Genomic DNA, 72,089 nt, shown 5'->3' with positions numbered 1-72,089 from the left:
AGATGGAGACCGTTGGATCTTCGCATTTCGGATCTGGCGGCGTCGAGTCATGGGAGGCAGAGTTCGTAAGTATCCTGCCACTTTATTTGATTGTTTACTTAATTCATTGATTCTATGAATTGTTTTAATCTTACAAATTGTGTTGATTATGATACAGCGACGGGTTACGGGGAGGAAGCCCACAACCCACGATACTGCGTATGCTCGCCGGCATAGCAGACGTGACACGTGGGCCATCTTCAGAGCCGAGGGACGTATTACGGACGCGCAGTTTGAGTTGGCCATGAGACCATACGGTCGACAGGTACTTGAAAATTCGTAACGAATGGTTTTGGTTTATTGAATTGCATATATATATACTTATATACTATATATTACTTGAACAGGCACAAGCTGCTGATGATCCACCGGCCGCCGCTGCAGAGGGTGGACGTGAGCACTACTCCTCGGACATTCCGACCGATGCGAGCTCATCTGAGCATGGGGGGAGCACCGAGTCATCATCTGGGTCTGAGTAGTACTCAGACTTGTAGTATCACATTCCATATTTAGGATGTGATTGTATATATTTTTTTGTAAACTCAAGCCATGGGCTACTTCGAGATATGGACTCCCTTGTATACATGTATGAAATTTTGATAGTAATATTGAATTGATTGATCGATAGTATTACATTCATGGCTGTCTTGAATCGTGTAATGACAATGTATGCATTCATGTCGTTCTTGTCTTAATCTCCCTCGTGCATATGTTCTTCGTGGATGGTCTAATGGGATGGTCTAATGCACCAAAAACCCTAAACCAGAGAGTGCTATTGGTTTCTGGAATGCTGGAACAGTATTCAGGCACCAAATAGCACTCTCTGGATTTTTGTTTTTTGCTCTCTGTTCGCGTGTATAAACGCGTCAACACTGCTAAAACTCGCGTGTATCTACGCGGATACCCTGGCAATAACGCGTGTATTAACGCGTATAAACTGGCAGTCACGCGTGTATAAGCGCATCTAAATTAAAGAAACGCGTGTATAGACGCAAGTAAAGCCGCGTCTGGAACATGGGAACTGAGCAGGATGCGGCTATACACCCGTGTATAAGCGCGTCTAATGTAATAAGAAGCGTGTATAGGGGCGTGTATTAACGCGTCTGTTGAAAACAACGCGGCTATATACCCGTGTATACGCGCGTCTAAAAGGTACTGTACACGCTTATACACGCATGTCTCTGGCCGCGATTATACACGCGCTGATACACGGGCCCGCTACTTTTTTTCACAAGTCATTTTTAGCGGCTAAGAGCGCGGGTATGAGCCCAATCCCTTGTAGTGAATGATGAGGAGCCTCTTGAGTTGTCTCTGAAGAGAATGCCACTCCAGCAGACATAAAGGCATTCAAAGATTAGAACTAGGGTGCAAGGAAATTCATATATGGCTTTCAATTAGTGTTAGAGACATGATGATAGAACACCTACAAGATGCCAACACTCCAGCAGTTGTGTGGAAGAATCTGGTGGATGTTCTAGACCAACACAAAGGCAAGAAAATTGCAGCTAAAACAAGAGTTGCATACTATGGAAAAGAAAAGCATGTTTATCAATGAGTATGCTTTAAAGATCAAGGGCATTGTTGAATCCGTTGGATCTTTCAATGTATTGGTGGTGGAAGATGATGACTTGGTAAGTGTTTGTTTGAATGGGCTTGGCAAAGAGTACAAGCTTTTGTCGGGAAAATTGACGGCTTAATCCTCGAGCAACTTGCTGAGAGTATCTGGTTATGCGCACAACATACACCAAGTAGAAACGAACCCAACATAATACAAGTCTACACGCTACGAAAAACTGCTTGACTGATCGCATAATGAATGGTACAAAGACATCGATGACTTAACAAATAACCCTACTAAGCATAATACCTGAATGAAAATGAATATACGGAGACATAAAATAGAAAGACATATATACATAAAGAGAACAGAAGAACAGTCTTGCTTTATTCCAAAGAGAAAATATGATAAAATCAGTAGTAGCCAGCCTTGGAAAGTTCAAGATTCATCCTTTGATACTGCTTGCTTGTAGTATCCATTGGTATTGTGATTCCCTCGATGGTAAGGTGCGTATGGTAAGGTGCGTGGACTGGGTGTTAAGGAAGCACCGTTCTTGTAATAAAGTACTCTAGCTAACATTCAGCTGGACCTGACAATTGGTGGTGTTGACATGCGGCTCTGTGGAGGAAAGGCGATTGTGGCCCGTAGCACAGGCCAACCTACGACCAACACTTGGCATGCCTGGTGGGTTAAATTCCCAATCCAACGACTTGAACCCAAAAATTTTACAGTGTTCCGGAGTGTTAGACGCTCCTTAACATTGTGTCGATGGCAATTACCCAGAGATAGGCACCATGTTAGATGCTCCTTAGCATCTAACACGCTTGGGGGAGTTTTGATCACAGCCTCCTGGAGAGGCTTCACTGATGACTGCACAGCAACAACCTTACTGCCTAGACTTCTGAACCCAGTGGGGCAGGCACATCTTGCCCTTGATGTGGTAGGACAGATCTGGAAGGCGGAAGATGAAGCATGCCTTCTATGAGATAAATTCTGAGGATTGGTTTCTAAAGCAAACTCACAAAAGGAAAATTCTGGGGTATGATTGGCTTCTTCTAAGTGAGCTTGCCTTGAGTTCCTTGATGTGAGCAAGGATCTCATCCTTGTCTTTCTTTTCGCTCTGTTTGCTGCTCTTTGTAGGACATCATCATGGTGATTAAACGATCATGCAGCTGGTCATGGTTCTTCTGAAGAGCTGTGGCATAATCCTTTAGCAGAGCTAATAGTTGCAGATTTCTCATGTCAATAGTTGCCTCCGGGTTTTGTTTGGCCAGGTCCTAGATAGGCCTCTTGGGAATAGACTTTGATGTTGTAGGCATTGCCGTTTCCCATGTTTCGGCTGCTTTCGTAACTTCACTTACTTCAGCGGCGGGGGGCAAAGGGATGCTCTCTTTGGGCTGAGGTGAGGATGCCTCTGCCTCTTCTAGTGATATACCTAGTATATTTGGTAGCAACACTGACATGGGAGAGGCAAAGGAGCTGCCCAGATACGTGAACATGAGCCCTAGTGTCTGGTTCCACTACCTTGCGGCTAGTAGCTTCATAACAGTGCTGCCCTCTTGCAGCTGGTCTTTTGTTGCCATGGTTGCCAACCCTCCATCTTCCAGAATGTTGGCTTCTTTGCTCTCTCCCTTCAAAGTAACCTCACTTGCCACCAGAGCCATGATTGCCTTGCTTGCAGATCGTCATAGCTAGAAGCCGGCCTTTGGAACCCACCGTTCGACCTCCAGTCTTGCGAAGAAGGCGGTGTTCTTCCTGGCCCACCTCTCGTCCTCTCCGTTTGTTATAAAGGTCTCTACCGCCACCACCAGATGACTGGCCTTCATTGTAGAAACCCCCAGTAAGGGCTTTGGAAGCCACCGTAGGTGCCGTCTTCTTCTGCAGGGTAATGGTAACCTCAGCCACCATACCTAGAACTAGGAGGAACTCAGCTCTGTTGGACTTTTGGAGTGTGTTGTACATCATAGGGTGCGGGCGTACAGACGACAGTACTTCAGTTTCGAGGAGGACAGCTGGGGTGAGGTTTTCTTGGGTTAGCAGAGCTAGCCCTTCTTCATATGTGTGTAGCTATTCTCCAAGAAGTTGGTGTTTTTGTTGCCCATCCACTACTACGGTGCACCGTCAGTGTGGTGATGGTGCTAGAGAAAGGTGCGAAGGTCACCATGGCTAGGTGGTTTGCGAGAGAGGATGTAGAAGGTATTTGGCAACGCGAAAGGTTGAGGATTTGAGTGAGAAGAGGTGCTGCATGCAAACAGATAGAGACACAAGAATTAATTGGGATTTGTGGTGATTTAAAAAGAGTTACCATGCATGATTGGTGTGTAACGGTTGAAAATTCTTGATGGGGCTGCATCACATTGCTTGGCACTTGAGATGAATCTTTCATGATTTTTTGGAGAGGGGCAATGTCATCAAGGTGATGGATACCCAGGTAGTGGGTTAGTGGAGCTGCTCGCATCATCGATGAAGGGATTAGGTGGCATCACTCGTGCAGGTGGTAGCTAGCTTCTGAAATCACTCTCCGTTGAGTATGTCGAGTAGGAAGGTGTTGTCATAGAATTTTTCCACTACCCAGAATGGTCCTATCCACCGGAGCTTCAGCTTTCCCGAATGCGGACCCATGCGAGATTGGAATAACAAGACCGGATCTTCTTTCTTAAACATGCGAAACTTGGACTGGCGATGGTTGACCCACTTTTACCTCCTCTTTTGTACAACTGTGCGTGATAAAGAAGCTCTTGAAGCGTTCTTCATCCAGCTTAAGGAGCTGGTCGAGGCGATGCTGCAGGGACTCTTTTGCGCTTAACTTCTCGGAAATAGAAATTCGGAGGCTCAGCACTAGGAATTCCATTGGTACCACTGCCTCTGTGTGCCATATACTAGTTTGAATGGGGTCATTCCGGTTGAGACCTTGTATGTTATACGGAAAGCCTATAAAGCTGAGTATAACTTTTCATCACAGTCAGTGTAGTTTTCATTGACCAACTTTGTCAGGATTTGCTTGAGGATTTTGTTGGTTGACTCGGCTTGCCATTGGCATGTGGGTAATACACTATGGATCCTTTATGGATGATGAGATGCTGAGTGACCAATTCTTGAATAACATCATTTACAAAGTGCTTGCCGTGGTCAGTAAATCAGTTCGATCAGGCATCCGAACCGAGTGATTACCATCTTGTAGAGAAATCTAGCAGTTGACTTGGTTGTGTTATCCCAAAGTGCTCGAGCTTCTACACCACTTGGTGCTATAATCTATGGCCACACTAGGATGTACTTGTTACATGTGAAGCAGGCTAGTGGCTTAAACGGGCCGATGAAGTCGAGGTCCCATTTCTGGAATAGTTCAAGGGCAAGGATCGGGTTGTGCGGCATCTTCTCTCTGTCGCGACTGGCTGAGATGCTGGCATACGTCACACTGCTTGGCCCATCTATAGGAATCACCGAGTACAGTCGGCCACTTGTAGGATTTTCCTCCCGACGGTTACTTCTCCGGTGAAGTGTCCACCACTAATTCCTTAATGAGCTTCTCTGAGGACAACTTCTTGTTCATGTGGTGGAATGCACTGTCGCAGGATCTGATCAGTCCCCTTCTTGTATAATTGGCTAGCTATCACTTGGAAGCACCGGCTGTGGACCACAATCCGCTTCTGTTTGTGATCTCTGGAAAGATTATCCTCTATCAGACTTGTGGCAACAAATGTTAGCATTTCATCATACCAGGTTTGGGGAATTGGGATGACTATGTCAGTTTGTGAATAGCTTGGCATCTGGTAGGTCATCTGCTACTCCGCTTCTTGGGATTCTCTGGATTCCAGCTGGGATAGATAATCTGATACTGTATGATTTGAACTCGGGGTGTGCACTATTGTGAACTCGAACTCTTGGAGTATTAGCATCCGCCTTGCTAGTTTGCCTGCCAAACTCTGCTTGTACCCTAGGTACAACAAGGCAGAGTGATCCACATGAAAGGTAAACTTGTTACCTAGCAACAAGTAATGTCAAAACTTGGTGAGACTCAGTAGATCATGCCAAGGGCTTCCTGGTGTGTGGTTGAGTAATTCCACTCTGCATTGGAGAGCCTTCAACTAGCGTAGTAGACTGGCCAAAACCATTTCTTTTCAGCCTCCTGCATGAGAATGCTGCCAATTGCCACATTAGAGGCATCCATGAAGACGTGAAAGGGCGATTCCCAGTTTGGGGCTTGGATGACAGGTGCTTCAGACATGAGCTTGAGACGCTAAAACACAATGTCTTCTACACCTACTGGGTCAAAGGTGCTTTGATCTGCTGGTTTAAGGGGACAACTACGTGAGCCAGATACCGGAGCATGCGGCTGTGCCCTCTGACCTGCCCCAAAAAGCTTCTTGAAGTTCTGAGCTATTTCACATTTATTGGAATTGGAGCTTTCTGGATTACCTCTACCTTGGCTAGGTCGACTCCAATGCCTTCCTTGGAGACAATGTGGCCGAGAAGCATACTGCTTTGGACAACAAAAGCACACTTAGCTGCATTCAGGCTTAATCTGGAGACTCGGCACTTGGGTAGGCACAAATGCTGTGATGATTTCCCGAAAACACTAAAATTAGCAATGAATACCCACATGAAAGTGGTCAGAAAATCAGCAAAATTTTCTTGGGCCATGCACTGAAATGTGGTGGGAGCATTCTTAAGCCCAAAGGTCATTACGTTGGATGCAAGGGCTCCCTACTCTGTGATGAAAGCTATTTTCTATCGATCTTCTAAGGCCATTTGAACTTGATTTTATCCACTGAATCCATCCAAGAAGGAGTACATCTCATGGCTGGCTACAACATCAAGCAAGGAATTTGTGAACGGTAAGGGAGAAGGATAGGAAATGGTTGCGGCATTCAGTTTTTGATAATCCACACACACCCACAACTTCTGGTTTTTCTTTAAAACAATCACGATTAGGGACAACCAGTCAATTATATGAATCTGACTTGAACCAGCTTGTCTAGTTCCTCTTTCACCCTTTTGGCATAGTTTGAATTCATTTGGTATCTCTATTGCCAAATAGGGATGGCATCTTCTTTTAGATTGATCCGATGTTGGTAGAACATTGGATCAATCCCTTTTATCTTAGTGTAGCTCCATGCAAACACATCTTTAAAGGACGTGAGCAACACCTGGACTTCCTCTCGAAACTCAACATTCAATCTGGCACACTGACTCGGACCATCTTTGGGTCTCATTAGTTCCTAGATTCATCTCCATCAATTCATCTTCCTTGACCCGCTTGGAGTGCTTGAGGTCCTTGCCAAAAGCCTTTTCCACTGCAATGATGTGTTGGAGGCTTGGGGTACTTCCACCATCTGCCAGCTTCATTCGAAGTTTGCCCTATGCTTTGTGGATCAGACTGATCCTTGGTGACTTCATCCTTGTGTGGAGGGCTTGGTCGATATCTATCCATTATCTAGACTATGTCAACCTCCAACAGGCTAATTAGGTTGCATTTTTCTAGATATACTCTACCTCCCTCATCGAGGTCTAACCCTTCTAGCATGTTGACTCCTTCGGTTGAAATTGTTTTTCCACCTTTTGTCTACTAGCAAGACGGAGATCCTTACTTTCTTCTTTCCATGCCAGATAGTGATCATATCCATGTCTCGATCTTGCTTGATCCGTGCTTGCCAGAGCCAGCATCTTCCAAGAAGCATTGGCGGGTAAGCACCTTTGATATCCTCCATCCGGAGCACACTACTGCAATCTGGAAACTAATTCCAAATACTTCAAGTGTGAGCTCACGGATGAATTCGAGTGGCTGTACTCGCTTCGATGATCCACCATTTTGACAGCGAATGGAGCGGGCTTCTATCTGCTCAATCCGAGCATTCGGCATGTTGCATATGATAGAATGTTGACTCCGAAACCACCATCCCCCCGCCACAGAACTTGTGCTATGTCCACTCCGGCCAACTTGACCTTAATGGCTTCATCATAGATAGGGTCTTCCCTTGGTGGGGTGTCTGTCTTCTCGATATTGAGGGCTTCCAGTTTGCCACCTCTAGAGTCTTGGGTTGCATGGATCTTGTCGCCACCATGGCTATTGATTCGGCCGCCTGTGTGGTCGGTTGGACTACTGCTTGCTCATCCAGGGCTTGGATTTCTATCGCGTCGTTTACTATTGGAAAACTGTGTTGAAATATAAGTGAATAGGGTGTGTGCGGGAACAAGCCCTTGGTTAGAGGCTGTAAAAGAGAATGTGTAAATATGAAAGAACCTGTGAAAAGGTTAGAAGAATCTACTGGGAGAGAATAAAGGGTAGCATGAGAAGATTTAGGAAGTGGAGATATTCTGGGAAAAGTGAAGAGGTGGAGAGAATCAAGCAAAAGAGGTGGAGATATTCTGGGAGAGGTGGAGTGAATCAAGGAGAAATCAGTGGGATTTGATGCTTTGATGTAAACTCTATAAATTGAGGCATTGGCCTAATGAGAATTTGCTGGTTTTTGATTATCCATGCCTACATTAAGCTATTTGTTAACTACTCACTAATCATATCTTAATTATTTGTTAATCACTCACTAATCACATCTTAATTATTTATTAATCACTCACTAATCACATCTTAATTATTTGTTAACACTTTGTTAATGATGTTGATTCTAGTATTTGATCCACCATAGCTCATCACATTGCTCTAATTTCAACATGGTATCAGAGCCATGCCTAGAATCGATCAGGTTTATGAGCCCATCATCTAATTAAATAAGATTAGTAGATAATTAGAAATTAATCAAAATTTTAGTTATTTTTCAACTCACCTCTGCACCCCGAGCCAGTGGAGGAGCTCCCTCTCCTTGCACACATCAAATTCTCCCAAACCCTTCTAGCCCAACATAGCTATCTCATTGCTACTCAAGCTCATTAAATCAGCGCAGCAAACCGCCGACGGGTTCAGGAGAAATCGCGAATTTAGCAGGCGCCTATTTCTGGGAGAAAAACTCAGATCTCTTCTTCATCAGTTCAAATGGGTCTAATTCCTCTTAGCCCCAAGTGTTTTCAAGCATGTTCTACAAGCTGGTGAAGTTAGAATTCAATTTGATCAAGTCTACAGTGAGATCCAAGCTCTTCATCAAATCTGCAACAAGTGACTTTGGTAAAATTGAGATTAAGCATTCAATATTTGGTCAAATCTTGTGTTTATTGGCTTAATCCTCTACTAGACTCATTGCAATTGATGGCCTTGAAAGCATGTGAGCTCATTTGAAGTCTAAGGCACCAGATCTGGACTCCCCGCATACTCTATTTTTTACACAAACAGTGGATTAATTTGTTAATCAATGATTAATCAGAGCTAATCACTATATTTTGGTGCAATTGAGGGTTCAAATTAACCATACAGATCTCTATAACTTCATATTGCAATTCGGAGTTGGTTTGATACTCCAAACCATTTCGTACAAATTGGTTACTCTTGATTTAATGTAATTTCTGATGATTTTATGCTGATAAATTTGTTGTAATCATCTCTTAAACACTAGATTGAGTTGTAAAAGGGTAGACACTGCCCTTGAATCTTGAAATTGGATCAAGAGGTAAGACCCCCTTCACATCATCATGAGTACAGCACAAGAAATAGCCAAATTTATGGGGAGCAGTTTTACACATGGCAGACAAAAACCATGTATTTGCTCATGAGGAAAAATCTGTGGGGGCTAGTTGGGGGAAGAGATGAATGCCCAGAGGCGAGAGGAAAAAATGAGTGGAAGATCAGGAATGAAAAAGCATTGGGACTTATTGCACTCAGTTTAAATGATGAAATCATTCATCACATCACAGGGATACAACGGGCAAAAGATGCATGGGATGAACTCAATAAATTATTTGGCATACAAGTTAAAAATTCAAAGATAAATCTGTTAATGCAATTCTACAAATTGGATATGAAAGAAAGTGAACCTTTAATCACACACTTGAATAGATATAAAAGCATTAAGCAACAGCTGGCAGCTATTGGCAAAAAGGTAGAAGATGATGAGGCACTAGCAGTGCTTCTGAAGAGTGTGGACAAAGGTGAATATGAAAATATTGTAGCAACACTAAAGAATGTACCTGAATTGAAGCTACATGAGATAGAAGCAACTCTACTAGAGCAAGAGAGCAGAGGCAAAGAGAAGAAATGGCTCGACTCAACAGCAGGAGAAGAAAAAGCATTCTTCACCCGAGGAGGATTCTCTTGAGAGGACGAGGACAAGGAAGAGGCCGAGTAGGAGGAAGGACCTTCACTTGCCACAACTGTGGAAAGCCAGGACACATGGCAAGAGACTGCTACAGCAAACCCAGTGGAGAAGGAACGACATCGGCAAACTTCATGGAGGCTCCAAAGGAAGTGGAGTCGGATCATCTTTTCTGAGAGAGAGAGAGAGAGAGAGACCCCACAACCCAATGTAACGTGCCCCAACAAAGTAAAACCACCTCTGAGCCACCGATGATGTAGGCCACATGGTAGATGTATGTGTGAGCACTTTAGTCAAGGTCTCGAGCACTTGTAGTAGCCTTGGACACATAGAGAGAGAGAGTGTCAAGGACTATGAGTTTAGGGACTTGAGGCACCGGTCGCGGGCTATCAAGTAAGAGAGAAACTTGGTATAGGGTCCAGGTGTGCTAGGAGTATTCACTTGAGGGGAGGTATTGAAATATACAAGTGAATAGGGTGAGTGCGGGAACAAGCCCTTGGTTAGAGGCTGTAAAAGAGAATGTGTAAATGTGAAAGAACCTGTGAAAAGGTGAGAAGAATCTACTGGGAGAGAATAAAGGGTAGCATGAGAAGATTTAGGAAGTGTGGAGATATTCTAGGAGATATTCTGGGAAAAGTGAAGAGGTGGAGAGAATCAAGCAAAAGAGATGGAGATATTCTGGGAGAGGTGGAGTGAATCAAGGAGAAATCAGTGGGATTTGATGCTTTGATGTAAACTCTATAAATTGAGGCATTGGCCTAATGAGAATTTGCTGGTTTTTGATTATCCATGTCTACATTAAGCTATTTGTTAATTACTCACTAATCACTAATCACTAATCACATCTTAATTACTCACTAATCACTAATCACTAATCACGTCTTAATTACTCACTAATCACTAATCACATCTTAATGATTTATTAATTACTCACTAATCATTAATCACGTCTTAATTAAACTATTTATTAATTACTCACTAATCACGTCTTAATTAAACTATTTGTTAATTACTCACTCACTAATCACTAATCACATCTTAATTATTTGCTAATCACTTTGTTAATGATGTTGATTCTAGTATTTGATCCACCATAGCTCATCACATTGCTGTAATTTTAACAAATTGGATGCTGCTCTCTCTACTTCTGCCCTATGCTTTCTCTATATTTCACACTCCCGACTTTGCTAATCACTTTGTTAATGATGTTGACTCTAGTACTTGATCCACCATAGCTCATCACATTGCTGTAATTTCAACAAACTCGATGCTGCTCCCTCTACTTCTGCCCTATGCTTCCTCTATATTTCACACTCTCGAACTTCGGTGGCCTTGCCCATGGAAATAAAAGCATGTGAAGGTAGTCCTTTGGGCACCTTGGGAGAAAAGTTCCCTCGGTGGGTAGAATTCAAGTCTTCGGTACGGGTCTAGTGGAGCCATTGGGCTGGGCGGGGTGGACGGCGGCCACAACGGGAGCTTGGTTCACTGGTTGCGGAGGGGCTCTCCTCCCATTGTATTAGTAGGGTTTAGTGGTATGTGTGTCCATTCTGTAAATGGCACACCAGATTTCATTCAAGTCGCATTCTTCGGCTCCGTGTCCATGATTGGCGACACCTCGCACACCAATGCAAAGTTACGAAGATCTAGAAGAGTCAAAAACCTTGTCCAGAGGTTGACTCATGATGGTTATGTGGCACATCACTATGCTTATATGGCAAAAGTTATGCAAGTTATAGAGCCCACATGTTTTGATGAGGGTATTGGAAATGTGTATTGGGAGAAAGCTATGAATGAGGAGATGGATGCATTGTAAGTAAATGAGACTTGGGATTTGGTGACATTTACTGAAGGCAAGAAAGCTATTAGATGTAAGTAGGTGTATAAGGTGAAACATAACAATGATGGTAGCATAAGTAGGTATAAGGCTAGATTGGTAGCCAAAGGATATGCGCGCAGACACATGGGATTGATTATGAAGAGATGTTTGACATGGTTGCAAAGATGGCAACTGTGAGAGCTGTGATTGTGATGGCTACAACTAAAAGTTGGTTTTTACATCAGATAGATGTAAAAAATGTGTTCTTTCATGGTGACTTGCAAGAAGTGTATATGGATCAGCCCACCTCATTTTGAGGATAGAGGTCACCTAGAGTATGTATGTAAGCTTCGTAAGGCCTTGTATGGGATGAAGCAAGCTCCACGAGCATGGCATGACAAGATTGCTAAGTACCTTGTCACTATTGGCTTTCATATGGCAGATGTGGATCAGTCTTTGTGTGTGCACAAGAGTGATAAGGGTATTGTGATCATAACCATCTATGTATATGATCTTATTATTGGGGGTGAAATTGGAAGATATTGAGCATGTCAAAAGTCTTCTCAAAAGGAAGTTCGACATGAAGGATTTGGGAGATCAAGCCTACTTTTTGGACATTGAGGTCATTTGCACACTTGATTGTGTTTGGCTGTCATAGAGACAATATGCATTAGACATCTTGTCCAAGTATTGGATGGCTAGTTGTAAGCCAATCTCAGTGCCATTAGATCAAAATGGCAAGCTCAGTGCAGATGCCGGTTATGTGTTGGAGGACCCCACTATGTATAGGACAATGGTGAGGAGATTGATCTATGTCATAATTAGCATGCTAGATTTGAGCTACACTGTTGGCTTAGAGAGCCAGCTTATGCAGGTTCTATGCAAGCCACATCTTGGTTGTATGTGACACACACTTTGCTAGGGCCACTATTGATTATGTATTGTTTTATGTAGTAGGTGTACCATTGGAGCTTTATGGGTACACAGATGCAGATTGGACAAGTAGCATCTCAGTCAGGAGATCTACCAGTGGATTTATATTTTGATTGGGGAGTGCTGCTATGACATGGAGCAACAAGAAGCAGCCCATGCTTGCCTTGTTGAGTACAGAGGCATAATAATACAGAGGAGCTGTAGGGGCAACATGTGAGGTAGCTTGGTTACACAAGCTAGTTCTGATTTGGATTGCATGTGGAGAGAAAGGTTGTCATATATTGTGACAATCTTAGAGTATACAATTGGCCAGAAAGCCAATTTTCCATGCACAGATGAAACACATTGAGGTACAGTACCACTTCATTAGGGAGAGAGTCTTGGCAGCCAGGAGGCGACATCGAGTTGGCCTACGTGAGCACACAAAATCAGATCGTTGACATCTTCACAAAGGCCTTGGGAACTAAGAAGCTCCACACATTTTGAGATACGCTTGGAGTACATAAGCTGGGGTTGAGCTTGAGGGGGAGTGTTGAGATGTCAAGCTCAGCATGAGCTGACACTCACGAGGCGCCTGCATGGCCATTTGACATTTACATCACTGGCGGGTTTGGTAGCTCGCATCGACATATCTTTACCATAGATTCTGTAAGATTCCTCCCCCAACCCCTTTTTGATGTCTAGTATATTCCCCTGTAATCAATTCCTTTTCTGAAATATAAGAGATCTTGTTTGTGACTGTTTTAACCTAGAGAGAGAAAATATTCTAGAGAGAGAATATTCAGATTTTGAATATTTTTGGATAGAAAAATATCTCTTATAATTCAGATGAGTTCCCCTGAAACAGAAATTTAAAAAAGAATTTTCCAATGTGCAATTGGAATTAATTGGAAAGAGGTATAAAGAACCTTAGCCTAAGGGTCTAGATTTTCATAAATCTTTAGACTATGGTCCAATTAAGGTTCCTATGGGCCAATAGCATCAATCCATGTGTAGGGAGGAGATAAATCCAATTTGTAAAAGAAGATACCCAAAAATGAGTAAATGCTCACATAAGATGAAGAGTTGAAAATGTACAAGGTTTATTAGTAAATAAACACATATGTAAGGAAGAGGAGTTCTTTAAAGGAGGTGCATATTTCACATAAGATGAAGAGTTGAAAATGTACAAGGTTTATTAGTAAATAAACACATATGTAAGGAAGGGGAGTTCTTTAAAGGAGGTGCATATTTCACATAAGATGAAGAGTTGAAAATGTACAAGGTTTATTAGTAAAAAAACTATGACACATATGTAAGGAAGAGGAGTTCTTTAAAGGAGGTGCATATTTCACATAAGATGAAGAGTTGAAAATGTACAAGGTTTATTAGTAAAAAACTATGAGCAATAAAATTTTGACACATATGTAAGGAAGGGGAATTCTTTAAAGGAGGTGCATATTTCACATGCTTGAATGAGTTTTAAACTCAAAAATAATGTGATATTTTTATCTCTCATCTCTCTTGAACCAAACCAAATCAAAATGGAACCAAACCGAATCAAAAAATAACCAAACTAGGTCCAAATCTAGTCCAAATTCAACCAAACTGACTTGGAAAATTCTAGAATCAGTTTGTTTGGTTAGGAGCTCAAATTTTTCTATAAATAGAAGCCTCCCCTTGTTGAAAAAAAAATATAATGTCTTATGCATTGTTACTCTACTCCACCTAAGCCAAAATATAGTCTCTTATGCTTTGTTACTCTACTCCACCTAAGCCAAATTAGATAGAGTCTTATGCTTGTTACTCTACTCCACCTAAGCCAAAATATAGAGTGTCTATGCATTGTTACTCTACTCTACCTAAGCCAAGAGTTGTGAATTCTTTAATAATTCACTAGTTTTTGATACTTCTCTCTTTCTTCAATCCCCATTGGTGGCTCCATCAACATACTAAACCAATTGATTGGTTGGGGGCCTCTACCGTGACTAAAGAATCAAGCAAATTATAAGGTAAGTATATTGAATTTTGATCTTTCTAAAATTTCTCAATGATTCTCTCTTCTCAACCCCTCTCAAGCTTGAGAAGTTTAATTAGTATGGTTTTTTAAATGCTATTGAAGTTAATTGGTGAATAGTAGTGAAGAGTTACATAATTTAATAAATGCTATAGAAGTTAATTTCCATTTATGTTTAAAATTCTAATGGTTTTTATGTAATTTCTCTCTCTCACTCAAGAAATGGTCATACTCATGAACCATTCTCAATCCAAATGAAGCTTTTCATAAAGCTTTTCCTTAATCCAAGATTAAGCTATGCTTGAGGCCAAATTAATGGCTTTTTGCTATGCTTTTAGTTTATGCACATTGATGATTCAATCCATTATGGATTGATGGCCCAATTAGAGACCATTCTAATTGTTTTCTTAATGATCCAATTAGAGACCATTATGGATTGATGATCCAATTAGAGACCATTCTAATTGTTTTCTTAATGATCCAATTAGAGACCATTATGGATTGATGATCCAATTAGAGACCATTCTAATTGTTTTCTTAATGATCCAATTAGAGACCATTATGGATTGATGATCCAATTAGAGACCATTCTAATTGTTTTCTTAATGATCCAATTAGAGACCATTATGGATTGATGATCCAATTAGAGACCATTCTAATTATTTCTTTAATAATGAGCTTTATCCCTTAGAAAAAAATTGAGATTTATCAGTCATAGTAGCGGAGCTATGGCAAAATTTTTATAAAAATTACGCATAAAATAAATTCATTCAAAGCATAAAAAGAGGAATTCCTACCATATTCTAGGAACTATCATCCTAGATTAATTAAAAGAATTTTATTATGCATGGAGATGTGAATGTTGCATGTAGATGTAGATGTATGGATGTGAGTGTGAATGTAGAGGTGGATGTATGCATGGGACGTGGATGTATGCATGTAGAAATAGATGTGTAGATGAGGATGTAAATGGAGATGTGGATGGATGCATGTAGATGTAGAGGTATAGATGTAGATGTGAATGGAGATGTGGATGGATGCATGTAGATGTAGATGTATAGATGTAGATGTGGATGTGGAGGTAGATGGATGCATGTAGATGTAGATGTATAGATGTAGATGGGAATGGAGATATGGATGTATGCATGTAGATGTAGATGTATAGATGTAGATGTGGATGTGGAGGTGGATGGATGCATGTAGATGTAGATGTATAGATGTAGATGTGAATAGAGATGTGGATGTATGCATGTAGATGTAGATGTATAGATGTGGATGTGGATGTATACATGTAGATGTAGATGTATAGATACGGATGTGGATGTGGAGGTGGATGTATACATGTAGATGTAGATGTATAGATGTAGATGTGGATGTGGAGGTAGATGGATGCATGTAGATGTAGATGTATAGATGTAGATGGGAATGGAAATATGGATGTATGCATGTAGATGTAGATGTATAGATGTAGATGTGGATGTGGAGGTGGATGGATGCATGTAGATGTAGATGTATAGATGTAGATGTGGATGTGGAGGTAGATGGATGCATGTAGATGTAGATGTATAGATGTAGATGGGAATGGAGATATGGATGTATGCATGTAGATGTAGATGTATAGATGTAGATGTGGATGTGGAGGTGGATGGATGCATGTAGATGTAGATGTATAAATGTAGATGTGAATGGAGATGTGGATGTATGCATGTAGATGTAGAAGTATGGAGGTGAATGTGAATGTGGATGTGGATGTATGCATAGAGATGTAGATGTATGCATGTAGATGTGAATGTACGCATATAGATGTGGATGTATGGATGTGAATATACGATATGCGATGTGAGGGAATCTGAAGTGATGAGATAGAAATGATGTGATGGGATGAGTATACATATAAATGGAATATGGAATAAGTAATGTAGATTGATGAGGGATAATGTGGAAAAATTAAAGTTAAAATAGAAATTGTGTTGTAAACTGTTTGTAAATGCTGTTTGTAAATGATTGTTTTATGTCAAGAATGCTGGGGGGAGCATTTTGACCGTCTTGTGATTAAAGTCGTGATGGTAAAGTTGCAACTGCTGACGGGGAGTCAATGAAGGACGTCTCGCGTAGCAAGGTCGGCCGAGGTCTTGACCAGCCTCGGTGCGATTAAAATGGTGAGCTTCCGGTACGGTGGATGAGGGGCCAAGGAAGCGGCCTATGCGTGAAGCGCTAGGTTACCTGCGAAGGATCCTAGAGGGTGCTGACCATACGGTGCTCGGGCTCTGGGTTGCCTAGGATACCCACGCGTGCGTCGAGGAAGATATTGGAACAGAGTTGGAGTTGTTTTCTGAAATCGAGCATGGATCTGGTTGATTGACCTTGCTGGTCTTCAATGGATGAGTCCATGGCTCCTTATATGGATCTGTTGGTTGATCTTGCTGATCTTCAACGAGAGTCCATCTTGTTAAGTGATTATATTGCCAAGTATTATGGGCTAGGAACTATCGAAACGGCTCCTGAGCGTTCTAGTTGCCAATGATGCCATAGATACTCTGATGAAGGAATGATGGGAAATTAAGAATCAATTGGATAAATTGGAAGATGGTGATCAATGATACTATGGTTTTATTAAAGGATTGTTTTAAACTGGTTGAATCTGATTGAAAAAGGGCAATTTCATATTGGGTGTGTGAGTGGTGTGACTAGTTTTATTTTGCATGAACATCCGGCTAGGGGGCCTTGGAACTCTTTTCCTTGGTACCCGGGACAAAACCTAACCAAATTTTTAATTGGATCCCATCACTACAGTGGTTGGGCGGTTGGCTAACCCATGGGATCGGATGGGGTTAGGCTGGACTGATGGATCCGTAAATCGAGACTCAAACTTTTGTTTTTACGATAGAAAAAAAATAAATCCCGGATAGTAACTGTTCTATGGATAGGAATCAACGGCTGTGCCTCTTGAATGGGAAAAAAAGCGTTGATCCCAATGATCCAAGTGCAAGTTTCTTCCTTGAACTGACTAAGTACCTTATAGATGTAACTGGATCATCTCGATCAGAAATGATCTTGACTACGTTAGAGTAAAAAGTTATCCTGGTGGAATCGCCCGTGCTTTCCGGTAAAGGAAGTTTTTCCGGGTTCGGTTTTGGAACAACCGACGGACTAGTCTCTTATCCGGATATCCGTGGGCGAGGCCCCGAGTGTGGGACCCCTGTCCCGCGCGAGGAGCGCTACTTCCGCTGCCAGTACCCCGAATCCGTTGCTCGGTGGGAACAGGGATCTTACAGATTCTACAACTAGACTACACCGACCACCTATCCACTCCACTTAGAGTGTTCACATTATCGACCACTTTTATATACTCTAGTATGTGTGTTAGTCAGTTTCTCTCTTTTATAGACCTCTTTTATTGTGAGAAGAAGAAGAACAATTTTCAGCCTCTCACCTTGTGTGCTCTCTTCTAGGGTTTGTGTGAGTGTGTGTGTGCTTGCAAGAGCTCAAGCTCTCTTCTCCCCTGCATCTTTTCATCTTGTGCACCAATCCTTGTCACAATGACAAGACCTCATGAACGATTTCTCAAGGTCATAGAAGATGATATGCAAAAACGAGGTCTAGTATGGGCAAGGGTGAAGAACATGTTTAAGGATGAGGTGACATAGGAGTGGGCTAACTTGACAGGGAAAAAGTTTTTGGTGTGGGATGCTAATAACCATTTTATCTCTGTGTGTGTGGGTGTGTGTGTGTGTGTATGTGTGTGTGTAAAATTATACATACATACATACATACATATATATATATATATATATATATATATATATATTATTAGTACATGGTTTCAAGCCCATTTACTTTTGAAAATTCTTCCATAACTCTCTCTGGGCCTTTCAAAGATGACTTAGAGATAAATACATGTACCTTTAACAAATCCCTTAATTTTTTTAGGCCTACCCTCAAACTTATAATTTAAAATCTTTGAGACTTTACCTAGCCTATGGTGTTAATTCCTATAACATAATAGTCAAACATTACCCTAGGAGGTCAACTGAAAAAAGTTCACTAGAGTTCCACATGAGATCTATTTTATATTTGGTATTTACAAATTTACATTTAGAGTAGGTGTCCTATTTATTAGTTTCCATACTATTTGAAAGGATGTATATAAATAAGAAATGATATCCTTATTATACTATAACACATTGGGGGCACAACATCATTTTTTAGCAGTGTTTTATAAGCATTTTTGGGAGGGGAATGTCGTGGCTTTTAACGCTGCCGAGCATGTTTCCCTTCTTATGTTTTACATGTTATAGGGTTTGTAAATTTTAGGGTTGTTAAGATTAGGGTTTGTTATTCTTTCTCCCCTCTATGGATAGCGTTTTGAGAGCTATGTTTCTCTCAAGAGGTGGCCATATGCCTTAGCCCTATGCAGCATGAGGCTAGTGCATAAAGCTTATGCACTAGCCTTATGCATGAGGCTAGTGCATAAAGCTTATGAATTATCCATATGCATAAGCCTCATGCATAAGGAATAAGCCTCATGCATAAGGCTAGTACATAAGGCTCATGCATGAGACTTATGCATTAGACATATTCATAAGCCCCATGCATGAGGCTTGTTCATAAGGTTTATGCATGAGGCTTAGGAATAAGCCACATGCATGAGACTTGTGCATAAAGCCTCATGCATGTCTCATGTGTAAATCTTATGCATGAGGCTTATGCATTAGCCCCATAAGCCTCTATGCATAGACTTTAGAGAGCTATACATCTCTCAAGAGGTGGCCATATGCCTCATGCATTTACATTTACATGAGGCTAATGCCTAAATATTATGAGTGCATAAAGCTTACGTATTGGCCATATGAATAAGCCTCATGCATGAGGTTAGTGCATAAGCCTCATGCATGAGACCTATACATTAGCCATATGCATAATCCTTATGTATGTGGCTTATGCATAAGGTTTATGCATGAGGCTTATGCATTAGCCATATGCATAAGCCTCACGTATAAATCAATATGCATTATCATCATGTATAAAGCTTATGCCTATTGCTAATGCATAAATCGGGTTCATAAGCTTCATGCATGAGGTTTAATGCATATGTCTTTCGAACTCACATACCAACTCAAGCGTGCTTCCTTTTATAAATCTACACATAGAAATATGAGCTCCTACTAGTATCCATTTGAGAAGAAAACAAGGGGATCCATGCAATGCTTACTTATATATTCTCTTAGTTTCCTATTGTAGTATTCGATATAGATGTTGTCACTTGATACCATACATGGTGTAAGAAAACTCACTCAGCATTCCCTTGATTGTGGACACACACACACACACACAGACGTGTATAAACCGTATGTAAATACATAAACAAATAAACAAGCATACATACATACATATATTCACAAGGATATATTTTGGTATGCATTGGGAGAGGGGGTGTTTCATCATCGGGTATCACTATATAAGTCATGGAAGTAAACATTAGACCCCACCTTGATGGCCCTCTACAACCTCTTGGGTGCTTCTTCCTCCCAAGGAAATCTACATCATCAAGAAGTGAGCATGTCTTAATACATGCACAAGGCATGAGAAGAAGTGATTCTAAGAGTGTGACTCTCTTTATTGGTCTAGCAAAAAGTGTTCTGAAGAGTGATATTGGTCAAATTTGAAATTTCAAAGTAAAGAGGGTGGATGACAAGGTATAGGGGGCTACCAGTCAAGGGGAAGAAAATGTGTGAGGCCGGATGACAAGTTGTAAAGGGCTACCAGTCAAGGGCTAACAATCAAGGGGAGTAAAATGTGGGAGCATACCATCCCTCCCCCTGCTCTTTTACCACCCTTGACATTCTCTTAGGTTACTCTTCCCAAAGAATCAAATATTATTGCATCCTCACTATGGGGACACCTCATCAAACAGTGCAGAAAATTGGCAGAGACCCCAAAACTCCTTTCTATGGGGTCATGCTCGAGGAAACTCATAAGGAGCACTCTTGTGTGGTGAGTTCAAACATGACACCTTGAGATCTAATACCATATATTACTCTTTTAGGATCAAGGTAATAATTTTAGATTGTCTTGCACTCACCAATAGAAATATTAATAATTTTAACTTATGCAAAATCTTGAAGTATAAATTGGATACAAAAATTGCCACCCAATCTAGTTTCAAAAAAAAAAACCCATCTTGTGGTGTAATTTTCACGGCTTGTGATTTTTCCTAGCCTTGAATTTAAATAGTCAATTTTTTATCATTTTTATTTATAAAACCGACTAACCTATGTATTTTCTCTATAAAAACTGGTGGAGTTTGAAGGTCATTATTTTTCTCACTTGTTCAAAAAAGGTCTATTTCTAACATTGACCCAATTATCCAAAAGATATATATATTTAAGTTCTTACAACTCTGAAAGAGAGTGTGTTCATACATCATCATGTACACTAGACCATGATTGTCCTCTTACACACCATTAAGAGCACATATGTAATATTTAAGTTTTTACAACTCTAAAATAGAGTTGTGTTCATACATCATGTATACCAAACCATGATTTTCCTCTTATACATCATTCAGAGCACATATGTAAAAATATAATTACAATTGTACACACTTTGATGATCACCTGGACAAGAGCACGTCTCCTACAACTAATAAGAAGAGATTTTTCACATAATCAAAGTATTCCCTTTGCTTCTTTGAGATTTCTTATGGCTTTTATTAGTTATTTGAGAAACTTTTATGGCTTCTCCACATGCTTTGCACACTAATATTTATACTTTGCATCTTCTGGCTTTTTCTATATTTAATGTAAATTTTTTTGTAGGAAGGCACTAAGATGTATCACAAGTAGTAAGACTTCACCTCTAAAGTGAGTAATCATCTGAAAGGTGACGACGAGGTTTGATTGACTCTTCGATTCTCTCCAATATATCCAAGTTTCTCAAGTTGGAAGTACTTCTATTCCCCCTAATTTGTAGCAGTCTCTCCAGCACCTGTTTTGATGTTGGGCGCTCTGATGGATACTGCCCAGTACACATGAGAGCCAATTTCATAAACAAAAGCACCTCTGTGTCACACCTTGAAGCTTCCACTTCAACACGCAAACTAGGGTCAAGTGCATCAAGGAACCTCTCTGAAAAGAAGCTTTTGGCCCACTTTGACATATCAACCCCATTGTCAAAGAGTTCACTTGTTGGCTGCCTTCGAGTTAACATACAGAGTAGCACAACTCCATAGCTGTAGATGTCTCCCTTGGTTGAGTGGTGAGAAAGTGTAGCACACTCTGCAAAAAGGATAACAATATAAATTTATGGTATACACTATAGTGGTATTTGAGGAATTTGGAATTTCTCCTAGGAAAGACACTTAACAAAAGGAGCAAATGCATCAATTAGCTTTCTGTTTGTCACCCGCCTAATTATGTATCTATGTATCTATATGTATGTATTAATGTGTGTTTGTGTGTTCACATACGTCGACTCGCTTTCTATCTATCTAGTTGTCTATATATATATCTCTGGTTATATGTATGTATGTGTGTATGCATATATATGTGTATATATACATATGTGTGTGTGTGTGTGTGTATATATATATATAGAGAGAGAGAGAGACCTGGTGCAATATATCCAATAGATCCCTTGAAATGGGATGCTGATGAACAGGAGGTGGTGTTGGGGGTTAGGAACTTTGCTATGCCAAAATCTGCTACATGTGCCACATTGTTCTCATCAAGAAGTATGTTGCTTGGTTTCAAATCACAGTGAATAATAGGCACATTGCACTCATGGTGCAAGTACACTAATGCTTTCCCAACATCCAGTGCTATGTTCAGAACCATCTCCCACTCCAATCGAAACGTTTGGCCTTGATTAAACAAAATCTCTTCGAGGCTTCCATTGGGCATGTATTCTAGAACTAGGACTTTCATGTCGAGATTACAGCAGGTGCTTAGAATAGATACAAGATTTCTGTGCCTGATCTTGCCTAATGTCTCACATTCTTTGCGGAAGATGCGCTCTACTTCCTCAGGGTTATTTTCGAAATTGAATCTTTTTACAGCCACCATTAGTCCATCTTTTAGTATGCCCTTGTACACCTTGCTACTACCACCACTTCCCAAGAGGTTGCTTTCATCAAATCCACTTGTGGCAGCCAGAAGCTCCTCAGAAGTGACTCGAAATGATATTTTTTCGAGTGGATCTAGGAATGAAGCAACAAGCACAAGAAAGTCAGGTTTTCAACAAGCACAAGAAAGTCAGGTTTTCAAGTGATATATGTATTCATATCGTCAAAGCCTGCAAGCCAGTAGAGTAATGCCAATACATACTAGCTTTGAAAGGTTAATGCTAGAGCAGCTGTGCCTTACCTCGGAAGAACCTCCTTTGCCCAACGTTTGGAAACAATTTGGATCGGATGCACCACAGGAAAGAACCACAGACGATTAGTGTGACCCCAAATACGCTACAAACGATAGCAGTAATCACCCATTTCTTAACCTCAGAATGGGTAGGCATTGCAGGGCAGCGGATAGCTAGTGGTGGGCCACAAAGCCCGGCATTATCTGAAAAGGATGCAGCTGTCAGGTTTGTGAAGAATCCTGTAGCAGGGATTGGACCCTGTAGCTGATTGTGGGAGACGTTGAAGAAGTTGAGTTTTGGTATGTCAGCAAGCGCACCAGGTATTTCTCCTGACAAGTTGTTCATGGAGAGGTCCAGGTGGAGAAGGTTCTTGAGCTTACCTAATGCTTCTGGAATTGTTCCATTTAAATTGTTGTGTGAAAGACTCAATGTTTGAAGGGAGGTGCACTCACCAAAGGTAGCAGGAATCTCACCCCAAAGCTTGTTGAAAGAAAAATCGATGTTTTGTACAAAGACCAGTTTTCCTACCTCGTTGGGTATCGATCCGGTGAGGGAATTATGAGATAAGATGAGATTTAATTGGATGTGGGGAAGGGTGAGCAGCGAGGTCGGGATGGCACCCGTGAAGTTGTTATGTGACAGATCAATATCCTCTAAGTTATGGCAGTTTCCCAGGCGCTCAGGAATGCTACCTTGCAATGCATTCCTCTGCAGATGCAGCTTTCTCAGAGAAGAGAGACGGCTCAGATCAACAGAAAGGGCCCCTTGCAAGGCGTTACTTTGAAGATCTAGCTCGTAAAGCTTGGTGCATCTGGAAATCTCACCTGGGATGGGCCCTTCCAGCTGATTTCCTTGGAGGTCCAGCAATTGGAGACCAGACAGGCTCCCGATCACGCTGGGTATCGTGCCGGTGATGCTGTTTCGTGCGACTTCCAAGCTTAAAATCGACGTGGCATTGGAGAATGTCACCGGCAAGTGACCGGAGAACTGGTTGTCAGACAGATCCAACTCTTGGAGATGGGGGAGCTTTGCAAGGAAGGGTGGCAACAAGCCGCGTAATGAGTTGCTGGAGAGCTTGAGGTGCTGCAATTGTGAGCAGTTGGCGAGGGACGGCGGCAGAGGGCCGGACAAGTTGTTCTCTAGCAACACAAGGTTCTGCAGGGCGGCCAAGGATCCGACATGGGTCGGGATAGCACCCTCCAGATGGTTGACGCCCAAGTCGAGGTTGGCAAGGTTGGCAATGCTGGTGAAGGTATCCGGGATGGCCCCCCTCAGGCTGTTCATGTTTAGGAACAACAGCTCTAGATGCGACAGATTACCTAGCGTGAGAGGGATATGCCCTGTCAGTTGGTTCCCCGTCATGTACAGCTGCTCTAGATTTGCCAGCAAGCCCAGCTCTTCGGGAATGGATCCCTGCAGCTTGTTGAAACCCAGATCCAAAAATTGCAGGCCAGAGCAGTTGCTTAGGGTGGTCGGTATCTCGCCACTGAGCGAGTTCTGCTGCAAGCTAAGATACGGGCCCGTACTTGGGGCAAGTCCCTCTGTGTCCGGTGCGCTGAAAGAGATGGCGCCCAGCTCGTGCGGAATCGCACCCGTGAATGCATTTTCTGAGAGCTCCATGTAAACCAGCCCTGAGCAGTTGTGCAGCCCGCTCGGGATCTGCCCTGTGAAGCTGTTGTTGTACAGACTGAGCACTTGCAGTGATGAGAGTTGATCTCCTAGCGAGGGCGGTAGCTCCCCGGACAGGCGGTTGGAGAAGAGAGAGAGCGCCATCAACGCGGTGCAGTTGCCCAGCGTCGGCGGCAGCATGCCGGAGAGCTGGTTCGCGAAGAGGCGCAGTACGCCCAGCTGTTGCAGGCGTCCGTACTCGGCTGGGATGGAGCCCTTGAGGTTGGGGTTGATGGAAATTTCGACCTGGAATAGCTGTGAGCAGTTGGCCAGCGACGCCGGCAGCGCGCCAGTGAGGCTGTTGAACCACAAAAGCAGATATTGCAGGCTTGGCAGGTCGCCGAGAGCAGCCGGTATGCTGCCGGTGAGGTTGTTCTGAGCCAGGTTGAGGGTGTCAAGCTGGGTGCAGTTGGCCAGCTCAGCTGGTATACTCCCATGCAGCCAATTGCCATAGCCTGCTCAGAGATGAGGGGACTGGTTGCCCCAACTGGACAGCGCGTACGTGCCGTTGTTGAGGCGCCGTTTGAAGTCCGTCAGCACCGTGAGTGATAGAGCTGCTTCGCCGCCATTATAATGGTGAGCTTGCACGGCGCCCAAGTCAACAACAGAACACAAGAACAGTAGAAGGAAGAAGTGCACACAGAAGCAGCAGCTGATGCGCATCCTCATTTTCTCTCTCTGGATTCCAAGGGAATTAGTTCTCCCTCATAGACCGGCCGGCCCCTTAATTTATACCCCAACGCCCCCACGCTCGCCTTGGTCATCACAACCATAGTCCCTTCGTGCACTTTGGATATGCTATGAACTCAAGGAAAATGACTCATGGATGAATACGATCCCCTTTTAGTGGTTCACACCAATTGGAGATATGTGCCTTGTCTTGTTCAATGGTAAGTACGAAAAGCCCCATGTTGTGCTTTTCTTCCCACTCTCTTGCTTTACCTTCATTCACGCTCAGGTGGAATGTTATGATCCATCCCACCAAGAAAATATTTCACTTTTTTGAAACCCTCTTCTTTCACGAGTCAAAAAGTCCTCTTCTCGTGCCCACTAGCTTTTCTATTTGTTTTCTCAAATCACAAAGAAATTGAGCTTAGTAAAATAAAAAAAATCATTTTAAACATCAGGCCATTTTGGGGTGTCAATATGTGCCCCATGAATTCTATTATACTTACATTCACACAAAGAATATGTAACTAGATCACTTTTCATATGAAAGGAATTCTGAGAAGAAGAAAGAAAATGCTTTTGTATTTGCAGCAACAACCATAGGCTTTAAGAAGAAGAAATGCTTATACTTTTAGTGATCTACATACAAAGAAAGGCTTTTCTTTTCCTAAATTTACCGAAGACTAGTTACGGTTGATGTTACATCGACCAGTCTCTTTTATGATACTTTTTAACATGTAAACTATCTCAATATTTTTTCCCTTGAAAGTTATATACAAAAAATAAAAATTTAATACTTTTTCTCCCTTAAAAGTTATTCCATCATATTATTTGAAAATCGAAGTTCCATATGTGTCCTTCATATCCATCAGGAGAGAGAGAACCTAATCTACAATTAGCTTTATTCTCAACATAATTATTAAATGCTACCAAGGTTAAAAGCTTCCATTTTATTAGTTAGTATCAGACTAACTAATGTAGTAATAGGAGACAATACTACACTTCTTGAAATAAATTTGATTGTTGTAGCACTTGGCTATTAACAAAACGATTTCCCACGTCCACCTAACCTCCCATAATAATGTTAAAAGTTGTGTTGAAAATAAACTCTACTCCAACCAAGCTTTATCCCCATAATTTGTTAGGTGGCTTTATAATTACTTCTATAAGGCGTCAGAAAGTCCTTTCCACTTAAAGGTATATCTTAATATATTCTAAATTGATCAGGTATAAATATCATTATTACACCTAATGTGCAAATTGTATCATCTTGAGAAAAAGGTCCCTTCAACGCTAATATTAGCATGTAATAACAAAATCGCTCTCTTGACCTTCTTTTAGCGTCCGCAATTATTACACATGTTGAATTTATCATTTCAAAATGAGAGGTTTTTTTACCATTGATAACACATTTTTAACTTTTTTGATTTGCTTCCACCACCATCCTCCCTATGATAATGCCACATTGACCACATCACCCCACCAACCCACATCCACCCAATAATAATGTGTCATGAGAAAATAACTCTTTGATACTTTCTTGTTGAAAGAGAATTCCATTTTATTAGAGAATGCCTCAATAAGAAACAAAAATAAGTAGTGCCGTGTAGAAGATGTATTCTACCTTGTGGTGGGAATGAATTGTACTCATTTGTATTTTCCATGCTCAAATGTGTCTATGGATTACCTGTTTGTATTTTTCATGCTCAAATGTGTTTGCATATTACTTTATGTAATGTAAACTATAGAGCCGTGATAACTTTTGAAATGTAGTGAACGAATGCTTACAAAATAAAAATGTTCCAAGAATGAAAAAAAAGCCTCGATATGGTTTTATTGGCACTTGCAACATTTTCATGAAAATCAATTGTTTATGGGGTCTTAATATTGCCATCAAATTTTGACATAAATATCAAGAGTAATACGAATGCTATAAATTTTTTATCATTTTATCCATTCCACCCATTGCTTTTGATTTTATCCTTAAAACCTTGATTGACTAAAAGACCAAGAAATTTACAAGACAAATTGAAGACAAAGTTCAAAGAGCCAAAATGAATCTTCATATTTATCATATTAAATTATGAATAAGTATAAGGATACTTGTGAGCCCCCTACCTCGAACTTCTTGGCATGCCTAGCTGGCCTTGTCATTGGGTCTTGACATTCCATTTTCAAGCCCAAGAGAGTAATCTAAACTCAAAATCTTGTGGACACTGGATTAACAACGTTTTTCTTTCTTGCTTATACAAATACTTCAACAACTTGAGATGCAAGCTACATGCTATACTATGTCAATGAAATATCCACTTCTAATTCAAAGCTTTTAAAATCTATCATATCCATAAGGAAAAGCACCAAGCTCATCCGACCCACCCTCATCAGCTTTAGTACATCAGCCACCCACCATGCTTTCCTGTCAATTATTACTCCATGATGACACTTGACAATCATGGTAAACCCAGCCAATGAACCCTACACCTACACTACTATAGGTGGGCCTTTATTGATGCCTTTTCTAATGGAAATGAACATGTAAAAGAATCTTAAAAGGCTACTCACTATTGGTTACGAGCCAGATTGGGGGTAGAGGGACTATTGTTGAAGCGTTGGGATGAGTGTGAGCGTGGTGTTCCCTCACAACTAGAAATGGGTGCGCGCTCACACGAACCACCATGGCAACAACTCGATGAGCGATCTCGTCTTCCATGGCTCGAATGAGTCGAGCGAGCCATGGGCGGGGTGTCCATCACCATGACTTGTGTGATGGTGGGCTATAATGGTTGTGCAAAAGTGCCATCCCTTCACCCAAAGTATGCTTGAGACATAGCCCTTTACTCGCGGCTCAAGATGAAATTAAAAAGCTCTTTGGGAGATATTCACTGTAGAGTAGGCACGATGATGGAGATATTGGGGCTATATGCAGGTGTGTCATTTGGTGTGCAATCCATCGTCTACACACACAAACATATTGGGCCTATATGCAGGTGTGCCATTTGGTGTGCAATCCATGGTCTACACACGCACAAATAAAGGTGGTTATCTATATGATTATGCAAGTGTATAGTGTTTGGGGCATACGTGTGTGGCATCATTGTGTCCATGCTTCTAGCATGACTCTAAGGAGAGGAGCATGGTCGTGAAGGATCTACCTACCCAAATCCCACATCGAGGGGGCAACTTCAACAGCAAGTAGATGCATACAAAAACAAGCCAGGGCAATGCAATTAGGGCACTTTTTACCAGAGAGAAAGTAAGCTAATTGGAGTCTCGAGGGATGGCTTGTAGCATGAGAGACCAAGAGAGAGCTTGAGCTTGTGAGAGTAAATCAGTGGAAACCCTACCAAATAAACATAAACAAGACATATTAGCAAAACTGTGAAATCACATATACACACACACCCCACACGACACACACACACAATCAAAAGTCAAGGTGGAAGGGCTATCTACTAGATCTACAGTCTCGAGGGAGATCTTGCAGCATGAGAGACCAAGGGTAAAAGGCAAGGGCTATCTACTAGCTCTGGAGTCTTGAGGGAAGGCTTGTAGCATGAGAGACCAAGGAGAACTTGTGAGAGTAAATCAATGGAAACCCTACAAAACAAACACAAACACAAACAAAACATGCTAGAAACATTGAAAGAGCGGGTCTACACCCAGACACCACACATACACACACACACACACACACACACACACACACACACACACACACACACACACACACAATTAGAAGCAAGAGCAAGGGGAAGGACTTAGGTTAATCCCTAAGAGATGGGGGGGAGGTGCGGAGAGGGTCGCACCTTCTCCACAAGCTATTTCTCCTAAAACTACAAAAACACAAAAAATGTGGATAAGTGACTTGGCATCGATCTCTTAAAAATCCCCAAAGTCAAAATAAGCATCCAAAAAGCCGTCAAAAAAGCATTGGAAAAAGTGTCAAAAACACTTTTTACTTTTTTGATGCTTTCTTCAATTTTTTTTTTGACCCTCGCTGCGTTTATTTTGGCCCCCGCCACTATTTGGCAGTTCAACATGTAAATTCTCATTCAAAATTTGAAACTTTTTGGTAGCCCAACACCTTTCCATTAAAAATTAGAATGTATCGACTCGGCCATGCAGGAAATATAAAAGAGGCTCCACCTCCCCCTCATTTAAACCCACATTTTCATGTGTATTCAAAATACATGGAACCTGAGAGTGCTATAAACATGACAAATTTTGTCGATTTGTTTGACTAGTAATGGATATCAAAGAAGGAGATTAGAGGAAATACATAAGAAGCAGCTTGTTTGAACTCCATTAAAGCAGTTACAATTGTTGTGGCAGTCGATCGGCCCATCTTGCCGCCACCAGAATTCCTCCCTTTAGCAACATGCCAACAAACATATCATGTGTCAAGTCATCTTGTTTCTGTAACAACTTTGTAATGATTTCTTAGAAATGGCTAGTACCCGAATGGATGTAAGGAGAAAAAGGGGAATTCCCTGGGGATCAAAGGAGGCTGGGGATCAAAGGATGCAAGAGTAATGTATGCTTGATAGTCTAAGCTACTGTTGAGAGAATATCTTTTGGGTTGGCCATCTCTCTTGTTTCACTACTCTGTATTGCATAATTTCAGCTACTTTATGTTACTTGCATGTTTGTCTTCATGTTAACTACCATCACAAAGCATGAAGGAGATGTGAACTAACTCGCATATATTCATAGTTAACTCCCCTAAGCATGGGAAGACTGGTATCTCAATGCTATGTTGGCTTGTCGAATTGGGTACAGTAGATTTAGTCGTTGCTCTTTATAAGCCAACTAGGTGGTCCAGAACCACTTAAGTGTCAGGTCTTGACGGGGAAGTGACACTTTTGGCAAGATCATGATGCTGGAAGACAAGGGGCTAGTCAAGCATAGGAAGCTTGAATTATGCTTGTGTGCATGACATACATGTTCTCATGTAAATCCTATGGTGTAGAGGAGCTAGTTGGGGTAGATCACTAGAAAAAATGTGCACGTCATGGTGTTAGGTATGTTCATGAGTGAGTCATAGAGTGCAATGGATGGTGCATGAAGAATGAGGGAAGTTTGAGCATAGAAATGCAATATCTCTACAGGCAGTTAGAGGCTTCAGGAAATCAAGGGTGGCCACACCGTGTAGAAATACTTTTGGAAAGGGCTCTACGCCAGCAAGAGAAAGAACAATAGAATCAAGAACCTTTGAGGGATCAAGAGGGAGAGGAAGAACACCAAGAGCTACAAAATAGGAGGCAAGGAGATCAAGAAGGAGAGGAATAAGTAGCCGTGTGGAAGGATGTCTCTGAAATACCCAAAGTTCAAGGGTGAAAGTGAAGAGGATCCGGATGCTGATATCTTTGCCTTTCACACCACCTTCTTGGCCACCAAAGCCCCATTGCCACAAAAGATAGAGTACTTTACAAAAACTCTAGGTGGAAACGCCACCAGCTCATATGCTTAGTATGGTCTGGAGTACTTCCAGACATTTGAGGAACTAAAGAAAGCATTCCTAAAACGATTCGAGAGAGACAAGACCACCATTGGGCTACTAGAAAAAATGCAAAGGCTGACTCAAAAGAAGAGGCTAATGGAAGATTATGTAGCAAAATTAAGAGCATTACTAATGCGCCTAGACTAGCGTGACAAACTTGCAACATCGAGACTGAGTAAATGCTTTATGAGAAGATTGAGGGAGAAGCTCCAAATGGTAGTAGCCTCTTATGATTTGGAGACACGTTTGAACAAGTGGTAGCAGAAGAAACCAAGGCCAAAGGAATCTTGAGATAGAGAAGGAAAGACCCCAAGAAGAAAAAGAGAGGTAACAAAAGGAGAAATAAGCAAGAAGAAACTTCTAAGTCAGATTTCGGTGAAGATACCTCAGAATCAGACTCTAGTCAAGATTCAGATGCTGAAGAGCACAAGCCCCGGAGGAAGAAAGGCAAGAAGGAGAAAGTGGATGTTTAGTAAGAATTGAAGGCCGCCCTAGCCAAGCTTGCGAGAGGACATGCAAGGTTTCGACTGAGATCAGATGTCACGTGCACCAAGTCTAATAACCACGGTCACACAGAAGAAGAATGTTAGATAAAAACCACACAGCAACCATGTGCTATTTGTAATGCGAGCAACCACATCACCTAATACATGCTTTTATAACACTCAGAATAGGAACCCAAGAGTAGCAGAAGACAAGAGAGTTAGCAACACAACAAGTCCCAACTCTCAATCAAGTCGCCTAGGCCTCAAAACAAAAGTCCTTATAAAAGAGGAGGAGGTGGAATATTTGGACAAAGAGAAGCTAGACTGATATGCTACTACTATAGCACCCCTGGGTATAGGCAAATTGACTTTCCCATACTACAAAACCATCAACTGAACTACAAGAAGTAAGGCTGCAAAGGGAGGCAAACCTAGCAGGAGTTGATGAAGCAGTGAATATGATGAAAGTGGATGAGTGGGTAGTAAAACACCAAGAGAAACCACTAGTGTTAATGGTAGTGAAAAGGTCGCAATGACCTGTTAACACAGTGATAAGCAAGAACACTGATCCAAAAGAAAATATAGTGGGTAGGGCAACAAAGGGTCCAAAATCAAATCACAAAACTTGTGCAGAGTGCACAAGGAATGGTACGGATGATGCAAGAAATCCCTCTCCTGAATGAGCATGCTGATACTAATCTAGACAGGACAAGCCTAGTCAGGAAGAGAGAAAACATTCTAGCAGGCAAAAAGCCATTAGCTAGTGTGAAGATGACTAAACAAGGGATGTAGGAGTGCCAGCTAGAGCCTAAAAAAGCCCAAAGTAGTAAAAGCATCTTGTAAAAGGAATTGGAAAAGAATTTGAAGCAAGTCTAGATAAAAGAATTGACAAGGAAAGGTCAAGAAAAGGAAAGAGAAGCCAATAAGGAAGAAGGGAAGGTGAACATAGGCCAAAGTATGCCAAGTCAGGAAGTGAGGAGAAATAATCTCGAGGAGGAATATGACTTCTACGAGGATCTAAAAAAAATGAAGCTGGATATAACACTAGATCAAGTCTAATACCCAACTATAGGCCAAATTTGCTTTAGGAAATAGTGCCGAGTGAAAAATTAGTGCAAGTGCTCATTTAGGAAATGGAGTATTCATCTGCAAGATGTAGAAATGTGGAAACAATGCATGACTGTGACATAGTTGTTCCTAAAAGTGACCATAAAACTAAGAGGGCAAATGGTGTCACAAGTCAACCTAGATGGAGGATTGGGACTCAATATAATATCAGATGGCCTGGCAAAGAAGCTAGGAATTATAGAAATGTAGCCTTCTCCATTCTATATTAGGATGGTTGATTGTTATGGCTCACCCTAATCCCCCATCCAACAAGAGATTACTTAGCAAACCGCAACTATTGTGAGGATCTTTCCAATGGCCAAGCTCGTTACCTTTGATGTCTCTAAGCTCCATAACTCGTGAAGAAGCAATTCCACCATGCCTCCCGCAAGCGTTCACACCATTGTGTTGCACTGTGTACTCGTCCCTCCCTGTCACCTCACTTCACACACTCAAGAATGCATTAGAGAGAGAGATTAGTAAGAGGATTATCAAGAGAAAGACTTTATTTCACAATGGGAGAGTTCTTTATATTATGAGAGATTTTCACTTATATACATGGCCATAAGTGTTCACACTCACTTAAACTATGGCTGGCCGGGTACTTTAGGCTCATAAGATGCCTAATGCTATTACAATGTCTACTCTCATAATATACCCATGAATTACATCACTTGGGACTTCATCCTAACTTACTACCACACGTTCTTGAAGCAAAAATCACCATAAGTATTCCATAGAACTAGTATGGGTCATATTTTGAATGTATGACCTTTTGGTGTATCTACCTTGACTCCTTGATATAAGATAATGGTGTAGTACCTTTTGTTAACCCTAGGAATGGGTTAATATTCCCCCCTTCTTGATGCCAATCGCGTCCTATGATCTCGTTGAAGACCTTTATGTGGGGAGAATTGACAAGTTTTGTCGATGGCTTGGATGTTGAGTGATGTTCAATGGTCTTTGTTCCTTTGGAAGGAATAAGAAGGGCTAGTTAGTAAATGAAAAACTTAGAAATTAGCAAGAATTCTTAAATTATGGGGTGGGGGTGGTGGGGTTGTTTGTGAATGATTGCATGTGAGCATATTTTTCTTTGGGGTTTATATTTTTTGCTCACTTTGTATTTGGGAATCATCAGCAGAGTTACGCATGTGCTTTGTGTTAGTTGGAAAATTAAGAGAAGGAAGGATTCGGAGGAATAGACATAATCATCAGAAAACAAAATTTTGTTTATTAGTTCCTCATTTTATTCATTGAAGCAACATTCATCCCTTAAAGAATTAGGCTTTTGTTGTCCCTTTTTGTGGCAAGATTCTTGTCAGTTTTGTTGAGTAGGATCTATTCCTTCATGCTTCTTCCCTTGTGCTTAACAAAAATGTACTCATAAAGAAGCTGCTACATTAACTTAGCCAAAAGAATAGTAAGCTATAAGCTTAACAAAAATGTAATGGCTATTGAAGATTGTTGGGTGTTGCTTATGATATTCTACCAATTTTAGGTATTCCATATGTGTGACTCCCTTGTGTTTGTGCCTCTCTCTTTTCTTTTCTTTTTTGCTACCACCTAGCGAGGTTCTTGTGTTGACTTCCTCTTTTTAGAGAATAGGTTCTTATGTCTGTCGCAAAGCTTGTGCACTTATGCTTCTCATCTAGAGGGGTGAAAAGAGCATTGTGAGTTTGTTTTTGATGTGCTCATAAGTCTCCGTTGTAGACATGAGAATCGAATCTTGAATTTGTGGCACAAGTGTTGTCAAGAGGGTAGGTATAGGTTCTAGTTGGTTGCCCTTGTGTTTGAATGAACACACAAGATCTTTGTATTTATTGAGTGACCTGCTTGGTGCTGCTTGGGTTTCCATTCTTGTTGACCTTTAGGTGAAGCTGTTGGGATTGAAGGTGTTGGGGAAGCGTTCCTTATTTTACTCAATCTTGGTAACCATATGATGGGATTACCATCACAATATCCTTGTTGTTGAAGGACATGCACAGTCACCCATCTTTGATGAACATTATAAATTGGTGATGCTTTGGTGCTGAGGTTTCCTTCTTTGTACAGGATCAAGGGACTTTTTGATGTGCTTGGGAATCCAAGCTTTGGTATTTCCTTGGTAGTACCCTTGTGTTTGCAATAATCGTTTTGGTACCCACACATGTTGAGATGTTGGAGTTCTTTGAGGGACTCGCATAGGCTTTTACGGATGGTGCTGTGGAACACTTTTATTTTTCCTTGGCCTCTGAGTGTTGCGTTGAAGAAGAGGCTTTAATGATCGAGGCACCCAAATTAGATTGGTGTCTTTATAGTAGCCTTGGGCGCGGCAACTCGAGGGATGCACTACTAAAAACCTTAGGTATCACATGCATTCAAGAGTATTTAAAAAACCCCTTACCTAAAATTTCCCCTCCTGAAAGACCATATTAGGGAGTTTGGAAAAATCCCAATTGCCATTTTGCAAGATTATCAAAATGGGGGCACGGTGAACCCTTTTAAGATTTTGTCAAAACCCCCTCATGTCACATATTGTTGGAAAGATCTTGAAGAGTAGGTTCTAAATCCATATTCTCCGATAGCTTTGGACTTGGTATGCTCAAGATACACCAAAAAGTAGATTGAAAAGAAAATTCCCAAAGTAATAGGATTTTTTCCAAAATCCTTGGCCAATAAAACAACCCCTCTTTACTTATGAACTAATGGTTTTTTTTTCTAAAGTTGAACTAAAAACCCCCTTCTATTAATGTAATCCTGTTAATTTTTATCAATGTATCTAATTAAAAAACCACTCCTGTTTTTTGAACTCACTTGATTTTGCTTGTCTTGGTGGAGTTTTGTTTTTGGTGGAAGTGGAAGGTTGTGGGCATTCCTTTACATTGGTTGCCACGCTGAGGCTACTACGAGTTTTAGACTCATGGGCGTTGTACATGAGCAATCTAAATCACACCTAGTCCACACATCTCTGGATAAAACATAGGCTAAAATGGGGTGTCATAGATGCGTAATAAATCATAATAAGAGCACTTGGCCACTCATCTACAACCATCATTTGGAGAGGTTAACCCTTCAAAAGTAATGAATTGATAGACATAACTTTCAACAAATGTAAATCCCTCTATTACGGGGTAGTTCATCTCGTTGGATAGATGGTATCCCTTACTCGACTGGCCCTTAAGCTTAGTTTCATGAAGTTGTTGGTTGTTTGGGCATTTGGCTACTCGATGTGGCCCACCGCAACCATAGCATTATAAAGGTCCTCTTCTCATATTTGAGTTTATTTCCTTGCCCTTCCACTGTACCATGGTTTGAAACATAGGTACTGGCATGTTATTGTGTAGAACATAGTATTCTGGCGTGACCTCACCCATGTCCTCGTAGTATTCCACAACACTAAGTTCTAATTCCCGCACCAGTTCAACATCTTTTGATGGTTCTTCAATCACTACTTGCTTGATCTTAGCCTGTGGTGGTTGTGCAGTAGAACTAGTGGTGGCAAGGGTAAAGCATCTTGTACTCGGAACATCCCCCTAGGTAAGTAGGAAGAGTTGATTGTCCAGCAGTGGCAGTGATCTGCATAGGTGGTGCCGGAAAGCCAATGGGGCTCTATTTGCTGGTAGTTGTGCCACATTTTGAAACCTTGGAAATCTACACATTGACGTGTCATCATTTCCCAACTTTACACAGTGCGTACAATAAAGTAATGGTCTTGCCCTTAACTGTGGACATTCAGTGGTGGTATGATTTCTCGAGTATGATTTAGTCTGCACATGGAGCACCACACCAATTCCCTGCGTAGGTAAAGGTGACTATGCCCATGCCCCGATGTCTCTCTTCCTTCCCTGACCTTTAATTTTTCTAATATGGCATTGCTGAGCTCATCCACAGTCATATGTTTGACTTTCTTACTTTGAGTTCCAATTTCTTGGTGACTCGAGACACACGAAGTCGTGGTTGCTGCAGATGTTTTTACATCTTTGGGTTGTGGCAATTCTAACATATTATTCTTCATATTCGATTGCCAATTTGCAGCATGCATCAAGAGTAGCTGGTCGGGCTAGTACTAGGTAATCATGCATTTTATGGTCTCTAACCCCTCTCCTGAAACAAGGTAACAATTGATCATCTATCAACCTTTCCCGAAGTTTGCATCTTGAATTTAAGTGCTTCAGGTGAGAGACATAGTCTCTCATCGAGTCATCTTCCTTTTGTTTGATGTTATGTAGTTGTGCCACAGGGCTCCATCTATCACCACTACGGGAAAAAGTGGGCACAAAAACATTCTTTAATCTTGTAAAATTAACCTTGTCCTCATGCTAGAGAGTTCTGAACCACTGATGAGCTCTAAGGTCAGCGAGAAGGCATGTATCATGGTCACATCACTGACCGGTCCGCAAGTTTCACATGTAGATTCAAAAATCTCTACATGTTGGATAGGATCCCCATCCTGTGAGAACTTTTGGACAAGTTTTGAAATGATATGGGGTTTCATCTAGGAAGGTCGGGGTTCTAGAGTAGAGCCTAGTTCCGTGACCATCCCCCTACCTATCTCTCTTACCATATTTAACATGTCTACCCTTGTAGCCACATTAAGGTCCATGGTTGGATCGTTTTTAGGCCTCTGGGGAATTTCTCCCCCCCTTCCTAGACCTCGTCTCCTACTTGTATTTATTGGATCTTATAGGTATCTCGGGTTCATGGACTAGTCCATTTGTGGTACCCTGGTGGAATTCCCCATTAGTCGGGGCCCGCCCCGCTGTGTGTCTTTGTGTGTAATTAAGAGCTCCATATCTTGTAAGAATGTAGGGTGATTGATTATTAGCTAAATATCCTTCTTGGTATAGAGTCGGTTCTCTACTTCTACAGCCAAGTTAGCTATGTTACCTGCTTCTTCTCTGGTTGTAAACCCTTCCTCCATTCTGGATTCCTCATTGATGGGTTCTAAGCTTGGAATTTCTCCATTACTTCTACCTGTAGTAAGTTCAAGTTCTTTTCATCGTGATTGGAGTGGGTTAACACTTCCTATCTCCTTTCTCTCAGCTCTTGCCCTATAATTAGACATAGAAAAAAGCATGGTTTAGGCAACACATTACCTCATCAGCTTGAGTCCCCAAAATGGACTCATCCAAGCATACACCTCGTGTATGCATCCATGCCCACAATTGCGAACGAGGGGCTCTATAACCATAGTCATATTCCTACTCATAATCATGCCCAACAACCTCCCTCTACAAAAAACAAATAAGAAAATATACAATTATTTCTAGAAAACAATTTAGTACAAAACGAAATGAAAGTAGAGAAGAAATGATACGAAGCGAGCAAGAAACGAGGATTTCTCACCAAAGCCGAAGTGCAAAGCCCCTCACTTCTGTAGTCGAGAAACACTCGCCACCGCTTGTTGTTGAAAAGCACCTAGGTGCTTTCTCCACGAAACTGCGTGCGAGCCTCCTCCTCAGCCGTACACATGCTAGGATTCTCTAAATTATTTTTTGCTGCTCTCTTGATATTTGCTCTCCTATTAGAGAGAAAAATCTTGATGCGCTGCTTTATCCACTCCTCGAAGAAGCACAGACCCGCATGTGGCACGTGGAACTCTGAATTAAGCACATAGATAACATATTGCTTAGAAAGTTCATCTTGTGATTTTCACTTTTTACACGAACTCCAGGTTTGCAAGTTCATGCATATGATTCATGACTTGCTTTCCTCATGCATCCACCCCACAAGGGCACCATTTGCATCCACGGTGTATGGTAGGACGCATGAATCGAACGTCAGAATGGGTCTCTTGGGGGCTGGCTCATAATGTGTAGATGATGAGCCCCCTTGTTGGGGAGACGCATCGAGAGACCTAGTGCTGCTTTTGCCAAAGCAAAAGTAGCCAACTCCCCCCCGCTAGCATGTCTACCACCCCCCCAGAATCCCTACTACATCGTCATGGTGGTGGTGAAGATGGACGTTGTTGGGACGTGGGTGGTATCGCTGGGAAAGTGCGAGACTTCTGGCTGTGAGAGTTGCTTCAAATCCCAGCAAGAAAACACAAACACATAGCTCTTCAAGGAGCATAAGACATCTCCATTTTTTATGAAATATACATGTGCTAATTCACTTCAAAACATCCCCAAATTCACCTTGATGATTGCACATAAATTGTGTGCCAAGAGCATGACCAGTTCCAAGCATAGTTCTCCTGACTCTTTTTCCAAATGCCTCAAACCAATCACATGTAGGCATAACACATTCTACAAATGATTTCCATATACATGTGACCATTCACATCACATATTTCATATATTGCCAACTCCATCATTTCAAGATATCTCTTGATTTCATGAAAACCTGCTTTTCAGATTCCAACAACTCACAAAGCAAAGATGACATATGGCATATGTACAACATATTCATGTGATTTTAGAAAACTCCATGTCTAGCAATCCGAAATCCAACCGAGTAGAAAGTAAAATCCAAATTCCAAGAATCTTTGTATTTTGATGCTTTCTTATTTCAAGACTCTCCAAAGCAACAAAAAAAACCTACCCAAGACCTTCCCCAAAGCTTTAAAGGGGTAGTGTATTTATCCCAGGACTACACGATTTTTTGGAAATTGTAAGTAACAAAAAAAACTACTAGAATTCTTATCTTTGAGTAAAAAAAGAAGCGAATGCTCGAATTTTTGCTTTTTCCTTACTTCGCTTCACTGTAGTATGCACCCAAACCAGTATTCATCATGTATAGTAGGATTTTTGAAGATCATCTCCCTCAATAGCGCTTCATTTCTCCTTTAATTCTAACCCCAAGATGCCTTTTACAGTAGTCGTCCTCAAAATTTTTGAATCACTGGTCAATTTCTGCTCTGGTCACTGGTCAATTTCTGAATCACTGGTCAATTTCTACTCTGGTTCTCATTTTCCTGCACACCCCCTTCGATATGCGCTGTTTTCTGGTTTTTCTCTCTTTCCCCGCAAGAGATTCGGGCGCCCTTCACTTTTGCAGCTAAAATTTCGAATTTCCCCCGATTCGAATACACTGCGCCTCCTTTTTTTTAGCTTATTAATCGGATATTCCCTTTGAAAAAAAACCTTCGTGTTTGTTGCCACGCAAGCCACCTTCGGGCTCACTTGAGCCGCAAGCCACTTCCGCAGATCAGCATGCACCTCTTGAGCTTGGACAGGGGTTGCAACCTTGCCGGTGCTTATAGCCCAAACAGGTTCATACACAAGAACAACATTACTCCAGTCATCGATTTTTCCTGCAATAGCTTTAGCTTGCTCAGAAACGACAATTAAAGTTTCTCCAGATTCACGTTGCTCAAGTGTTTCACCAATACAGGCAATGACTTTCAGTCCTTGGCTGAGTGCATAAGCCACCTTATCAGCAACAAACTCATTAGACTCTTTTAGCAACAACCGCCTCTCTGAGTGTCCAAGTTTGACCCAAGGAATGTCTAAATTCACCAACATTTCAGCACTGATTTCCCCTGTGAATGCACCACCCTTTTCTAACCCAAGCATTTTGGGCAGCCACATCAAAATCAGGACGCAATGTACTCTTTACTAGTGGCAAGAAAACAAACGGAGGACTGATCACCACATCAACTTTATCTTTGGGAGGCACATCCGCCCCATTGAGAACAATAACGATCTTCAGTTCCATTACATTTCCAGTTGCCTCCCACACGAAGAACTTGCAAGCCATGGAAACTCCGCTCTGTTCTTCTTCTTCTTCGTTCTTCTTAACACACAGAAAGAGCAGGCACCACCCCTATCGCTCACGCACCCGATCACCAGTCCAACTTCATGGCCTTGAATTCCATATGACCACTTATGTCCAGACATCTGGGTCTCACCACAGTATGCTCATCATGTGCATACAAAAGCCGTGTAAGATTCCTCCCCCAACCCCTTTTTGATGTCTAGTATCTTCCCCTGTAATCAACCCTCTTCAGAAATATAAAGACCTTATTTCTATCTGTTTTAGCCTAGAGAGAGAAAAATATTCTAGAGAGAGAATATTCAGATTTTGAATATTTTTGGATAGAAAAATATCTCTTATAATTCAGATGAGTTCCCCTGAAATAGAAATTCAAAAAGAATTTTCCAATGTGCAATTGGAATTAATTGGAAATAGGTATAAAGAACCTTAGTCTAAGGGTCTAGATTTTCAGAAATCTTTAGACTATGGTCCAATTAAGGTTCCTATGGGCCAATAGCATCAATCCATGTGTAGGGAAGAGATAAATCCAAATTTGTAAAAAAGAAGATACCCAAAAATGAGTAAATGCTCACATAAGGTGAAGAGTTGAAAATGTACAAGGTTTATTAGTAAAAAACTATGAGCAATATTAAAAATATGAGATATTTTGGGTATCCAAAAATGAGTAAATGCTCACATAAGATGAAGAGTTGAAAATGTACAAGGTTTATTAGTAAAAAACTATGAGCAATATTAAAATGATGCCATTATGACACATATGTAAGGAAGGGGAATTCTTTAAAGGAGGTGCATATTTCACATAAGATGAAGAGTTGAAAATGTACAAGGTTTATTAGTAAAAAACTATGAGCAATATTAAAATGATTCCATTATGACACATATGTAAGGAAGGGGAATTCTTTAAAGGAGGTGCATATTTCACATAAGATGAAGAGTTGAAAATGTACAAGGTTTATTAGTAAAAAAAAACTATGAGCAATATTAAAATGATTCCATTATGACACATATGTAAGGAAGGGGAGTTCTTTAAAGGAGGTGCATATTTCACATGCTTGAATGAGTTTTAAACTCATAAAAATTGAGATATTTCATCTCTCCTCTCTCCTCATTCAAGTCTAGTTCCAAAAAGTTAGCTTAATTGACCTAAAAATGGTCAAATATTGACCAAACTGATTTAGAAAATTCTAGAATCAGTTTGTTTGGTTAGGAGCTCAATTTTTCCTATAAATAGAAGCCTCCCCCTTGTTGAAAAGTAGTTAGTGTTTATGCATCGTTACTCTACTCCACCTAAGCCAAGAACTGTGAATTCATTTAATAATTCACTAGTTTTTGGAGCTTCCCTCTTTCTTCAATCCCCATTAGTGGCTCCATCAACATACTTAACCAATTGATTGGTTGGGGACCTCTACCGTGAACAAAGAATCAAGCAAGTTGTAAGAAATGGTCATACTCATGACCCGTTCTCAATCCAAATCAAGCTTTTCATAAAGCTTTTCCTTAACCCAAGATTAAGCTATGCTTGAGGCCAATTTAATGGCTTTTTTCTATGCTTTTAGTTTATGCATATTGATGATTCAATCCACTATAGATTAATGATCCAATTGGAGATCATTTTAATTATTTCCTTAATGATAAGCTTTATCCCTTAGAAAAAATTGAGATTTATCAGTCATAGCAGCGGAGCTATGGCAAAATTTTTATAAAAATTATGCATAAAATAATTTCATTCAAAGCATAAAAAGAGGACTTCCTACCATATTCTAGGAATTATCATCCTAGATTAATTGAAAGAATTTCATTATAATCATGGAGAAATTGAATTTTAATCATGCATAAAGGATAAGTTTTTATATCAAAAGTGTTATTTTTACCATTTTTATTTCATGCATAGAAGTATGCATAATGCTTAAATTTTTATATCAAAAGTGTTACTTTTATTATTTTTATTTTCATGCATAGAAGTATGCATAATGGATAAATTTTTATATCAAAAGTGTTATTTTTATTATTTTTATTTTCATGCATAGAAGTATGCATAAAGGATAAATTTTTATATCAAAAGTGTTACTTTTATCATTTTTAATTTTCATGCATAGAAGTATGCATAAAGGAAAAATTTTTATATCAAAAGTGTTACTTTTATCATTTTTTTAATTTTTCATGCATAGAAGTATGCATAAAGGAAAATTTTTATATCAAAAGTGATACTTTTATCATTTTTAATTTTCATGCATAGAAGTATGCATAAAGGATAATTTTTTTTATATTAAAAGTGTTATTTTTATCATTTTTAATTTTCATGCATAGAAGGATGCATAAAGGAAAATTTTTTATATCAAAAGTGTTACTTTTATCATTTTTAATTTTCATGCATAGAAGTATGCATAAAGGATAATTTTTTTATATCAAAAGTGTTACTTTTATCATATTGGATTTCATGCATAGAGGTATCCATAAAAGTTGAATATTTTATTATAAAAGTGTTACTTTTAGCATAATTGAATTTCATGCATAGAGGTATGCATAAAAGATATGGGAAGTGATAAGATATGATAAGATGCATGTGGATGTGGATGTGGATGTATGAATGTGGATGTATGGATGTGAATGTGGATGTGGATGTGGATGTATGAATGTGGATGTATGGATGTGGATGTGGATGTATGAATGTGGATGTATGGATGTGAATGTGGATGTGGATGTGGATGTATGAATGTGGATGTATGGATGTATGAATGTGGATGTATGGATGTGAATGAGGATGTAGATGTGGATGCATGGATGTAAATGTGGATGTGGATGTATGGATGTGAATGTGGATGTGGATGTATGGATGTGAATGAGGATGTGGATGTGGATGCATGGATGTAAATGTGGATTTGTATGTATGGATGTAGGCATGTAGATGTGGATGCATGAATGTGGATGTATGGATGTGAATGAGGATATAGATGTGGATGTATGGATGTGAATGTGCATGTAGATATGGATGTATAGATGTGAATGAGAATGTGGATGTGGATGTGGATGTATGTATGTATGTATGTATGTGGATGTGGATGTATGAATGAGGACGTGATAATGAATGTATGCATGTGGATGTGGATATGGATGTGTATGTATGAATGCGGATATGGATGTGGATATGGATGTGTATGTATGAATGTGGATATGGGATGTGGATGTATAAATGAGGATGTGAAAATGGAGATAAGCATGTAGATGTGGATGTATGGATGTGAATGTGGATGTGGATGTGGATGTGGATGTATGGATGTGGATATGGATGTGAATATATGATATGTGATGTGAAGGAATCTGAAGTGAAGAGATGGAAAATGATATGATTGGATGAGTACACATATAAATGAAATGTGGAATAAGTAATGTGGATTGCATGAGGGATAATGTGGAAAAATGAGAGTTAATATAGAAATTGTATTTGTAAACTGTTTGTAAATGCTGTTTGTAAATGGCTGTTTTATGTCAAGAATGCTGGGAAAGTATTTTGACCGTCTTGTGATTAAGGTCGTGGAGACCTAACTGATAAAGTTGCAACTGCTGACGGAGAGTCAATGGAGGACGTCTCGCGTAGCAAGGTCGGCCGAGGTCTTGACCAGCCTCGGTTTGATTAAAATGGTGAGCTTCCGGTACGGTGGATGAGGGACCAAGGAAGCGGCCTATGAGTGAAGCGCTAGGTTACCTGCGAAGGATCCTAGAGGGTGCTGACCATACGGTGCTCGGGCTCTGGGTCGCCCAGGATACCCACGCGTGCGTCGAGGAAGATATTGGAACAAGGAGTAAGAGTTGTTTTCTGGAACCGGGCATGGATCTGGTTGACTGACCTTGCTGGTCCTCAACGGATGAGTCCATGGCTCTTTTATATGGATCTGTTGGTTGATCTTGCTGATCTTCAACGAGAGTCCATCTTGATAAGTGATTATATTGTTGAGTATTATGGGCTAGGAACTATTGAAACGGCCCCTGTGTGGACAGGTGGTGAGCGTTCTAGTTGCCAATGATGCCATAGATACTTTGATGAAGGAATGATGGGAAATTATGAATCAACTGGATAATTTGGGAGATTGTGATCAGTGGTACTATGGTTTCATTAAAGGATTGTTTTAAAGTTAGTTGATGCTAAGAAAAAGGCAATTTTCATATTGGGTGTGTAAGTGGTGTGGCTAGTTTTATGTTTGCATGAAATTCCGGCTAGGGGGCCTTGGAACTCTTTTCCTTGGTACCCGGGATAAAACCTAACCAAACTGGATTGATGGATCCGTAAATCGAGACTCAATTTCCGTTTTTACGATAGATGAAGTAAGTCCCGGATAGAAATTGTTCTATGGATAGGAATCAACGGCTGTGCCTCTCTTGATGGGGAAAAAAGCGTTGATCCCAATGATCCAAGTGCAAGTTTCTTCCTTGATCTGACCGAGTATCTTTATAGGTGCAGTCGGATCAGTTTGATCATTATTAATGGTCTTGACTACGTTAGAGTAAAAAGTTATCCTGGAGGAATCGCCCGTGCTTTCCGGATAAGGGAAGTTTTTCCGGGTTCGGTTTTGGAAAAACCGACGGATTAGTCTTTTGTCCGGATATCCGTGGACGAGGCCCCGAGTGTGGGACCCTGCCTCGCGCAAGAAGTGCTACTTCCGCTACTAGTACCCCGAATCTGTTGCGCGGTGGAGACCGGGATCTCACAAGCCGCTTCAAACTAGCCATCTATCATCTGTAGCTATTCCGGATGAAAAGTACCCACCTTGGGTGCTAAAAAGATCTTAAACTGTAGCTCCTATGCAAAAATTTTCTTCTAGGAAGTTGTTCATAGCATGTCTGACCACAACTCTTCAGTTCATCACATACCCATCAGGCACTCCCAGCTCCTGCTATTTGCCCTCCAAAATGGCTCTTTATTAGCCTGTGCACTTCACAAAAACTCACACATTTCTCCACTGTTCACCTGGCCTTCAAGCATGCATCTGCACAGCAAAAGACTGCCCTTTTCCTCCACTAAAAACATCACACTATCCAAGTGTTAAAAACACCTACTACACCCGTTATGTACACAGGCTTTGAGACCTGACTCAGTCTCAGCTCGTCTTATTGAACCTCATTTACAATATGAACATATGTACTTAGGCATCATATAATGACTTAAGTCATGGCACTTAATCCCATGCATCTGGATTTGCATTTAATGGCCTCATATGCATGGTTTCACACCATAGACGTGCCATGGCACGACATCCACCCCCTCTAAACCTGCACATCCTCTGGTATGTGCCAAATCATCATCAAGATCCACATATATCTGGATGTCATCTTCATTTTCTACATTACCAGGAAGATCATCCTCTTCCTCTTCAACCATATCCATACTATCACTGTCAAGCCTTTCATCCTGAGTCTCCTGTGAATCAAAAGGATCACTGTCATGCCTTCTTTTAAACATCTTGATCCTTTTGCCTGCTACAAGATTCTTTATCTCTGTTCCATCAAGCTCACACAGGGTTCCTTCGTATAATATCAATTATCTCATCATGGAATTCTTTCTTTGCAATTCCCAAGACTTCCCCTAGTGTAAATTCCACCCTACTGTTTAGAATTCTCTCTTCAAGCACCTTTTTGAGGTCTGTGCAGCTTCAATATCAGATTGAAGCTTGTAGAGTGGACTTTTCCCTTTACCCTTCTCCTTCTCATGCTTCATTTTTGCTGGCACTTCTTCCATTGATACTTCCTGTGGAGGTTTGCTATGCGGTGGAGGCATATGTGATGGCCCAGGATCCTTCTTTTCACTACCACGGGTGACTCTTTTTGATGGCCCTCCTTAATCCTCATTTTCCCTCTTACGCTTTTCCTCTACTTGTGCCTCATTATTTTGGCATTTTGCAATGTAGGCATGAACAGATAAAGAATCCACAGGCTCCTCCCAGCTAGTCTCAAGACGTATACAGTCACCTGCCTCATGCAAAGCTTGCTTAGACACCTTCTTTGACGCAATTAATTCCATTGTTGATGGCCAAAAATCTTCATTCTCATAATCTTCATCATTCTCAGATTCCTGCTTTGATTGACCAGCCTTTAACCCATAGGTTGCTGCCTCAACCATAGAGATGGCATGGCTAGCAGCCAGCCATATCCTCAACCAGCTTTTTCATCCCTTCTTTCCCAAAGTTTGTGCTTAATGGAAGACTAGTCTCTGTAAGGTGGATTTTCCCATCTTTGAAAAACACAAGTTGATTTCTGAGGGCTTCTTTATAGCTAGCACAGTCTTTCTTTGCATGTTCTGGGTCATCACACCATATACATCTGAATGTAAACCCTTCTTTGCTTTGAGGCCTTTGCATAGAAGCCTGCCCTAATGGTAGCCCTTTTTCTTCAATCCTGGACATTTTCAATTTTAGGTCTCGCATGCCCTTAATAAGCTCATCCATCGGCCCTTCTACCTTTGGGATTGCAGCAGCTGGTTTTGGTAGGTTCTCAGGAGTAACAGCAGTTATAGGAGTTGCCGAGCTCATCACCATTTTATCCCTCCTTCGCTGCCGCTTTGCTAGCATGGTGACCACATCCTCGACATCATTCCAATCATTCTTTAGCCCCTGCTCTGTATCCTTATCCTCAAGGACAATTTCTAATTTTTCTTGGAGATCTTTCCCAGCTGCTTGTAAGAAGAGCTCTGTTTTTTCCCTATCCAAGGTTGTTCGCTCTATCCTTGACAGCTGGGCATAGCGCTTCTCAAACTCTCTTAGCAACTCTGTGGGGGCAAAAATTTCCATTTTGGGTTTTGTGACCCATTCCAAGAAAGTTCGTTTGGTCACCCGCTCAGAATCCTCCATGAAATATTCATCCTTTAAAGCAAGCTTGAACTCCTCCCAATTTCTGCCACCATGTGCTGTCTGTAATCCTCTTATGCGCTCTCTTATTTCAGGAACACATACCAGCTCAAAGCTTCGAACCATATCCTCCTCAGTCACCCTGTTTAGCTCCATTTCCTTTGTGTAATTGCGCAGGTACTTTGTGATGTCCTTACCATCAAATTGATCCACCTTTTTCACAATTGATTGCAGTGCTTTAGTCGTGGAAATTTGTCCCCTCTCAGCAGCTTGCTCTGCTGTTGCATATACATAGTAAACATCTGAAACATTTGCATAACCCCGGGGTCAAAATGAACCCCCTGTCCCTCTGGATTCTCAGCCATAGCTTCCCTGTGTATTTCACCACACTCTCACCCCAGCAGTTTCACGTCGGGTTCACCAAAAGCTGTCGGGATGTGGGCGGTATCGCTGGGAAAGTGCGAGACTTCTGGCTGTGAGAGTTGCTTCAAATCCCAGCAAGAAAACACAAACACATAGCTCTTCAAGGAGCATAAGACATCTCCATTTTTGATGAAATATACATGTGCTAATTCACTTCAATACATCCCCAAATTCAGCTTGATGATTGCACATAAATTGTGTGCCAAGAGCATGACCAGTTCCAAGCATAGTTCTCCTGACTCTTTTTCCAAATGCCTCAAACCAATCACATGTAGGCATAACACATTCTACAAATGATTTCCATATACATGTGACCATTCACATCACATATTTCATATATTGCCAACTCCATCATTTCAAGATATCTCTTGATTTCATGAAAACCTGCTTTTCAGATTCCAACAACTCACAAAGCAAAGATGACATATGGCATATGTACAACATATTCATGTGATTTTAGAAAACTCCATGTCTAGCAATCCGAAATCCAACCGAGTAGAAAGTAAAATCCAAATTCCAGGAATCTTTGTATTTTGATGCTGACTCTCCAAAGCAACAAAAAAAAAATACCCAAGATCTTCCCCAAAGCTTTAAAGGGGTAGTGTATTTATCCCAGGACTACACGATTTTTTGGAAATTGTAAGTAACAAAAAAAACTACTAGAATTCTTATCTTTGAGTAAAAAAAGAAGCGAATGCTCGAATTTTTGCTTTTTCCTTACTTCGCTTCACTGCAGTATGCACCCAAACCAGTATTCATCATGTATAGTAGGATTTTTGAAGATCATCTCCCTCAATAGCGCTTCATTTCTCCTTTAATTCTAACCCCAAGATGCCTTTTATAGTAGTCGTCCTCAAAATTTTTGAATCACTGGTCAATTTCTGCTCTGGTTCTCATTTTCCTGCACACCCCCTTCGATATGCGCTGTTTTCTGGTTTTTCTCTCTTTCCCCGCAAGAGATTCGGGCACCCTTTACTTTTGCAGCTAAAATTTTGAATTTCCCCCGATTCGAATACACTGCGCCTCCTTTTTTTTAGCTTATTAATCGAATATTCCCTTTAAAAAAAACCTTCGTGTTTGTTGCCACGCAAGCCACCTTCGGGCTCACTTGAGCCGCAAGCCACTTCCGCAGATGAGCATGCACCTCTTGAGCTTGGACAAGGGTTGCAACCTTGCCGGTGCTGATAGCCCAAACAGGTTCATACACAAGAACAACATTACTCCAGTCATCGATTTTTCCTGCAAAAGCTTTAGCTTGCTCAGAAACGACAATTAAAGTTTCTCCAGATTCACGTTGCTCAAGTGTTTCACCAATACAGGCAATGACTTTCAGTCCTTGGCTGAGTGCATAAGCCCCCTTATCAGCAACAAACTCATTAGACTCTTTCAGCAACAACTGCCTCTCTGAGTGTCCAAGTATGACCCAAGGAATGTCTAAATTCACCAACATTTTAGCACTGATTTCCCCTGTGAATGCACCACCCTTTTTCAACCCAAGCATTTTGGGCAGCCACATCAAAATCAGGACGCAATGTACTCTTTACTAGTGGCAAGAAAACAAACGGAGGACTGATCACCACATCAACTTTATCTTTGGGAGGCACATCCGCCCCATTGAGAACAATAACGATCTTCAGTTCCATTACATTTCCAGTTGCCTCCCACGAAGAACTTGCGAGCCATGGAAACTCCGCTCTGTTCTTCTTCTTCTTCGTTCTTCTTAACACACAGAAAGTGCAGGCACCACCCCTATCGCTCACGCACCCGATCACCAGTCCAACTTCATGGCCTTGAATTCCATATGACCACTTGTGTCCAGACATCTAGGTCTCACCACAGTATGCTCATCATGTGCATACAAAAGCCGCTTCAAACTAGCCATCTATCATCTGTAGCTATTCCGGATGAAAAGTACCCACCTTGGGTGCTAAAAAGATCTTAAACTGTAGCTCCTATGCAAAAATTTTCTTCTAGGAAGTTGTTCATAGCATGTCTGACCACAACTCTTCAGTTCATCACATACCCATCAGGCACTCCCAGCTCCTGCTATTTGCCCTCCAAAATGGCTCCTTATTAGCCTGTGCACTTCACAAAAACTCACACATTTCTCCACTGTTTGCCTGGCCTTCAAGCATGCATCTACACAGCAAAAGACTGCCCTTTTCCTCCACTAAAAACATCACACTATCCAAGTGTTAAAAACACCTACTATACCCGTTATGTACACAGGCTTTGAGACCTGACTCAGTCTCAGCTCGTCTTATTGAACCTCATTTACAATATGAACATATGTACTTAGGCATCATATAATGACTCAAGTCATGGCACTTAATCCCATGCATCTGGATTTGCATTTAATGGCCTCATATGCATGGTTTCACACCATAGACATGCCATGGCATGACAACGTGCGTGAGTGCGAGTGGCTCTAGTAGAGGAAGGTGGTGTAGGCTCATCACACCCATATCATGAAGGGCCTACACCACTCAGCTCTGCACCTATCAAAGGCATGGTCTGCCTTGACTGAGCAAGTGTGGTAGATTGCCCCCACGGCTCGACTAGCCAAGTGGGGTAGTCTGCCCCCATGGTGTCGTACGGGCCCCGACTGTAAGCCTGCCTGCATATAAGATTAAAATATATAGTCAAATAGAATGCATAAAAGATTAACTTTGTATATGTGAAAAGGTTTGATGGAACCATACATGTGTCTGTGTAAACTCCAAGCAAGCTTGCTACCCATATCGCTCATTTATAATGGACACAGTAGATTGGCCACATCAGGATGTTGTGACGGGTCGATCGACATTGCTGCTACATATATGCATAGGCAAGAAAATATGATTGTTCTAACCCAATCCATACTTAAAGCTTAGACAAAGAATACAACATGTGATATTAAAACATTGTTAAGACCTCCTACAATACTGCTTAGACAAGTAGGGTGGACAGTGCCCCTTTCGGATGATAGCTTTTGAGGACTTTCCACACGCTCCCCACTATTAAAGGCAAAGGAAACTCCTCTTTTGTATGAGAAGGATAGTGAGAAGATCGAGGGCTCCCCTGCCACTATAACCACTCCTAGCCTGACATAAGCAACATTCTAGATGATATATAACAATGCCCCATATCTCTATGCGTAAGTCCATTTCCTAAACCAAGAGAATGAATAAGGCCACTTATCTTTCATATGTCAAGCCAACTAAGAGAAAACAATAACATAAGCTTAGACAAAAAATACAACTAGTGATATTAGGGCATTGTTACGACCTCCTACAATACTACTTAGACAAGCAGGGTCGACAGTGCCCCTTTTAGATGATAGCTTCTGAAGACTTTCCACACGTTCCCCACTATTAAAGCCAAAGGCCACTCCTCTTTTGCAAGAGAAGGATAGTGAGAAGATTGCATAAGGCCTATGTATAAGCCGTATGCCGTAAGCCGTAAGTAAAGGCCTATGCATAAAGCCTATGCATAAGCCGTATGCCGTAAGCTGTAAGTAAAGGCCTATGCATAAGGCTTACGAATAAGCCGTATGCATAAGGCCTATGCATAAGGCCTATGCATAAGCCGTATGCATAAGGCCTATGCATAAGCCGTATGCCGTGTGCCGTATGCATACGGCCTATGCATACGGCGAATGCACAAGCTGTATGCCATATGCATATGGCCTAGGTTGTATGCTGATGCATAAGCCGTATGCATAGGTCATATGCATACGGCTTATGCATAAGGCCTATGCATATGGCCTGTGCATAAACCATATGCATACGGCCTATGCGTAAGCCGTATGTCATATGCATAAGGCCTATGCATAAGCCCTATGCATACGGCCTATGCATAAGGCGTATGCATAGGGTGTATGCATAAGCCGTATTATATAGCTTATGCATAGGCGTATGCATAAGCCATACAGCCTATGCATAAGCCGTATGCATAAGGCGTATGCATAAGCCGTATACATAAGGTGTATGCATAACCATACGCATACGGCCTATGCATATGGCTTATGCATACGGCCTATGCATAAGCCGTATGCCGTATGCATAAGGACTATGCATATGGCATATGCATAAGCCGTACGCATACGGCCTATGCATAAGGCGTATGCATAAACCGTATGCATACGGCCTATGCATAAGGCGTATGCATAGGCTGTATGCTGTATGCATACGGCCTATGTATAGGCCGTATGCATAAGCCATATGCATACGGCCTATGTATATGCCATATGCTGTATGCATAGGCCGTATGCATAAGCCATATGCATAAGTCGTATGTCGTATGCATATGACCTATGTATAGCTTATGCATAGGCCGTATGCATAGGTCGTATGCATATTAGCTTACGGTCTATGTATATGGCCTATGCATAAGGCCTATGCATACAGCCTATGCATAAGCCCTATGCATAGGCTGTATGCATAAGCCATTTGACATATGGCCTATGCATACCTAAACCCTAAACCTAATCCCCAGAACCCAAGGATGCAAAAAACACAAATAGAAGAAGCACAAACAAAGAGGGCTTACCTCTCTACTAGCCAAATCGGTATGAAAGGGATGCGTGGCCTGTGCCCTTGGAGGTCGTTTGCATGAATAGACCTACAAAAGATTATCATATAAAATCAAAACATTAGTTCATTATGCATAATATGGCTTATGCATAATAAGGCTATGCATAAGCCCCCTAGTGCATAAGTAGGCTAGCATAAGAGGCCTATTTCATAAGAGGGCTATACATAAGAGGCCTATTTCATAAGAGGGCTATACATAGCCTATGCATAAGCCCTACGCATAAAGAGGGCCATGCATAAGCCCTATGCATAAGCCCTTATGCATAAAGAGGGCTATGCATAATCCCTATGCATAAGCCCTTATGCATAAAGAGGGGTATGCATAAGCCCTATGCATAAAGAGGGCTATGCATAGCCTAGCCCTTATGCATATCCCTATGCATAAAGAGGTCTATGCATACGAGGACTATGCATAGCCCTAGCCTATTGACCTAACCCTAATCCCCGATAACCAAGGGTGCAAAAACACAAAGACAAGAATCACAAAGCACAAAGAAATAGGGCTTACCGTATATAAGAGGCTATGCCCAAAACCTTGCTGACTTGAATATGCCTACAAAAACGAATTATAATAAATAAAAAAGAACTTTAGTCCTCATTAACACATTAGTAAGAAACAAAAATAAGAGAAAAAAGAGGTGAATTACCTAAACCCTACTCTTAATGCATAAGTGAATGGATTAGCTAGTTTATGTTAAGCCTAAGCCTATCACAACAAGACAAAGCACCTACAGATGCACACACAGACGCATTTACTCAACTAAAAAAATAGCTTACGGGCGCGTATATTGCCACGTCTATTAGCGCATCTACAAACCCGCGTCTAAAGGTGCGTTTAAAAGATAGCAAACAGACACGCCTATAGACGCGTATATAGCCGTGCAAATAGACGCTCGGGGAGAAATTTTAAAAACAGACAGACGCATGCATAGACACGTTTATAGACGCAATTATAGAGGCGTTTGTAGACGCGCAAATAGACGCTTCTTGAATAGACAGACGCGTATATAGACGCTTCTTGAATAGACAGACGCGTATATAGACGCATTTATAGACGCGCTACAGAATATTTTTTAAATTTTGTGTGCTTGAATAGAATGCTGTTATGTTGTGTATGCTATGTAGTTACAGGAATCCCATTTCCACATTGTGACTCAATTCTTACAGTCAACCGCATTTTAATTAGCACTCTTGCAAGCAAGTGTATAGCCGACATTAATTACAATTCCAAATAAAACATTACAACTCCAAAACGTTTAGTTACAAGGCATTAATTGATAGCTCAAAAAATGCTTGTATGTACATATAGCATGAAGCTAAGCCACGTCCTGTGGCTTCAAGTACCAAAAATAAGAGGAGTGTATATACAAGAGGCACAAAGCCAAGCCAGTGGCTAAGTACAAAAAAGAGTAGCTAGCACTACTTCTACAACTAATCTAAGTTCTCCACGTCCTCGCTGCCTTCTACGCTCCCTTCTCCGCCCCCTTCTTCCTCGTCTTCTTCCTCATCTTCTTGTGCAGGGTCCTGTAAACAAGGGACAACATATATCAATGTATAAAAAATCAAATCTTTATTTATAATATTGACATTATTTAATTACTTTCAAATACCTCGGGGGACTCTCCAGTAGCCCGGATATACTGCTCCTCAGTAATCAACCCGTCATTATAGAAGTGCCTCCATGTATCTCCTCTATGATGGTGGCGGTGGTAGGCTGTCTCGACAGGAGTAGGGTACCTGCCCACGATATCAAGCTGCAAGATGACACAATTTGCGGAGGGGTTAGTACAAAGAAACAACCTCCTAATAAACTATATAAACAATATAATTTGAGATCGATACTTACAAACTGGGCCTCCTATGATTCAACACCCCCTGCTCCAAAATGCACGCTTCCATATTGCTCCATTTGGATCCTTCGTGCCTCCACGTGCTTTAGACTGGGTTCCTTCTTCGCTGACTTCATTGCTTTCTTCCACTCACGCTTGTGAGCGGTGTGGGACGAGCCCCTTGGTGGTTGACCTCCTTGGAGCTTGGCAAGCTCCGCTAGTGCATGCCTCTTAAGCGAAGATCTTTTATTGCTAAGTATCCAAACAATCTTTGAATTGGCCCATTTATCTGTGAACTGAACATTGGGGGGGTTAGGATACCTAGAGCGAACAACAGCGAGGGTCTCATCATCCAACCTCTTTGATTGTTCTTTGTAGTGAATAAAGCAATCTCTGTAATTGTTAGCAATTACACAGAGCACATGAAGGCCATGATGTCCTTCCCCCGTGCATCTATCAAGATGCCTCTTGTCTGAGTGATGTCATAATAGATCGTACCATTACCCAGAGGCACGTCTAAATCATCTGAATCATTATTGTCCCCACCACCACCTCTCCCAAAGCACTGTGCCATGCATCCCCCACCGCTCTCCCTACTACTACGCCTACTACTGTGTCGTGTCGAGATAGTACGCTGGCCACCTGTAGCTGGAGAACCAAGTCTCGACTGCACGGGAGTACGCCGACAGCTCTGCGAGGCAGAAGGGCCTCCTGACGGCATGGGGGAAGGGGCATAGGATGGCATGGGGGAAGGGGCTCGGCTATGTAGCCGGCTGGGCTGTGTTGACTCTGCTGGGGTAATCTCAAAAGGTGTGGGGTTGGGGTGGTTTGGAGTCTGTAGTGCCGACTCCTGGGGGTGTTTAGAGTACTCGTCATGTAGCCCTATAACTCCCCAGGACTGGGAGGATGCCCCAAAAGGTTATATAAGTCCCGAAAGATGGTCTCCCGAAGATTAGGTGAGCCTGAAGAGCTTCCTGGCCACATGATGAACTGGAAAAAAGAAAAAAAGAAGATTACTGATGAACTGAGAAGAGAAAAAGAAGAGAAAAAGAGAGAAAAAGAGAGAAGGAAAGAGATTAGAAAAGGCATGCATAGCGGGGATAAAAGAGAGGAGAAAAAAGAGAGGAGAAAGGAGAGGAGAAAGAGAGGAAAAAAAGAGAGGAGAAAGGAGAGGAGAAAGAGATTAGAAAAGGCATGCATAGCGGGGATAAAAGAGAGGAGAAAGGAGAGGAGAAAGGAGAGGAGAAAGAGATTAGAAAAGGCATGCATAGCGGGGATAAAAGAGAGGAGAAAGGAGAGGAAAAGAGAGGAGAAAAAGAGGGGATAAAAGAGAGAAAAAGAGAGGAGAAAAAAAGAGAGAAAAAGAGAGGAGATAAGAGAGAAAAAGAGAGACGAAAAGAGAAGGAAAGAGAGGATAAAAGAGAGAAGGAAAAAGAGAGGAAAATATAGAGTGCAATCTATTTTTTCAATCATGCTTTCCCTTTCCATCATTCATGCAATCCCTTTCTTCAATCATGCAATCCCTTTCCATCATTCATGCGATCCCTTTCTTCATTCACGCAATCACTTATTTCCATGAACGGAGAGGAAAAGAGAGGAGAAAAAGAGAGAAAAAGTGGGGATAAAAGAGAGGAGAAAGGAGAGGAAAAGAGAGGAGAAAAAGAGAGAAAAAGTGGGGATAAAAGAGAGGAGAAAGGAGAGGAAAAGAGAGGAGAAAAAAAGACAGAAAAAGAGAGGAGAAAAACAGCATCTATCTTTGCGTGGCTACTTGTTTCCAACACAGAGTAGACGTGTATAGATGCGCTTTTTGACGCGCTCTCAGATGCGTCTATAGACGCGCTCTGACAGAGATGGACTATTTTAAAAACTCGAAAAGGACATGCGCCCGACACAAAAGCACAACAGTTGTACCAAAAACATTGGTTTCAAAGAGAGAAAAGGATGAATCCAAAGAGAGCAACTTTCAAAGAAGATCAACCCTAAAGATACTTACCTTTGGATAGAGGTATGGAAGCTTCTTGTCCTTCTTCAAAGCTGCTTCTCTTTCTTCTCTTCCTTGTTCACCCTTTGCTTCTCTTTCTTCTCTTCCTTGTTTACCCTGTGTGCTTGGAGATGATTGTGTAAGCCTGGAGATAAGTGTGGGTGCTTGAAGATAAGTGTGGATGCTAGGCTGTGGATCTGTTTTAATAGCAAAGCAAGCCCATTAAAAGTATGTGAAGAAAAGTAAGCGCGCTAAAAGTAGGTTTGAAAATCGCGTCTATAGGTGCGTCTAATATCACGTCTAATATCGCGTCTAAAACCGCGTCTGTTCTGTGTAGTGCACGTGTATATACGCATCTAAATGCGCGTTTAATTACGCGTTTACAACACGATTTAGACGCGCCTATAGACGCGCACCACACAGAATAGACGTGGTATTAGACGCACCACAGAGTTTTTAGATTAAATATTTGATACAAGAGCAATTTTTTTGGGTTGTTTATTTGTAGGATGTCTTCATCTTCAACAAGTAGCCTCGGGGGGGTCACTATATGTAAATCCTCTATATCACATGCGTTCAAGGCCTATTTAAAAAGTCCCTTATCTGTGAATTTTTTAGTGAATATAACGTATCCTTTTCTATTCAAATCTGTAATTTTTTTTAAAAATACAATAAATAAATCCCCTCTGTAAATATATTTCTGTAAGTTTTAAATATTTAAAATGTCCTTCTGTTGAACCCACGTGATACTTACATATTTATACGAGTGACCCCCCCGAGCAAGTAGCTCCAGTGAGGATGAATCCCTCCGTATCCACCATCAACTCAAATTTAGGAATTTTGGGAAATATGCACAATTTTGGGACAATTCTTTGTTAGATCCAATACAATGTTTACTGTGCGATATGCAAGATTTATTATTGGATGTTCTCAACAAGCATTTGAATAATGCGATATGAGTTATGTACTATTGTACATTTGTAACAAGTATATATGAATGTTGGTGGGATGTAAATTTGCCTGCACACACACACACACATGCACACCAAGAATTAAGTTTGTTTATATCACATAGCCTCCAGTTGACCATCAAACACAGAAACTTTAACAAAGAAAGGATATTCAATGTAACTTTAAGTTGTAAGAAAGACTAGGTGATAGAATTAAAAAGATCACCATCTGTATTGAATCAAAATTCTTGAACAATGGGTGAACCATAAATTTAAAAGCTTAAGAAAGCCTTACAATCTGAATAATGATTGAACTATGAGTTTGGTAGCTTCATACAACATTGCTAAAAGATTACGAAGCTAGTTGCCCAGCAATCCTTATAAACCTCCACATCACTTGCATTCTTCTTCTTTGAAATTGGTGCCCAATATTGTATCTGAACTTGTAGGTGGTTTATCGAGTTGTTGTTTTGATCAACATCACTTGTTGTCACTCCCAACCATATTGGGTAATTTGCATCACAAGGTTGTACAAGCACAAAATCTCCTTTAGACACATCAAGAGTCAGGTTGAACTCTTTAGCAGGTCTGTTGCGCATTGGACCACAATAATGGTCCTCATTTACATCAAACCTTTCATCTACATCATCCTCCACTTTAAGGTTAAGAGGCTTAGCTTTTTTGCATACACTCCTTGGCCAAAAGTCATGAAATCCAATGTCTTCCCTTGCACTAGGGGTCTGCATGTTTAGCATAAGATTCTCCCAATAGGCAAGGACCGGATTGATCCACTTAGCATAATCACTTTGGTCTCCTTTCTCTTGCAAGTGCTCTTTCCACCAATTGACATGTTTTTTAAGCCCTCCACAACCTTCTCATTTTCCTTAACATACTTAAAGAGTGGCAAATACATAACGATTCTTATTTTCAGAACCACAATTGTCAAGTTGCAACAACAACGTCCTTGGCAATCTCTTGAAAAATGTCTATGAATTTGATGGCATTAAACTTGAGGCATTGGTGGCATTGCCCCTATCCTGCACATGTGTGTTAGTACGAAAGACTGACTGCATATGTAAAGACCTCTGTATCCACATTTGTTTCTACATGTGTCTCTGCATTTGCATCCTTAATGCTCTACTTGCAATATGCGTTTCTCTCCTTTAGCACTTCCATATGAAAGACTGACTGCATATGTGAAGAACAATTTCCCTCTGTATCCACATTTGTTTCTACATGTGTCTCTGCATCTGCATCCTTAATGCTCTGCTTGCAATATGCGTTTCTCTCCTTTAGCACTTCCATATGAAAGACTGACTGCATATGTGAAGAACGATTTCCCTCTGTATCCACATTTGTTTCTACATGTGTCTCTGCATCTGCATCCTCAATGCTCTACTTGCAATATGCGTTTCTCTCCTTTAGCACTTCCATATGAAAGACTGATTGCATATGTGAAGAACAATTTCCCTCTGTATCCACATTTGTTTCTACATGTGTCTCTACATGTGCATCCTCAATGCTCGGCTTACAATATGCGTTTCTCTCCTTTAGCACTTCCATATGCTAATACAGGGCCATAGTAGACAAAACACAATACAAAAGATCTGTTCGTGGTTTTGCATCTGAGTTTTGTGAGCTCAAGTCACCATACATGTGTTGCTCTCCTCTTTCTAAGTTTCTTAAACATTTTGAGAGAGATGAAATTGTGAAGTTGGGATCACTTGGCCATAACCCCAAGGCAAAGTGACCATAAGCTGTTTGTCCATGTCCACCATGAGTAAGCATTCCTCTTAAGGATACTGGAAGCCTCTCAACCCCATTGAGAGATTTAGGAACTGGTTTAATTTGTGGTATGGCAGTCTTGCTCTGGTCCATCTTATCATGTATAATACACAAATACCTATTTGGGTTCATTTCGGAAGAGCTCCTCCAAGCATAGTATAGATTTCTACAACTCATTTGCTGCAACATGTGTGCCCTTCTTTATGCCATGTATCTAGCATGCTCCTCTTGATTTTTTGTTGATTCCAACTTGACCTTGATTGCCATACAAATGTCGCATTTTGAGAAGGTGCTGGTTTTTGATAAACTAACTGTCTTGAACTCTGTGTTTCACAATCTTGAGAGAATGATGGTTGTGACAGTGGCCGGTATTCGAATGAGACAAGTGTGTCATTCACTTCACGCAATATGTCCACCTGTTTGTACATTGCTGGTAGAACACGTTGGGTCTCGCGGGCTCCATGCATAGTTGTCCTTGACCTATGTGGCATTTGATCGGCATTATTCTCTATGAAGCCCTGTATGATTGATTTTGCCATCTCAACATGTGTCATGCCCTTCCGTATTATCCCACTGTTGCCATGACTGACATTACATGCACCATTCAAGAACTTCTTTCTAAACGTTGACTTACCAATGCCATGCATTACATACCATGCTTTACTACAAACCTTCTTCCCATCAAATGTGAACTCAAAGCACTCGTCATCTTGACCTTGTCTATAGGCCATGCCCATGCAATCTCGTACAAATGTGTATCGTGTACTATAGCTTTGGTCCCCAAAAGTGTAATCTAGCTTGCATGATTTTGGATCTATTTCCAAATTGACAACATCGCTTCTCGCAACAATCAATGGTTGCGATGTTGTGAATGTTTGCAACATCACATTTTTTGCTAGCTCCATGGGTTTTATTGTAATTTTTCATTACCCTTACCCTATAGACATAGCTCCTTTTCTTATTTGTCCCTTCAATGATATCATAGTCAGTGATCATGGCATCATGGTGTCTGTCTCATCAGAACTATCGCCATCATTGCTCTCTACATCATCATCCTCTTTTTCATCACTTGAATTGTTTAGGCTGTCAATATGTTTTTGCTTGAAGTGATCTTGAATACCCTCATCAATAGAAGAAGATTCTGTGTCCTTCACTAATGGTTCACCATTCTTAAATGTGAGTTGCCTGATCGGCAAACTAACCAAATTCAGACCTGAAACACAAGTTGAACTGGGATGCAAAGATCCTTCTATAATGACACCCAAGCTACTCTCCCCCTAGTTCTCTATAATTTATAGCCTCGTATGGGTGGACCAGCAATACCTACTCCATTGCCAAGTTTTGTAGATCTGTTGTCATCCTAGAGGATGACACTTTTCTCTTTTCAGCTCTCCCTATCTATAAAGTGATCTTCTTGATCAACAAGAAGTTCTGCAAAATTATCCTCTTTGGTATTAGTAATGTCTTTGTCCATAACAAGGTTGACCAATGGCCATTTGATGATGCTTCCAACTGCTTGAGACATTGTTCTTGCATCCATTGTGGTAAATGGAATGAGAAATGTGTCATCAACATGTATTGCTGCACATGTCTCACCAATGAATTGAAAACCACAATGTCATGTTTGAGATGCATCAATGGAATGAATAACCCCGCGTGCCTTCCTTTGCAGAACCATCAATGAGAAACACTGAAGCACCTTGTTTTAGACCCTCCAATCCCTGAGAAAATCAAGATCTCAATAAGAAAGATTAAAGCGATGTTTTTACGGTAGTACACAGAACTATAAATGTAATTCAATCTCAACATGAGTTTAGGCTCTAACCAAAGTTTGAATCTCACCTCCAACAAAAGTTTGAGCCTCACCCGCGGATGCTAGTTCGCTTCTAGGAAGCTGAAAGTAAAGTTGTAGGAAGCTAAAAGTATATTTGGGTGTATGGGGAAAGAGGGAAGAAAAGAAGAAATCTCAAGCTCAAGCTCAAGGCTCAAACTTGAGTTTGAGCCTTGTCTATTACACAAGCAAGTAGGAATAGAGAGGGAAGCTAGTGTAACGTTCCTCCCAAGCCATGTATGTATGTGTCTCTTTTAATATAGATTTCAATAAGAAAAGAGAGTGTAATTAGAAAGAGTGAGACAATAAGGCTAGAAACATTAGAAAAGTGTTAGAATAAAAATATACCGGCATCGATCTAGGCAGGAGTGACAGTTTCGTAGGTCGCTGCCAAGCAGTGAAATTTCACTCTACTGGTGGCCAGCGTGTTTTGTTGCTGTGCATTGAAAAAATGCTATTGTGGTTCGCTGTCTAAGAGCGAAAACCTAGGTAAATTTTTGTTTGCAGTACTAGATGTTGTTGTGTGTTTTGTATGAACCCTAAATATTCCTAAAGTGAGTGCTATAATGTTTGCAAATGGTTTAGGAGTTGTTGCAAATACAAACATTTGGCATAAGAGAATTAGGCATGTAAATGTGCAAAGAATGAAGTCTATGTAGACTAAAGAAATTGTGACAAGGTTGCCTAAGTTTAAGGTTGAAGGGTATGTAGAAAGTATGTGAAGCATGCCAATTTGGAAAGCAAACAAAGCATGTATTTCCACATGACAGAAATGTGAGCAGGAATGTAGTAGATGTTGTGTATTCAGATATATGGTGTCCCCCCATGAAGACTATGTCTATGGGTGGCTACAGGTACTATGTAACATTCAATATTAATGACCACATGAGGATAGTGTGGGTGTATTTCATGAAGGAGAAGAGTGAAGTTTTCACTCATTTTCATAATTTCAGAGTGATGGCTTAAAAGTAGACACGGAAGCATGTGAAGTGTCTAAGGTCAAATGGAGGGGGAGAATACTTCTCCAATGAGTTCTCTGATTTCTTGCGGAATAAAAGCATTCAGAGACAGTTTACATGCAGATATACTCCGCAGCAAAATGGAGTTGCTGAGTGGAAAAATAGACACTTTGCAGAGATAGCACAAGCATTGATGGGGCAGAGGAGAATATGCCGCATAGCTATTGGGCTGAGGCTATGTCTACAACAGTTTATATTATGAACATGCCTCCTACTGTAGCCATGCATGATGTAACACCAGAGGAGAAAGTTACTGGCAAGAAACCTTATTTGTCTCACTTGAAAGTTTTAGGATGTATTGCATATGTGCATGCGCCAGATGAGTTGCATACTAAGCTAGATGCAAAGGCAGAAAAATGTGTGTTTATTGGGTATTCCCTTGAGCAAAAGGGATATAGATGTTATAATCTTGCTACTCGTGAATTGAGGGTAAGCAGGGATGTTGTATTTGATGAAATAAGTAGTTGGTATACTGCTGAAAAAGATGTTGTTGGGGTTGATGTAAGTGGAAATATGGATGCATAGAATGCAAGTCAACAATCATAGTCATTGAGTGGACTAAGAGAGTTCTCATGCAACGGTTCTATTGATAGACCATGGAGTGGAAGGCTACATCATAATACCAGTCTTGGAAATGTAGTTAGTACATCACATAAAGGCAAAGAGAAAGTGGTTGAGCCCCTTGGTATGCTTGATATTTATGTAGGGCATTCTCTTGTTGATGGAGAGTCTAGTGTCTTGGACATGAGCCTTGATGAGGAGCTCGGGATTCCAGCAGTGAGGACAACTAGTATAAAGAAGTCTTTGGAAGCCATGAATGCAAAGTTACGAAGATCTAGAAGAGTCAAAAACCTTGTGCAGAGGTTGACTTACGATGGTTATGTGGCACATCACTATGATCATATAGCAAAAGTTATGCAAGTTATAGAGCCCACATGTTTTGATGAGGCTATTGGAAATGTGTATTGGGAGAAAGCTATGAATGAGAAGATGGATGCATTAATGGAAATGAGACTTGGGATTTGGTGACATTTACTGAAGGCAAGAAAGCTATTAGATGTAAGTAGGTGTATAAGGTGAAACATAACAGTGAAGGTAGCATAAGCAGGTACAAGGCTAGATTGTTAGCCAAAGGATATGCGCAGACACATGGGATTGATTATGAGGAGATATTTGACATGGTTGCAAAGATGGCAACTGTGAGAGCTGTGATTGTGATGGCTACAAATTAAAAGATAGCAACGAGGAGAATTCAGATGATGCTTTGGACAAAGATGCCAAGGAAGGTGTTGTGAGAGCTGAAACGGAGTCATCCACAACGAGCACTTTGCTTGGTGGATCAAAGACTGAACAGTCTTCTGATGCTGGGACTAGTAAGTCTTCAAGGGTATCTGGAAACCTCTCTGTAGAATTAAATGCAGCAAAAAATTCACATAAAGATGGGGCCTTATGGCATACAGCTGACAGCAAGGAGTTAGCAGATTTGGTCTCTCAAAAAGGGTATGGGTATCTGGAGAATTGTGATTTACCACCTTCACAAAGCTCCCTTACATGGAAGGGATCTTTGGCAAGTTGTGACTTCACTACCTCTAGATCTATCAAGTTTGGTACCCCTCCATCTGTAGACAAGTTTCTCTTAGTTTCACTGCGTGTTGGACACGAGCTAACTCAACTGCCAGATCCAACACCAATTTGTGAGCATCTGTCAAGTGTTTCCCAACCTCTTGCCATCCCATCAGCTCTACCAGGAGCTTCCACCCGAGACAGGTAAAGATTAACTTCTCATTTGCATCCGATATCAACAGGATACAAGGTGTGATACTTGACAGGCTTCAGTGAATTCAGCCCGATGGTGCTTCCGTTGGCTAACATGTTTTTTTACAGTTCTGATGATTGGAACACAAACTGGAAAGCGAGAAGTGGAAAACGTGTTGGTGTTACTAAGCGAGGATATGGGACACTCGGTGAGGCTCTTTGCCATTCACAAACACGAGCAAGACAAGCAGAGAAGCTTGCAGCACAGGCATTGCAAGAGAGAGAGAAGCTTGTGCAGCTGCTATTTAGAGAGGCATGGACTGCTCGTACCTACAAGCAGTGGGTGCAGACTCTGGAGTTGGAGAACTTGTTGCTTAAGATGTGTTCTGGAAGTGATTTGGAGGTCTGGATGGACAACAAGATTTTGAAACCTTCTACTGCTTCTGAGCAGATAGGAAATAACCCTTGGAATGGAGCATGGGTTGGATATTTCTTGCTTACTGAGCCCAGTTTTTCTTTTGTGAATGCAACTGTTGTCTATGGGAGTACTGATTGTGCAGGGGGTTTCTTTCATGATGATTAATGACCTTTCTGGGTAGAGTGTTGTTTAGAGTACCTTTACTGCCTTCGCTTAAGAGCAATATTGAAGTGCCTTACTTGCTTCTGTATTTATTAAGGCAATTGAGCTTAATTGTAGTTAACTTACCGCTTAAATTCTATGCTTTGAGCTCATTTTTGAGTATTCGCGGGAAAGGATACCCTCAGCTTACATTGAAAAACCAAACCCAAAATGTCTACTTTGAGTGTCTCTAGAAGGAATTGAGCCTGGTGATAAAAACACAATATAAGTGTAAAACTTTCAGCTATATTTTCATCAAATTTTTTTGGCACATGCTTTAAAGTCTTAAAGTCTTAACCCAATTTATGCTTGTACATCAATGCCAATTGTATGTGTTAACCCAATTTATGTTTGTACATCAATGCCAATTGTATGTGTTAAAGGTTGGTTCAAGACCCACCTGTTAATAATATGGGTCACACATGTAGCACACTTCCTCTCTGTTCTGTTCGTGTAAATAACACACTATGTTTTATTGTCCCGAGTATATTGTGTAGTTGTGTTTTGATGAAAACAAAATAGATAAATGCAAATTTCAAGTACATAAGTATATTTGTTTGTAAATTTAATATTTAAATTAAAACTTAATTAACTAAAAGTACTTATTTAAAATAACTTGATATCAAAGTGACAGTGATAGTAAATAAACTAAATAATAAATATTATACTAACTTTAATAAAAAATTAATGAATTAATTAAATTATAAATTGATTTAATATGAAACATATTTAATGGCGTGTTAAGAATAGCCTTCATACAAGAATTACAAAGATCAATGATACATGCTCATGTCCACACCTATTTATATCCACACTCCCATTCACTTGAACACCCATGCTCACTTGAACATGCTCATGGATGTGCACACCTATTTATATTCACACACCCATTGTCCACCATCTCTTGTATGACCTTAAAGCATTACATTTGCTAATAAACTTAGGTAAAGTTTAATATTAATCTATATGTGCACAACCTTTCATACCCACTCACCCATCATTCATCATTTGTATGACCTTAGAGTATTACCTTTGGTTAACAACTAAGGCAAAGTTTGATACACACCACATTACACATTCATGGTACTAATTATACCTCACCTTGTTTTAGTAGATCAATAGAAACATGTTCACTTGTTAGTAGATCAATAACAACATGCTCATCAACAACAATAAACGACTATTAACTTGTTTTCACAAGTTCCTTGGAAAACTTACCAGAACTACCAAGCTTGAACCATGATCAAGCTTCACCCTTGTGTGTCAAGAGACACTCCTTAGGTGGTCCTCTTGCACTCATTATCACGTTGAGGTGGCTCCGTGAACCAAAGGTATTGCGTTTGATGAAGCAATGACTTGTGTTGTAAGTATGGCCTTGATCTACATGTTTGGAATGCCTAGACCAACAATAAGAGAGAATAAAAAGAAGAGATGAGAAGATAAGGAGAAGAAATGCATGATTTACAGAATGTCTTTACCTTTCCAAAACCTTAAGCATAAACATGGACAAATTAGGCAAAGTTTGATATAATCACACTTTCAAAGTATAAATTCATGGTATTAATTATTAGTATAGCTACATTAATAGCGATAAATTCAATAACAACAAACACTAATGACCATTCACGTGTTTCCATAAGGTCTCAAGAAAAGTTACCAAACAATGAAGCTTGAGGCATGGTCAAGGGCTTCAATCTTATGTGTTAAGAGCTCACTCCTTAAGTGGTTATCTTACTTTCATTAATCAAGGTGACTCCTTATGTTGTAAATGTTGTTGCTTTTAGTAAGTAATGGCTCGTGCTTGGGATGGTCTTGGTCTACATGCTTGCAATTCATAGATCCACAAGAAGAGATAATAAAAAGAAGAGAGAAGAAATGTGTGATTTACGGGATGGCATTGCCTTCTCAAAACCTAAGCATCAACATAGCACCACACACTTACATAGAGTTGAAATAGTGAGAAATACTAGAGCGAACACTCATTCTAGTCTTACATAAATGGGAAATAGTATTACAATATATCACTAATATACTTCACAAGTCTTTTCTCACTAGGTCTCCCAAGAATAAATGACCCAAGAGTGTCCATTCACTAGTTCTAAAACATTACAATAAATTTTACCTTGCTTGCTTTCCTAATGATACATGATCTCGGGGGGGTGCACTACTAAGAAGCCCTATGTATTACGTGCATTTATCAAGGGGTATTAAAAAAACCCCTTAACTGTGAATTTTTCACGAATAAAATGACCCCTTTTTCTTTATGGACTTACAGGTTTTTTTTTTCAAAATAAAAAAAAAACCCTTTTGTAAATGTATTTCTGTAAATTTACCAAATCCCTTCATTTGAACTCACGTGCTATACTCATATTTTTGGGTGAAATCCCCGAGTACATGATTAATGGCCAAGATGTGTGAACAACCTCAACTTGGAAATAAAAGGCTTGAGTTGTTGGAATGCTCCATGTTAATCAAATGAATTAACAAATTTCCCTTATAATGAAGAGATATTTAGCCTTTATAAGACGTCTTTAGGATAAACCTAATACTTGGCAATTATAGGCTTGAGTTGTTGGAGTGCTTCATGTTATAATCAAATTAATTAACATATCGCCCTTATTTTTCTTAATCATGTTCTCATAATTAGATTGAAATTGTGGTCCCTTTGAGAGGCCTTAGGGCCTTACTATAAAGACGACTACAATTGAGAAACCATTATAGGATTCTAGAGGTTGCAACCTATAAAATTGACATCATTCAAACTCTCATTGGCTCTTGGATAGTTGTGGAGAAATCCGGCTTGGTGTTGAGCATATAAATAAGATTTGAGCATTATGATCACTACTAGGAGATCTTGGATGTCTAGTTTGGTCCTTGTAAGAATGTCCAGCTAAACATACACTTTATGGGCCCTTTAGGGTTAATAAAATCACAAAAAGAGAACGTGCATTTAGTATTTTAAAATATAATCCCAAATCTTTACAAATATTTTAACCGAATTTAGAATCCAATTATTTAGAAGATTTGAGAATATTGACATTTTTTAGTATGAAATAAGTATTTGAGGGATTCAAAACTAATACTTACTTTTTAAATTTTTGATTTTAAAAGTAATGAAAGAAGGCATAGTTAATAACTCCAAGTGGAATTCTTACAATCTTCATATTGAGCTTGATAAAGAAAAAACAAAACATATTGAAAAAACCAAATCATTTTCTAAAATTTCTAAAATAGAGATGGAGAACTTGTGGATTCTAGTAACAAAAAAAGTGATCTACTCTTTGTACCGTAAAGATCTTTAACAACTTCTTTTCAAGTACTTTTTTATGCCACATATACTATGAATTTTATTAGAGATGGGATTAATGGCTTAGTATTATCATCCTACCATCATATGGCTCATCATGTGGATCTCCTTAAATTGATGTTCTAAGATGACATTTAGTTTGGAGTTTTTTTAGCAAGAGAGATTAAGAGGCACTATCAATAATTTCTTAGAAAAAATTCAAAATCAGAACAATAATACACCTTGAAAAATAACTTTGAAAATCAAGGAAAAGAAACATAACCATGGGTATTAGGTGAAGATAAAAAAAAATCAGCAATATTGAACCGCTTAAGATTGGTGGTGGAGGTTGAATACAAGCTGCAACATATATGAAACTTTGTTTTTTGTTTTATTATAGAAATAATAGATCTTAATCCTTTTTTAATTAATTTTAGGTTACTGTTGCATCCAACTAAAGAGAATGTAGACCCTCTCTTAGTAAGAAAACATTGCTCTTCATTTGTGTTTGCTGCAATGGCAAATAGTACTTTTGATGCTAAAAGGTAAAACAATGTCAAAAAGAAAGTTGTTGAAGACTTTATGGACATCAATAAGGTGAACACAATGATAATTCAAAATGCGTTTGGGATAATATTGGAACCAATTAGAATGGATAAAACACTACATAATACGCTTGGTTAAAGAAACAAATATTTTGTGAAAAATAACATATGGCATAAGAAGTATTAAATGAGGAGATTTAATATTTTTTTTTCAAGGAAATCCATTCCATATTCAAGATAAATATTTGGACAAAAAGAACGAGTTTTCTTCATCAATACCAAACATTATCAAAGAGCAAACTAATGGTACAACTTTGGAGGTTGAGGGTGTCGGAGAATATAAGATTGAACGACATCTTGATAGGTGATCTTGGTAGCCTAAACTGCATGCACATGTATATAAAGGAGCTAATTCCAAGTCTCCATATATTTATTACATGGACATGTCAAAGTTTGTGAATCTTCATATTGCAATTTGCCCTCACATAGAGTGCACAAAAATCCAAATCTGAAGCTTGTGCTTGAGATTCCTCTTTAAAGAGTTCATATTCGTACTCTTCATGCTATTTACATAATTAAGGAGAAGTTTGTTTATTTGTCTATTTTCTTTGCATATGGAATCTCAAAACTGATGTAGTAAAGATGAACACAATAAAAGTCCTTTTGGGAAAGTTCTCTCTGACATACAACTTCATGGTGGAAGTGTGAATTTAGAGTTAGGACCATCAAAATCAAGAAAATAGCTGAAGACAATGAAAGAATCATGGAAAAATCTAAATTTCACACATTATATGGAAAGCTTTTATTTCAACTTCATAGGTAGTCAGCTATAAAACTATAACTACTTTTTCACAAATTACATGGTAAACTTTTATCTAAACTACTATACTTTTTCACACGTTATATGGTAAACTTTTATTTAAACTTCACAAGTAAGGTTACATTAGGAAATTTTGGAGGTCATTTGTAGGGCCTTGTAAGAAATTCACAAACTCTTATTTTCTCTCTCTTGAAAAAATGTTCAAAAGATACCCTCATTAAATGTGTACTTGACAAGAAACTATTCAAGTTACAAAAAAGTGGGTTTGACAAGGTATTGAAATATGTGCACTAGCTACACATCACTCTCAACGTTTTGGGTTCGCAAAAGGCACTCACATATGTGCACTAGCTACACATCACTCTCAACATTTTGGGTTCGCAAAAGGCACTCACATCATCATATGGCACCTTTTTCAAAACTTTCATGCTACTCTTCTAACAATCTACACTTAGTGGTAGTTTGGTGTATAATTTGGTACTTTTGACATCACAAATGCGTCTGAAGCGGCCAAAAATCCCCAAAACGACTTTTGAATCACTTAAATCGGACACGCGGAGAGATAGAAACGACCAAAACAAAGGGAGAACTGAATCATAGCCAATTGATGCGCATAGAGGCCTTGGCCACTCCCAAAACAAGGGAAGAATTGAATCATAGCCAATTGACGTGCATAGAGGCCTTGGCGAAGTTGCCAAGGCCTCTATGCACGTCAATTGGCTATGATTTAGTTCTCCCCTTGTTTTGGTCATTTCTGCCTCTCTGGGTGTCCAACTTAAGTGATTCAAAAGTCATTTTGGGGCTTTTTGGCCACTATAGACGCAATGGTGATGTCAAAAGCTCCAAATTCTTCACCAAAATACCATGAGAAGAAATGTATAGACTCCATTGTCTACAAAGTTTAGCTTCAAAGTGCTTTTTCTTATCCAATGATGACGTAAGCCGTATTTAATAAAGTAAATGTACCTCATTTAAATAGATACCCACGTTGAATGTGTGCTTGATCGTTTTAAAAAAAGATACCCTCATAAAATGTGAGCGTGACTATTTTTTTAAAACTTTCAATGAATTGAGCTATTTTTCAACGTTACGTTGGCTTCTTCCTCATTGGTTGCGCTCTATTTTCTCTCTCCTCTAAAAAGTCCTCCAAATGACCTCCGAAATGTCTTAATGGCTATAAACTACAAACTATTCTAAATTTCATACATTATATGAAAAACTTTTATTTAAACTTCACAAGTAGTTAGCTATACAACTATAACTACTTTTTCACACATTACATGGTAAGATTTTATTTAAACTACTATAACTACTTTTTTACATGTTATATAGTAAACTTTATATAAAATTTACAAGTAAAGTTAGCTATCAACTATAAGCTATAACTAATTTTTCTTGCTTTTTTTTCCACCACAAACATAATTACGAGATACATGGGGTAACTTGCAAGAGGCCCCTAAGAAAGTTTCCTTTAAAAATGTGTGGCTCCGTTCTTCTGTCCATTCCAAGCTATTGGGATCACCTAATATTGCCTAGTGTTATTTAGGAGCGTCGGAGGTGTTAGATTTGTTGTTCTTATTTTGTTTTGAAGGTTGTTTGCTTTAGGTCATTCTATTACTTTGAAAGGGGAAAACCCTTATTTCCTCAATAATCTGTATGATTTTCAAGCCCAAAAGCCATTTTAGCTTTTGCTGCTGCACTGAGTCTTGTGCCGCCTCTTCTTGCTCAGATCCTATCACTTTGAGTAGATCCACTGTGGTTGGCCAACTCCTCGAGCACTACTCTTATTTTTTGTTGAAGCCAACCTTTGAGCCATGTGTGCATCTTTATAATAAGAAGTCACCTACATTCCTTTGCGAGCAATTAATTGTTGTAGGCATTAATAATAGCATTAACCACTAGCTCTAGATGTTGATGATGGCCATGTTTCTCAAGTTCATTCTCCTCTCTCTCTCTCTCTCTCTCTCTCTCTCTCTCTCTCTCTCTCTCTCTCTTGTTGTGCCTTCTTTTACTTCACCCAAAAGTTGCGAAACTCTCAACTGCTCTTGGTAGATGAAAGCTTTTCTTTGTTTTTCCTTGTGGTCGTGTAGGGAGGCCTATGAGATGCCATGTTAAAGGAAGATGAAGGCGCCACCCCACTGACACTAGTCGCCACACTGCTTTGCTATTGCACTGCCACTCTAACGACATCTTTAGAATATAGTAGATGCCGCTTGATGCCGCATTGATACTCCAGCTACACCACGCCAAGGGCATCTCTAGAGATAGTAGATAACACCTACTCTACTGCAGGCCTATATGATCATAGGACCGAGCCTGTGCGCATCTTCTTCGTCGTTGGCTTTTCGACTCTCACACGTTGTTCCTGCACACATCTTCTCATAGGATCGAGCCTATGCACATCTTCTTCGTCTATGGCTTCTTGACTCTCAGCCGTTGTTTTTGCACACAATTTCTCATACCTCGTAGTTTGTGCTCTATAGTCTCTGCTATTCAGCTGAGCTGCACATTGTCCCTACTCACTGTGATGGTTGCTGCTAGGTGTGCATGGTTGCTGCTAGGTGTGCATGGTACAGTGAGACAATCTTTTATCCATGTTCTTAGAGTAGTGAATGTATCTTGTTCCTTTCATAGTCTTTGTCTCCTTGTGTTGTGTTTCATTATGTCTTTCTTCTGTATCTGTTGTGAGTAGTGAGGACTTTGAACATACTATCTAGAGAGAGAGAGTTGGGCCACCAACCCTACTATAAGCACACTAAAATTTTGCACGCTCGATGGGACTCTCAAAACTTGGATTCTTGATTATCTCACCCTTCTTTTGTGTCCTCTCTGTATGCTTAGATCACCCTCATTTTTTTGTGTCATCTTAGTATGGCCAATACACGCTCCTGTGGTACTCCTATCAGCCCATCTAAGAGTCCCCTCTCCATAAGAAACCATAGTCGGAAGAAGTTTAGGTACTACATACCACCAAGGGAACCCCATCCACCTCTTCCAAAGGCAACCAATCTTGGTAACCCCATTGTCGACAATAATGTTGGAGGCAAAGCCAACCATCCTTCTCCAATCATTCCTCCTCGTATAGAACCCCTTCCCAGAGTGCTGGGTCGAGTCAATGTTAAGCTTCCCACATTCAAAGGAACATCCATTGAGGATGTGGATGACCACATCCAAAGGTTCATCTCCACCTGGAAGAGACGAGGCCTCGAGCGGGAGGATGCCTTCTTTGTACTCTTTCCGTCCACCCTACAAGGCTCTATGGATAAACGGCTCAACCAATTTCTAGTTGACCACTTTGCTGGCTGGACCACTTTGAAGGACACTTTTCTTTGCACCTTTCGACCTAGAAACTGTTGAGATATTGAGTGCAACTAGTGCTACGGTGGACATTGATGATCTGCATGGGTGAAAACTTCCATACTTATGCCATTGGTATGGTTGGTGAGATTATGGTCGATATGCCGCCAGTGGATAACATGTTGTGTGACAGCCACTTTGGAGTACTAGAGTTATGGCATACTTATAGTGCCAGCTCATATAGTCGGGTTCATACTGTAGACTGACTATTTTGTATGTTGTTGTAGGAGAGTACTTTTCCTTTATGTATGTATTGTTTTCTTTTAGTTATATGGTTGTAGAGAAGAGGAGAGGATAGAAGAAAATTTAGCCATCCATCTCTCTCTCTTGTGTCTTGCACTCTCTTGTGTGTGTGTGTGTGTGTTTTTTCTTGCAAGGATCTCAAGCTTTCTCTCCCCCACATTCTGTGTGTGGTATCAGAGCTCTAGTTCATGTGAGAGCTTAGGAGGTAAGAACA

At 40.5% G+C, this 72,089-nt stretch overlaps 2 protein-coding genes and 2 pseudogenes across 2 annotated transcripts; 1 reads left to right on the top strand and 3 right to left on the bottom strand.

The window, feature by feature from the left end:
- Nucleotides 1–21,007: 21,007 nt before the first annotated feature.
- Nucleotides 21,008–32,678, bottom strand: LOC147620998 (uncharacterized). Its single transcript, XM_086825374.1, has 4 exons — nt 32,657–32,678; nt 22,904–25,018; nt 22,150–22,737; nt 21,008–21,817 (listed from the first exon to the last, which is right to left on the bottom strand). The coding sequence occupies exons 1-4, from the start codon at nt 32,676–32,678 to the stop codon at nt 21,399–21,401; spliced, it is 3,144 nt and encodes a 1,047-aa protein (XP_086681500.1). The 3' UTR covers nt 21,008–21,398.
- A 6,533-nt stretch (nt 32,679–39,211) lies between these two features.
- LOC147620997 (triosephosphate isomerase, cytosolic pseudogene) lies at nt 39,212–40,004 on the bottom strand (annotated as a pseudogene).
- An 8,310-nt stretch (nt 40,005–48,314) lies between these two features.
- On the bottom strand, nt 48,315–48,995 carry LOC147620996 (triosephosphate isomerase, cytosolic pseudogene; annotated as a pseudogene).
- Nucleotides 48,996–61,994: 12,999 nt separating this feature from the next.
- Nucleotides 61,995–63,815, top strand: LOC147620995 (uncharacterized). Its single transcript, XM_086825373.1, has 3 exons — nt 61,995–62,040; nt 62,486–63,017; nt 63,135–63,815. Exons 1-3 carry the CDS (start codon nt 61,995–61,997, stop codon nt 63,586–63,588), a joined length of 1,032 nt encoding a protein of 343 aa, XP_086681499.1. The 3' UTR covers nt 63,589–63,815.
- The last annotated feature ends 8,274 nt before the right edge of the window (nt 63,816–72,089 follow it).

Source organism: Cibotium barometz, chromosome 31 (assembly GCF_041138505.1).
Source record: "Cibotium barometz isolate CiBa-2024 chromosome 31, ASM4113850v1, whole genome shotgun sequence".
Classification (NCBI taxonomy): domain Eukaryota; kingdom Viridiplantae; phylum Streptophyta; class Polypodiopsida; order Cyatheales; family Cibotiaceae; genus Cibotium; species Cibotium barometz.
This window is presented reverse-complemented; position numbering and strand designations above follow the sequence as displayed.

Excerpts from the sequence above, each read along its gene's own strand:
- LOC147620998 (XM_086825374.1), bottom strand. The coding sequence starts at position 32,678 with ATGGAGCTTAGAGACATCAAAG. Across the intron at positions 22,738-22,903 it reads GCAAAGGAGGTTCTTCCGAG|ATCCACTCGAAAAAATATCA; the intron begins GTAAGGCACAGC and ends CTTCATTCCTAG. Across the intron at positions 21,818-22,149 it reads TATTGGATATATTGCACCAG|AGTGTGCTACACTTTCTCAC; the intron begins GTCTCTCTCTCT and ends TCCTTTTTGCAG.
- LOC147620995 (XM_086825373.1), top strand. The coding sequence starts at position 61,995 with ATGAGCCTTGATGAGGAGCTCGGGATTCCAGCAGTGAGGACAACTA. Across the intron at positions 62,041-62,485 it reads TCCAGCAGTGAGGACAACTA|ATAGCAACGAGGAGAATTCA; the intron begins GTATAAAGAAGT and ends ACAAATTAAAAG. Across the intron at positions 63,018-63,134 it reads GGAGCTTCCACCCGAGACAG|TTCTGATGATTGGAACACAA; the intron begins GTAAAGATTAAC and ends GTTTTTTTACAG.